Source organism: Rattus rattus, chromosome 7 (genome assembly GCF_011064425.1).
Source record: "Rattus rattus isolate New Zealand chromosome 7, Rrattus_CSIRO_v1, whole genome shotgun sequence".
NCBI lineage: Eukaryota > Metazoa > Chordata > Mammalia > Rodentia > Muridae > Rattus > Rattus rattus.
Window position 1 is genome coordinate 87202533 of NC_046160.1, and position 72089 is coordinate 87274621.

Consider the following 72089-nt stretch of genomic DNA (forward strand, 5'->3'; position numbering starts at 1 on the left):
TTGGAACTCAGTAAAAGTGTTGACTTCTAAGCACCGCACTCCCTGGAAGTGTGAGCTCCCGTGAGCATCTGCGCCTCTCTGCCCCAGAAAGAAAGAAAATTCGTAAGTGCAGAACCATGGCCAGCCCCTACTACACAAAAGACTAAATTCAGAAGATTTACCGCACACGCTGGGGAAAGGAGTCGCATCTAAATCTGAACAGTTATAATCTACCCTTGGGTATCACCTCTACGTATTTTCCTCGACATCTCGCCCTCAAACTAAAACTAACAGCCATCAACATCTCTTGCGGGTCTCCCTGTAAAGCATGGAGTAGAAGGCACCCCAATAGGGTTGCTGCAAAAATAAGAGTTGAAGAGGGTGTCACTAGAGAATTGTCACACTGCTCCTCTGTTTTGTTTTGTTTAAACACCTTTTTTTTTGTACAGTCAAGTCATTTCTAAGAAGCGCCCCCAACTACCACCCCGCCCCTACCCCCCCCAAGCTCCCTCTTTCCCCGGGATGGGATTGTCCCCCTTGTCTTTCAGTTTTTCTCCAAGTGAATCCAAATCCAGGGAACAAATAGGTGACTCCAAGGTGACTTAGGCCCTTTTATTTCTTTTGAGTTACTAAATTTAAATTAAGTCCCTAGGGAGAGCAGAAGATCCGATCTCAGGCCCCAGAGCCCTGCCCCCAGGGTCCTCGTGCGGTGAAACCAGGCACCCGCCAAGCTCTCTCTGCCTGCACTTTCTGGTTGTCTTCCCACAGCCAACCGGACCTTGAGCCCCAGCTTCCCGCCGAGACTTCAAACACGCAAAGGCCAAAGTATCCTCTTATCTCATATTTATGGAGCTGTTGTTCAAGAAGTGGGCAATAGGATAAATATTACCATTTCCCGGATGGGGCGTCTTGACTCGGAAAATTAAAACGACTTGCTCACATAGGTTAAGGGAAAAAAATCTCTGTCCATGTCGCCCCTGCCCCCGCAAACTGCAGCTTTTAAATTTTGTACTCTTGCAAAGGGTGCTGGGAGAGGCACGGTGACCTGCGGGTGGGCCTGGGCGCAGATTGTAGGTCGGATAGAGTCGAAGCCTGGTATCCAAGAATGCAAGATGGAGGTGAAGCTATTCTGCCGCCCTGCGAAAAGAGGGAAAAGGCCCACAAACCCGAGCTAGGGTATGCTTTTCTTCCATGACCAGAGGGGAAAACTGTTGTTTCCTGAAGTCCTGCTTGATCCACACACCCCCACACCCCCACCACCCCACCCCTGCTTTGTCCTCAAGGCCCTAGGGCCTTTTCTGCGCCACAGATTCTCTCTCCCTCTCCCTCTAGAGGGCTAAGACCCCGGTATGCCTCATTTCTCACTAGAATGTGTCCCTGGGCGTGATTTAGAAGTCGCTCCCAGGCAGAGAAGGTTTGTGTTTTCTCACTACATCATCGTCCTTATTTTGCCCCTACCCCGTAGCACTTCAAGAAAATGAGCTCTTCAGAAGAAAGCCACTCGGATGAGGTGGCTGGCGATCTCACAGAAATGATGGAAATGGTTGCAGGGCTTTTTCCCGCCCCTTCCCCTCTGCTGCCCCCCCCCCCAGTGAACTGTGAAGATCTGTGAAAATAATATCAGGGTTTTCCGTCAGAACGAGCTTTACCCTGCACTCAGGCGTGGTGTGATCTGACCCGACACATCCAACCATCTGTGCTATCTATCTGCCTTCTGATTTACTCAGTCTGTACAAGCCGCGTACAAAGTGTACTTGATACTAAAGAAAAGACAGCTAGGCACAGTCCAATTCGGGGATGAATTTTTGTCATCTGTTTTTTTTTTTGGGGGGGGGATCTGTACCCAGTATTTCCTTTCTACCAAATAATAAACCTCATCAACGGCTATATGAGATCGTGGTTTCCTTGACGGAAGCCCCAGAAAGCAGTATGATGTGGATGTCAATTGGGAATCAATAAATGTTGCCAATTCAATCTATTGGCCAGAAGGCAGAGTGCCAAAAAAGGCCCATGCTCTCTGCAGGAGGGGTCAGTGCCCCAGTGGCTCTGACCACTCTGCCTTGCCACCTTAAGTCTCCTCCCCTTTATCTCGCTGGCACTTCTGATCTAAAAAGCCACGATTTCTATGTCCACCCCAGGAATTGTAAGTTCTAGGCAGAGACAAAATCAGCCTGCCACGAGAAAATCAAATGTGTTCTGAAAAGATCTTTGAAGTAGGCTTTTAAGTTGCTGTCTTGACCTAAGAATGGCCTCTCACTCTAGATGTAGCTGCTGCCCATTTGTTCAAGTCCACTGAACTGAAGAGGGGGACCATGTAGTATAACTTTATTTGGGTCAGAAGCCCCTACAGCTTCCCTTTCTTGGAGTTAGACTCCGTGATTAGCACCTAGTTGTCGCGTGTGTGTGTGTGTGTGTGTGTGTGTGTGTGTGTGTGTGTGTGTGTCCTTGCCGCCATTTAAGATAATTTCAGGGACCTTTGAAGGGAGTGAAGTTAGAGTCCAAACTGACCTCGTCTACAGATCTCTCTGGTCCTGTTCCTTCTGTTTCAGACTTGCTTCCCATGCAGCTGCTTTGGCAGCTGGAAAGTGGTAAGCGGCAGGCAGGCAGGAATGGGTGCCTGGGGGAAAAATGAAAAGATCCTCTTCCCTCCCTGTCCCTTTGGTGCGTGCGCTCCCCGGGGCGTGGGGGATTGCCACTGCCCTAGGTTTAAATTTAGGAGTTCTCAAAGGGTTTGTTTTTTCCCAGTCCTCTTTTGTCCTCTGGGGTCCTTTCGACCCAAGCACAGCATCACTCCCAAAGTGAATTCCTGCAGCATCCTGCCTCTCCGGTGGGAAAACAAGGGGGAGGGGCCGGACTGGGGGAGCCCCGAGGGTGAGTCGCGGCGGATTTCGTGTGTGTTCCAGCCACTCCTACCTCTTTTTCGTCCTTCAGGTCAGTAAAACGCTGAGCAGTCTCCCCGCAAACCGCGGGCGCTGTCGATTCTAGGGAGGTGCTGAAATGGCTGAGGCGCGCTAGTCGCAGCATTGATTGGCAGAGCTGCCTAGTGACTGACAGGGGGTCTCCATGGCGCCCGTGTCTCCAATCCGCCCACCCCAGTAGCGGCGCGATCTAGCTGGCTGGCGTGTCCTAGCTGAGCAAGCGCAGCCGAACCCAACCCACATCTCTTCCAGGCGGGAAGGCTCCCCCCGACTCTGTAACCCCCAGCCGCACCCCGCTCGGCCGGCGGGCATCTGCTGCCTGTCCCGCCCGGGGCGCCCGCGCAGCCTCGATGTTCCAGCTGCCCATTTTGAATTTCAGCCCCCAGCAAGTAGCCGGGGTATGCGAGACCCTGGAGGAAAGCGGCGACGTGGAGCGCCTCGGTCGCTTCCTGTGGTCGCTGCCCGTGGCCCCGGCAGCCTGTGAGGCCCTCAATAAAAATGAGTCGGTGCTGCGCGCGAGAGCCATCGTGGCCTTCCACGGTGGCAACTACCGCGAGCTCTACCACATTCTGGAAAATCATAAGTTTACTAAGGAATCGCACGCCAAGCTGCAGGCACTGTGGCTCGAAGCTCATTACCAGGAGGCAGAGAAGCTGCGTGGACGACCCCTGGGGCCAGTAGACAAGTACCGGGTAAGGAAGAAGTTCCCGCTGCCGCGGACCATTTGGGATGGCGAACAGAAGACTCACTGCTTCAAGGAGCGCACACGGCACCTGCTTCGAGAGTGGTACCTTCAGGACCCATATCCCAACCCCAGCAAAAAGCGAGAGCTCGCCCAAGCAACCGGACTGACCCCCACGCAGGTGGGCAACTGGTTCAAAAACCGCAGACAAAGAGACCGGGCAGCTGCAGCCAAGAACAGGTCAGTACCAGGAGGCCCCTAGGCTTGGTGCACACCGGGGTGGGACGGGAGACGGCATTCTTGGAGGCGCCTTTACCTGGAGTCTGGTTACTCAGATTCAGGGGGAGTTGGGGATGCAGTCTGTCTTGGGTTTATGAGCTCACTGTGCTCTAGATTCCTATGCAGGCTCCTAGTTCCCCACCATCCCCCCTGGTTCTTGGGGCTTTGGGGGTCACTGCAGCAGATGGTGTGGGTCACTAAACTAAGGTATCGCTGTAGTTTGGGGAAACAGGGGAGGGGAAGAGAGAGATTAAAAGCCCAGGATCAATCAGAAATCCAGAGGCCCAAAGCTAATTTTTACCAGCATGGATCCAGGCTCTCGTCAAGTGAAGCCTATCTAGTTAGCTTTATTTTTAAATCCTGGCTGCATCCTTTCCCTGATGCTCTAGAAAAGGTTCCGTTTTCAGAGGGTCTCAGATTCTAAGAGGCAGAAAGCCGGGTTTCCCTCATCACACAGCAACTGTCCTATTTCAACCGAGCAAGCTAGTTCATTCTCCAGCGTGTGGGTCTTGCAACGCAGGCCTAAACTCTTCAAGCAACCTCCAGTCTCAGGCATGAACTGTAGGGAGATGTCCATTTAGGAAAGGGATTCCAGTCCTGCAGCCTTATCTGTCCCTCATTGCACTGGAGAGTTTCTGACAATCCTCCAGGAAATCTCCCAACGGTGGGTGACAAATGAGAAAGATTTGGGGAGGCTAGGGCGAAATTCCTAGTGAGCCAGGAAACGGAATGGGGCAACTGCAGAGTTCCGCGAAGGAGCTGCTGTGCATTGTCCAAGCCCGGTCGCTCGCTTCACCTTCCTCAGCTTGTCAAGGTCTGAGGAAGAGAGTCTTGACAAGGAGCTAGGGGTAGACGGGTCAGAGAAAAGGGGGATAATGTGGCGGCTTGATTTCTTGCTGTGACCGGTGTCCCTTCCTCCCCCACCCTCCAGACTCCAGCAGCAGGTTCTGTCGCAAGGCCCCGGGCGGGTGCTACGCTCGGAGGGTGAGGGCACGCCAGAGGTGCTGGGCGTCGCCTCCAGCCCTGCTGCCAGTCTGTCCAGCAAGGCGGCCACTTCGGCCATCTCCATCACATCCAGCGACAGCGAGTGCGACATCTGACCTGTTCACTCATCACACTTAGAAACAGAATCCAGTGTAAAAATCAGATGCACAAAATAAGAGAGGACCGACCGGATCAGCAAATACGACGCTGGCCCCGTGGCCAGGGACCGGCGGGCTTAAACTGCTCTAGTAGCGAGTTTCTATCGCAACTCTGGGGCGTGCGGTGAGGCCTGACCCAATGCCATTTCTCTTCACGTTGCTTTTCCTGGAGGATCTGGCTGCAAAGACTCGTTTGGAACACAACTGCACGCTGAGCGCCTGCCCTTGAGTCTCCTGTGGGTATTTCATTTGTCGAAAGGACGGTGTTATATATATATATGTATGTATAACTTTTCCTTTGAAGGTTTCTTTTTTAAAAAAAAAACAAAACATATATATATGCTGTTTATTTACTTATTTAAAAGACTTCCATGATAGGTTTCTCTGTAGCTTGGGGAACTTGCTGTTCTAAATGAGCGAGCTCATGCATTCTGTGTGAAGAAGCCAAATAATAAAACACCTTGGTGAGTAACCTTTCTTAATGAAGGGAGCTGCTATCTCAGAGTTTAAAAAATCACTCGTATTCCCTTTACCGGGCAGGCAGGATGGAATCCTGTCCAAATAGTCTCTCTGACTTCTCTATTTCCTTTGATATCTCAGTATCTATTTTTAAGCAACCACGGATAAACCGCTAACCACTGGCCACATCGGATTGTATAAAAGTGTAGCATATGTATATACAAACATATGCACATTGTCATTGTCCCAGAATTTGGAGCATAGATACGCCGTCCGGCCGTCTGGCCGTCTGCGCCAGCGCTTTACATTCCGCACACAGGTGATCATGGTTTGCCCACCTGATCATTTTTATTAAATGTTAGTGATTTTCAAGAACAATTCGAGAAGACAAATTCTAGACTCAGGCAATGAATCCTACTTTACAGAAAAAAATGCAAAGACGTGCGTGAGAACTTTATAAAAAAGTGTTTCCATTTTGAGGCCCTCGCCCACTCAGAAGCAGTGTGTGCGCGCTCGTGATCGTAGGGCGGGCATATAGAGCATGTAGAATTTTTACTAATGCATGCGGTTTTTATCAAGACCATTAAAAAAGATCGGAGAGGTTGTCAGTAACTAGACTAGCATCTTCCTGCTTCAGACATGGGTTTTAGTCAAGTAAATTATTTTCACCAAGAGAAATCAGTATACAGGTTATATATTGACCAGAAAGCAAGCTACAGAGAAATGACGGGCATTTTCTAAATCAATGCTCTCTACATTTAACACGCAAACAATTCATCAGGAACTTCATTGCCTTGGGAGTAACCTTAGTTAAAATATAAAATATTGTTAGCATGTAACTGTTCTTTTTACATACACAGGTATATACCTCATGCATGTGCAGGCGCACGGTATGTGCGCACACACACACACTACCACTTTTGCACTAAGAAAGTAAATAATATTCAGATAATCTAAGATTTTGCTTTCTCTAGTGAAATGGATTGCACATTACAAAATTTGACATTGATCTTTAAATCACTTGAGCTGGACTTCTCGCCCAGTTAGAGTTCTTTTAATTCACCTCTCTGTCCTAAAAGGTACTCCACAGGTCAAACAAACACCTGCTAACGTTTCTGAAGGCAAAAAAAAAAAAAAAAAAAAGTAATGAAAAATGAAGTTACAAAAGACAATAGATAGTCAAGTGACTATTGGAAGCCCAGGACGTGAGAAAAGGCTAATGTATGTACGCATGTATGTTTATGTATGTGTGTTTGTATGAATGTATGCATACATGCATGCATGTTTGTATGTCACTTAAGCAGAGCTGGCTTCTGTGGGCTTGAAAATTATCATCACTGTCCAAATGTTCCTTATCTAGAAAATCTTTGCAAATTGAAACTGTCTTAGCAAAAGAGCAGTAGATGGACAGGTTTAGGGAGCATTTGTGATTGAATAGGTAATTCTCAAATTGAACCAATACCCTACAGTGGTCCATGCTATCTCTGCTGATTTCTAAAGTCCCTGGTAGTACTTTGATTGCCAAGGAACAGTCTGGGGCACCAGAGGAGAGTGCAAATGTTAAGAAAGTATTCCTTTTCCTGGTCCTGAGAGTGACAACCCATAGCGACCTGAAACTGAGTAGCTCCTTAATTTTGTACCCTTGGTTAGTGGTGGTATTGTGACTCTAACTGGAAGACCTCTGGAGGTTTAGGATCAGTCTGGTCTACAAGGTGAGCTCCAGGCCAGCCATGGCTACACGGTGAGGTTTTTGTTTTTAACAGAGTGTTTCATAAAACCAACATATTTCACCTGAAGTTCACCTCACCCTAGTCTAGAATCAGCCTAGCAGGATTGCGCTTCAATGGGAAATTCCTGGCTCTCAATCTTACAGTCCAGCTCTGTCTCCTCTCATTTCAGTCATAGATGATCCAGAACCAGTAATTGGAGAGGCTCACTGGCAAATTTCATCTCTTATTTTTGTGATCCCAGGTCAAGTAGAAAAGAAGGAAAGAACTAATTAGTAAACTGATGTACAAGAATTTGAGATTATAAAAATCCTAACCTACTCGCCATATTCGAATGACTGAAATAGAAGGAAACATCTACTCTCTCCAGAAATAGAGCAAGCCTCAGAAACTAAGCTTTCTCTGTGTGGAACAACGTTTAATTCCCCTTACGGAAAATATTTCCCTATCTGCATTGGTGAAGGCTTTTAAATATATTATTTACCTAAATTAACAAGCTGCCCAAGAATTACATTTAAAGTAGTTATAATGCTTCAAAAACATGCAGATTTATTAATCTGATTTCATGTTGAAATCTTGGGGCACCAACATTGTTCGAAAGATATTTTTGTATGTGTACCTGAAATCTGGTGTCACGTAATTGCTCTGTGATTAATTCTTGGAATGACCCCAGGTTGGAAATTAGGCCAGACCTTCAAACATCTACTTATCTAATCACCTGAACCAGCCCATAAACACGTATTATGAAGATTTTCTTTTAAAAAAAAATTCAATTTTATCCTAGCCTAAGCTGCGTTAAAAATCGAGGCAGTAGAAAGGCTCCAATAAAGGTTCTGAATCGAGGGAATTGTCCAAAGAGCATGTTTTCTTTCTTCTGACTCTCTTGTCACAATTTTCTCAAAAGCACTTAGTCCAGCGCGCCAGCGAAAGAAGCCTTTTTACATTTCAACAGACCTGACCAAAGCCAGGATTTTACCTCGGCCTCAACTTGGCTCTTCTTTGGCGTCTCGCCATTCTCAACCACCCAAAAAGCTCTCCAAATGCTCGGCTCCTCTAGCCTCCACTGTAACCACCTAGTCCGCCGCTCCCCCAGCGCTCCCCCCTCTCCCTACACGTTTGTTTATAAAAATCAAGAGGGGAGGGGGGAGGCTAGGGGTGGGCGAGGGCTTGCTCTTTGTTTACATTAAACAAATGACAGGCAAAGAGCTCCAGCAAAGTCTTCCTTGACCTCGTTCTCTCTCTCTAATTTTCACAAAAAGGAAAAAAATATTGTATCCGAAGTGCGGGTGAATGGGGCGGGCGGAGGGGAGTTGCAGCTTCTCGCTCTATTCAGCTGGGACCCCAGCGCGGCCGATTTCCGCTCCCATTGTGAGACCGGCAGCAGGGAACGGGGGTCCGCCGGGCGGCCAGCCGGGCTGTCAGGCGGCTCAGCGTAATCAGGGCTAATGACAGCGGCCCGGGGCCCCGCGGGACAAAGCGCTGGGCCGCGGGGCTTTGTCGTCCTGAATGGCTAATGGGTTTGCCCGCGGGCTGCGAGGGGGCGGCGGCGAGGGGAGCCCGGGTCATTGTCCGCGAGCGGGCCCGGGCGCGTCCCCTGGAGCTCGGCGCGCGGCCGTGAGGCCCCCTGCAGACCTGCGATGTCTCGGCCGCGGGAGCGTGGGTCCCCGCGAAGGGGTGGCCCGGTCCGCCCTCCAGGATCGGCCTGCCAGTCTGTGGGGAGAGCCCACTGCGCGTACCCACCTTTAGCGCCGGGCGCCCGGGGAAGCTCACCCGATGGAGGCCTTGAACCGCTTCTGCCACACTCCGCGAGCTCCCGGACAGAGTCTTCCCCAAACGTGGGGGCTCGGTTAAAGAAAACCGAGGTGAGGGCAGAGGCTCGAAGGTCCGCCACAGCGTGCTAAGGCGCGCGCCCCCGAGTGCCCCGGATGGCGCTGCGCTCCGCTGCCGGGGCGCGGACCGGAGACCCTCCAGCAAGTCTGGGCAGCACCGAGGCTGTGGGGAGAACGGCCTGAGCTAGGCGGGTCCGGCCTGGACTTCTGGCCTCACGAAGCTGACGCCATAGTTCTGGACTCAGGTAACAAGACAGGGAGAGAAAGCCGGTGCTATCACCCACTGTGCAGAAGCTTAGGCACGGCAGACCACGGGGACACACATTCTTTTTTAGGAGACTGCTACTTCCTCAGGCTTGATCCTGCCATTAAGTGCCTCAGACATTTTAAATGGGCTCTACCTTGAGACCACCGTCTGGTTTTGTTTTTCGACCCCACCACCTCCTAAGACAAAGGGTTATGAGCAAGATCCCAGAATGGTTACAAGTAGTTGAGAGACCCCTTACCTCAGCCCTCAGTCCCCTCCGGTTAGGCGGTTTGTCTGCAGGAATGCTACCCCATACCTGGACTGCTAATCTGTCAACCTAATCAGGTTCACATCACCTCCTCCAAATCTTTTGAGTCAGTCTGGGCTTCCTCTCCCTTTGTATTTGTATTGTTTTTAAGCACTCTTTTCTTTATTTGAGTTTTATTTCTTTCCCTTTTCAGAGAATGTAAGCCCTTAAAGGGCAAGGCTTGAATATTATTTCTCTTTGTTCTCCCCGAGTCTATCCTGAGCACTAGCTGCTCAATAAATATTTTTAAAATGCTTCATGAATTACTATATTTTCCTTAAACCATTCTGTTCTACACAGCTCTCCTTAGGAATGCATTCAAACAAGCAAAGATGACTGATACTAGCTGGACCCCAAGTTCATCGCAATCCTGCAGATTTGGATGTCGAGCTATAACTTTTCAGATCTCTGGGAAGATTTTGAGTGGTCCCTCCTTCCAAGTATGTGGTGGTGGTGTGTGGTGGGGGGTTGTTTTGGAATTTTGTGGTTTAGGGTTCATAACATGAAAATGATCTTCACACACAACATTTTCCCAAGCAGTAAGAGTTGGGTCTCAAAATTTCTCATCGGTTATACTTTCTAAACCTGAAAAGAAATTTTCTGATAGTTTTACCTATAGTAGGTAGATAGGATCCACTATCTGACAACTGCTGTGCTTTAAACGTCCCTCCGTGTTGAGCCATAAACCCCAGCGCAGTTGTTTTTGATGGGTAGCACCTTTAGGGAGTGCTTAAGTAAATGGGTGTTCGCGCCTTTGTTAAAGAGCTTCTGAGAGCTCTCTCTGCCTCTGCCTGTGATCAGATGCGAGCTCTCGGCTTCTATGACTTACAGCCTTTTGCCCTGCTCACCCTGTCAGACTCTAACCCTCTGAAATGTTCCTGCATGATTTATCAATGGGAAGTTTGGAAAATATTCTGAATTCAAAAGACAAAAACAGCGGTCTCTGGGGTAGAAAAGAGAGACTCGTGAAGGTGAACCGTATGCCCATTTTCCTGGATTTTTATCCGTTTGTCAGCCTAAGCCTGGACCTGAGTCTGTAAGAACTGCAGCTGGGTCTGGAGCTACCCAAAGGTGAAGGCCAGTACAACTGGTCCTCTGCCATACACACTATCCCTTTAACCACAAAGATGGAGAGGGGTAAAGGGTGGGAGAAAGGCTTGCAAACAGCCCCCACCCCACCCCCACCCCACCCCAAGCTCTGACAATGCTCATGAGAATGTGGCCTGGGTCAACTCTCAAGTTGGCTGGTCTATCTATGGTTTCCCCATTATTTATGACTTGTTATGAAATTCTTCCTGAAACAGATTTCTCTTTGGCCTCTCAGCAAGGCTACCAGGAGCCCACACAGGACCTTTATTCAAATGATGAAAAGAATCACTTCATCAAGACATTTTACTGTCAACTGTTGTTTATTACAGTTGTAAAGAGAGAGAGAGAGAGAGAGAGAGAGAGAGAGAGAGAGAGAGAAAATTCTCTCCTCCCATGGGAGATACCCAGTAAGATACCACTTTACAGTACTAGACAGGAATCCTCCAACACCCGGAAACTGCTTGGCCTTGATCTTGGATGTCCCAGCCTCCAGCACCATGAAAACTACAGTTCTAGTATGGATTGATTCCCCAGGCGATTTCTATCTCTGTTACAGCAGCCGCTCGGTCACACTCTCTTTCCTCTCTCCTTTCTCCCCCTCTTCTCTACCTGCTTCTTTTATCCTCCTACTTCAGTCTTGACCAACAAATTGAAAAGTAATATATGACACAAACAGAAACACAGGCTAAGCATCCACTTTTCCAGGGGATAGAGATTGATATCCCACTCCGATGCCTAAACCAATTTAAGACAGACTACAAACAGGTTGCACGGAAATCTAACTTAGATCATGAAATCCTCATGAAAATCTACCTGGTAAAAAAACTCAGCTTGACTTTAAATTTTAATGAACAGAAGCCAGTGAACTGTATAATTTCAAATTCTGATAAAAAATATATAAGGCTGTCTATCTCCTGGGAAGTAATTTTAACCTAAATCTGTCCATTTACAGCCTAAAAATACTGATTTGATGGGGTTTTTTTTTTCTTCAAAAAACAGATTAGACTTGAGTTTTCTTTTTTCTTTTTGTCTTAGATTTATTTATTTGATGTGTGTGAGTGTTTTGTCTGCATATATATGTATGTATGTGCACCATCTGTGTACCTGGCTCCCACAGAGGTTAGAAAAAGGCATTGGATCCCTTGGAACGGGAGTTAAGGATGTTTTTGAACCACCATCTGGGTGCTGGGAACTGAATCCAGGTCTTCTGCAAGAGCAGTGAGTACTCTTAACTGCTGAGCCATTTCTCCAGCCCCTAGATTTGAATTTTGTAACAATGAAATCAGACACCCAGTGTCAGGTCACACACATTAATTTGGTCCAGGAACAGTCTGGGTAGGGATAAACCGGTTCATTTTGCATGTTAAACCTTCTCAGGAATTTGGAATACTAATAATTGTCTAAATTAAAGCATTTAAAGCATATTTTATTATAACGGGTATACCCCTGGCTTTCTACAGATCTGTGATAATTTGTATTTTCAGCTAAATATACAACATGTATACTAGAACACTTCTTTGAAGATTATCTTTGCAACTAACCGTGACTATGTGAGATGTAAACTGGATAGTGCATCAACCAAAGAAGAAAGCGATGTTTAAGCAGTCTGTTGCTGTGGCTTTGGACCTGACAAGGCAGATTCAACAAACCTGGTCTGAGATCCCCAATCATTATGAAGCTAGACAAATCACTGGACTCTCAGAGATTTGGGGTTTTACTTCCATGAAGTAGGGCTAAGGCTATTCAGGAATACTGTGATCAGTGCATGCAAACATCCCTCCTGGCCCTTCACAGAACAGAGAGATGCCAAGAGAACGAGCCTCTGCCTCACCTCTCCTGGTTAAATGTGAAAGAGAAGAAATGCTACATAATTTCCCTTTTAAATTTTAATTTTTTTTCTTGTGATGTGTGTGCAATGTATGTGTCAGTATGAAGCACATATACATGTACCATGGTACACATGTCAGCAGACAACTTTGTAAAGTCAATTCTTTCTACCTTCACATGGGTTTGGGGCATGGAATTCAGGTCACATGACAAACGCCTCTAATGGCTGAGCCATCTTAAGGCCCTAAGTTCCCATTTAAAAAATGGAGTTGGGATCAACAAGATGGCTCAGCGGGTAAAGCACTTGTTGCCACACCTGAAGACCTGGTTCCCCACCCAGGTCCCCAGATCCAGAAGCTACACAGTAGGACCAACTCCTCCCAGCTGTCTTCTGAGCTCCCGTACAGAGCCTAGTGAGCAGTGCTCGCACACACACCAAAATAGATAAATAAAAATAAAGTTTTTTAAATGGGGTTTACTTTTGTTTTGACAAAGCTTTGCTGTATAATTCAGGGTGACTTAAAAAATGTGATGTCCTGCCTGGGTCTCCCTGGGTTTTGGGTTACTGACATACACCACCACAACTGGCTTTAAAGGTTGTTTCTAATACTCATCATCTACATAACTGAAATGTTGGGGATTGGGGATTTAGCTCAGTGGTAGAGCGCTTGCCTAGCAAGCGCAAGGCCCTGGGTTTGGTCCCCAGCTCCAAAAAAGAAGAAAAAAAAGTTGAAATGTTGCTGAACTTTGTGCATACTCTAACTATGCTGGAGATTGAGCATAGAGCTCAGTAAGTTTAGCTCTGCTGTTGAGCCACACCCCAGGCAAGCTGATGCTGGCCTTCCATCCAGACAGCTCCTATTTACTAACCCTGGGAAGAAGAGTCCAATATTTTGGCCTCTCAGTGGTGACAATGGATGCACTCCTGTATCATCTTTCTTTCTGCCTGGAGCCACTTACCTTTCACAGGGAAGTCTTCAAGAAGTCCTGGTCAATAACACAGAACCAAACGTTATAGGTAAAAAAAAAATATACAGTGTGGCTCAGTGGTAGAGTGCTTGACTAGCATGCCCAAAGCCCTGAGTTCAAACCCCAGCAACAGAGGGGGGTGGAGGGGGAGAGGGAGAGGGAGAGGAAGAAGAAGAAGCAGAAGCAGAAACAGAAGAAGAAGAAGAAGCCACCATTTAAGAGGAAATGCACAGGAAGAGTCCACTCTTCAGAATAACAACCACACAAACTGAAAACCACTCAGATGCTCATCAGCTGATGAACTATTTAAAAGTGTAGTGAAGCCACGCCATGGAATAGTACACATCTGTAAAAGAGTGAAACAGGAGCCAAGGAGATGGCTCAGTGCTTAGGAGCGCTTGCTGCTCCTCTTTAGAGGACCAGACATGAGTTCCCAGCAGCCACACAGGGTGACTCTCAGCTGTACCTGCTGCTCCAGGGGATCTGACACTCTCTTCTGCCCTCCCAGGCTCCTTCAGTCAAGGACATACATAAATGAAAATCAAAGTTAAAAGAGAAACTGTGATGTATGCTACCACATGCATAAGCCCTCAAAATATGACAGACACAATAGGCTACATACTGTATGTTACATTTGCATGAGAGACAAAAAACAGAATATGCAAAATAAAGAATTTCAAGGGTTTTGGTCTAGCAAATAAAATACGGACTCCAGACAAACAACAAAATCATTTTACAACTGCCCTCCACACCACCGGGATAATTTTACCCTGCTTTTTCTTTCTGCTCCCTGATGGTTTCTTTTTTGGTAACAATATTGCAGTAAACTTCAAACAGAGTGGTAATTTGGTTTTCAAGGTGGATTGACCAAATGCTTTTTATTGGCAGTTTGGAAATATCTTGTCATCACCTTAGTTTACTATTGCTAAGTTCGTATATTATGTTTTGAAAGCCTTGATGACATTTCTTTCATGTTTAAGTAGTAGGATTTCAGGATGCTTCTTTTCATCTTCTTGCACCATAACCTGAAACCATCTTGGGAGGGACAGTACTCACTGGTAAGGTTGTGATCAGAGACCTTATGTGTTCCTGGCATAGATCAGCTCGTTGGATATTGGAGATATCCCCGGGGGACTTTCTGCACTGCAGCAGCTAGCAGTGTTACTCAGAAGCCTCAGTGAACCATAAAAAAACATACGCCATGAAACCAAGTGATCTCCTCCTTTCTTCTAGGGACCATGGTTATTCCAGCATCAGCCAGCAACGAGGAAATGGTGGGAGAGTGGAAAGGGACAATCGTCTACTGTAGCAAATCACATTATTTATTTATTTATTTTATTTATTTTATTTTTTTTTTACAGATTTTCAAAAACTGCATGATCCTGTGAACACATTACAGGGAATTGCTTAGAGGGCCTTGGAAGAGGCTGGTGCAGGCGAGGGATCTGAAAACCTAAGCATTTACTTCAAGGTTATTTTGCCTTGGAATAAACAGTGAGGGATGGGAACAGGCTCTCCGACTCCATGCCCATTGTTCTTTTCTATTACCAGATACAATCTATTTCCTAAGAAAGTTTTAACAGGGTTCTTCTGAAAACCTGTTCTTAAAAATGATTCAGAGACCAGCCAGCCTGCTCTACAGAATGACTTCCAGGGCAGCGAAGGCTTCACAGAGAAACCCTGTCTCAGAAAAAAATGGGAATATAAAAAAATAAAAATTTTTAAAAAGGGAAAGGAGGGAGGGAGGATTCAGAAGCCAGGGTGCTTTATAATCTCATCACTGGGAAGGCAGAGGCAGGGTGTATTAGGAGTTCAAAGCCACCCCTGGCTACACAGTGAGACTCTCTCACGGAAACCACCTGGACAGCAGAAAGACTGGCTGGTGAGAGAAGGAGAAGGAAGTTTAGTTGTTCTTGGGAAGCTAGACCTGGCATGGACATGTTCTCCACAGGGCCTCCTTGTATACTCTACCTGGAATTCTCAAACACTGGTCTTCTTCATCTTCCCTTTAACACAGACTATTGGCAATTGTCAGGGGAAAAAAAAAAAACAGAAAATCCAATTCACACCAGCATATAAATAACTGCTAAAAGCTTAATGAATTACCTACAGATGGGGCACTGGGATAGTCTTTACTAACTGCAGAGGAGATAATCCCTTAATTCAATACTCCCAATCACTAATAATAGCAATTCAGACATCACTAGAAGGCTAGAAAAAATTATTTTCGTTGGAAGAAAGCCAAGCATCCTTCAATCCTTTGCAATAAAGTAAATAAAGGACTGAGTTTTTTTGAGCCAGTCATTATAAAAAAAATTTTTTTTTTAATTTAAAGGAGGAGGTATCACACACCTTAGCACCTAGGAGGTGGAGGTAAGCAGGTCAGATGTTCAAGGTCAGCCTCACCTACATAGTAAGTTTGAGACCACAGACTACATATCTTGTCTCAAAATAAACATGAACAAACGCATAAATGATGAAGTTAACCATGCTAGATGCGTTCGAAAGCTCTTCCTTCCGTCACGCTTTCCCACCAGAGTTCACTATGCACAGCCTACACTCCCTTAGCCATGTATTCACGGTTAAGGCTCCTTCAGTCTAGCCTCTGCTAACAACTCTCATGAGCCCTTCCCTCAACACAGGGTCAGAATCAGGCTGAGGAAAGCAAGATGCCTGAGGTACGACTTCTTGGAGTCATTTACTCTCACAGCCCGCAAGCTCAGGCGTGGCACGTGAGAGCGAGGAAGTTCTTAGACGGTTCCACAGATGCCTCGTGCTAATTTCCCATTTCCTGGGGGAACCTTGTGACCTGCAATCGGCCGCCTTGATGCTTCTGCCATAGTGCGGTCATGGACGTTCTCCCATGTTTTCCGATTGTGCCACATCCCTTCCTACATTCATTTGGTAGCAGCACCCTCGAAAAACTGCCCCTCACCACTTCAGCACATTTCTAGAGGGGCTGCCGAGAATACCAACCTCTCACTCCTTATGGAATATAAATCGGGACAGCCCTGTCCAGAAAATCTGAACTTATGACAGAGGAGCTGTTTTTTGTACTCTTGGATCGAAAGCATAAGCATGTGGCTGTAACTTTAATATTCTTAACGTCTGTTTTTAATGATGATTCTTAAACGCTTTAACCTCGCTTGTAGCCCACTACCCACCAGAGGTAGTGGGAAAGAAAGGATATGGGGGAAGTGGACCAGTTTATAAAGGTTCTTTGAAGCAACTCCTATCTATTTTGTCTGGAAATTGGCAGTTCAGTTCATAGGTCAGCAGCAGAGGCTCCATTCACTTGCAAGCATTTCACAGGTATCAGCAGTCCAGGTCAGTAAGTTGGGGTAGCAAACACAAATCAGCAGTGATGGCAGCACCTAGCAGAGACAGCCAGCCTCTGACTCAGCAGGAGGGACCAGGGTCAAGAGGAACATCAGGAAAAGTTCTCTGTTGTGCCTCTCTCAGCAAAGCGAAGATCAGTGAAGACCGGAGACCAACAAGCATTGTACAGCTAGCTCTATAAGCAAGCCAAGCTAAGCAAGCTTCTGTCACTGTCCCTTGAGTCCTATTTATACCCTCCAAACATCACGTGTCCTCCACTGGTCTCACCTCAGCACATGCATCTGTCTCAGCTGACACCACTCTGCCAATCAGCCCAAGTCTGAGGGAGGGACAAGAAGCCACAGCACACCACCAGACGCTTTTTGGTGTGTTTCTTTCTATGGAGTCACAACAAATGCAGCTCGACTGCAGTGTAAATCAGACCAATGCATGTGTGTTGTTAGCAAAGAATCCTCCATCACCCCTCCTTCCACGCGCTTGCTTTAGCAGAACGTCCTTTCTCCTGTGCCTGCTTCAGGCACATGTCAATGGCTCTTTGCAGAATAAATTACCTAAATGATCACAATAAAGGAAAGCAGGATCGGTATGTTTCATTTCAAGGAGTTTTATGCTGAATGAGCTAAAGTCCAAAACAAAATTTTAAAAAGTAATGTATTTTATCAAAAAAAAAAAAATAAGATATGTCTATTGATTGCCAGGAAACAGGTGAAAATTAAAAAGTGTCAGAATTCCTTTTTTCTTTTAATTTCAGGAACTAAGACCTTCTGCCTATTCATATCTAAACAAAAGAATAAATGCTGGAAGGATGAGCAAGAAACAGTTCCAGGCTGAGGGAAACAACCGAGCAGACGATAACCTGGAGTTAGAGAGATTTTCCATCTACCCTTTTATATATTTGAAAACTGTTTAACCTTATGAATCAATGCTTCTTCAACACTTAAGTCATGGCTTGGGTAGGTGGTTCAGGGGTGATGTGCAGTTCTCTCATTACCCTCTCGGTTTGATTGAAAGCCTGCCCACCGAGTCCTGCGTTCGGGATGTCCCACTCACAGAGACACAGAGACAGAGATCGATGTAATAAACAAGAGGTTTTACTAGTCCAGTGCACTAGGGTTGTTCTGCAATCAGGACAGAGGCGACCCCCGGGAACAAAGGCACATGCTTTTTATACCGTTTTTAGGGGAACACGTGGCATCAGCAAGGTTACAGTTTAAACTTATTGGCTAAGCATATTGACTTTTAAATCTATTGGCTAATAAGTATGACATACATTCAAGCTCCGGCAGGGAGATATCCTTGGCACTCCAGAGGGGGGAATGGGGGATCCTGTCCCTATTGTGGTCGTGATTCTTCTAGAATGGGATGTTTACTCAGCAAATTCTTGTGGAGCTCCCCAGAGGGAATTCCCGACACCTGATGTTTTTTAAGATAGCTTTTGTCTGCTTGGTCCCCACATTCCACATAACCACCCATCACTGTTAACTGTTATGAAGTAGATCCACGCTCTACGGCCCAGAAAAGAGGAAGGTTACAGAAGATTGAAGAAAATTTGAGAAGTTTTAGACTTTACTCACTCCAGACTGAGACTGCTACATAGGCAGCTGAAGGCAGGCACCCAGACTCTCCCTGGTGTACACAGGCCACAAACAGATGGGTGCTGGCACACACACACACACACACACACACACACACAGACTGGAACACAGGCCTCATGGAGAGAGGTCCGCAGACCTACAAGACATTCACAGCCCTCTGACCACAAGGCCATATTTATGGAGTCACACAAAATTTGCATGCAGCTAAAAGTATTTATGTAAAAGGTTGCATCACTTTTACTTTTGGGGTCTCTCAGACATCTGGCAACAGCCATTTTGTGCTGATTCATAGACTCCTGGATACTCCATATCAGCTACAGCTAACTCATACAGGATGTTCATATCAGCACCATGTTGTCTAAATATACACTGACCCTTATAAGCTCTCATGACAGCTCATGACCTTGACTATCTACTTTGTCAGTCACTGGCTACTGTTGCTGCCTCAGACCTTGCAGATGTATCAGGTTCTGTCAACTGTATCAAGCTTTCTTTCACAGCTATGGAGAGTAGTTGCATTTGTTCTTAATCCATTACTTGCCCAGGGATGGTTTGGGTCTCTTTCCTAAAGTGAGTGGTGGAGGCCTCTTGGAAACCATCCTTTCTAACAATTCAGTCTATTACAGTTAGCTGTATTAGAAGCAAGAGTATGTAAAATGCAATGGTGCCTAACATATTTCTTCAAGGCAGGGGAACAGCCAGCTTGCTGTCACTGGCCCAAAGCTTGTCTTTCCTACTCAGACTGCTTGGTTAACTAATACCCAACTACTTGCCCTTTTCCTCCCCTTCCTCGGGGCTCCAGACTCTACTACTTTAACTCTTAATCTTTCTTTTAGCCCAAAACCCCTACACTTACTGCAACACATGAGCAACTTGCAGCCCTCACCGCTGGTCTTCCCTCATTCTTACAGAGATCTAGCTCTTGCATCAATCCGCAGAGCTAAAGGAAAAAACAAACCCATAATTCTGACAGGCAGTGAAAGTCTAAGGCAGGCATCGGGTATGGTTTATTAGCTCATCACTTGGATGTCCTTCCAAGACTAGAGTGAGCAGAAAAACCCTGAACAGTAGAGGAGGTCACACCCCAAAAGTCTGCCATCAGGGCAGAGAGAACACAGGGCTTCAGAGCAAAATCCATAGAAGAAATCGGGAGGACTCCAGGTACTTGTGTGCCCAGGTGAGAGTGGCAAGTAAATGTGAGCTTGCACATGTGTTAAATCAAACTGCAAAACAAGAAAAGTAATTTGGGATTAATTCACCTTAATGTAAAACATTAAATTGACTTCCCCTCACTCCCCCTCACCACACTCACTTTAAAAAAAAAAAAAAAAAAAAAAAAGGATGGAAGAGAACAGAAAGAACATTCTGCCTCAGGCACCAAACTGCTTTATGGAGTCACTGTGAGTCACCTCAGGACTTCTGGGTTTTAATTTGTATCTCCTTGTTAGCCTAGCATTATTGACATCCCTCAAACTGTGTTTCCTCCCAACGTCCTATCTCGGCCATGACAGATGCTGTCTCTGGATTTATTCTCAAATTCTCTGACCTCTAGGGCCTTCAGCAGAGGCAAGACTGGTCTAAACGAGAGGTAGATTTAGCGGCTTCCCCAAGAAAATAAATGACCCACGACTACTTTATATCTCAAGCACAAAGTATGGCAGTAAAGACCATTGCTGACCCTCTCTCTCATTCTGTACAGCCAGGCTGTGAGGGAAGCCTGAGGGATCCTCTCCACTACAAAGTGAGTCCCAAAGACCTGTAAGGAAGATTAGCTATATACTTGGTCCAGTCTGATGAGAAAGGGGATGGATAAGGGGCAGGGCTAAAGCTAAGACAGGAGCTACAAATAGGAACTGGACAAGAAGCGGTTTGCCTTTGAAGTCTAAAGCCCTGCTTATTGTCAGACAAGTTCCTCACTCTGTAAATTTTAGAATAGAAAAAATTCTGAATTTTCAAAACAAAGCTGTTACATTTCTGATTGTATTAAACCGTGGGTAAGCAATTAATTTGATTTCTCTCTTTGATCCCAAATCTTATTTTTTTTATCCCAAACCTGTTAGTGAAAAATCTAGCAGACCCAGGCTGTGGTGGAGCTCGCCTTCAACCACAGTGCTCAGAAGGCAGGGGCAGGTGGAGCTCTGTGAGTTTGAGTCCAGCTTGATCTACCGAGTGAGTTCTAGGACAGCTAGGGCTACACAGAGAAAGCCTGTCTTGATAGACCAAAACAAAACAAAAACCTAGCAGGACCCATGGGCAGTTGTGCCAAGAGTGCCATCCAGAATGTCCCCGGAGCTTACTAGAAGGCCCTTCTCAGGACCACATTTCCGGCCTCCCAAGTTGGAACTATCAAGTTTCAGAACCAAACTTGTATTGTGAGGCTTGCAGGGCAAACACCTTCACTTACTGAGCCATTTCACCAGCCCCTCCACAGATTACCTAAGCTGAGAATCTTGGGGTTCTGGAGTACTACAAGTCAGCTGTCCAGATCCCTACCTATGTTTCCCAATTGTCTGTTTATTCTTCCAACCCTTGGCCTCCCCTCCCTAGGCCCCAGCTGATATGTGTATGTGCTTCTTCCCTGATTGCTAATGTTTCAGAATATCTTCAAGTCTTATATCTGAACAGTCGCTCAGTGGAGAGGACAGTGGACTGCCCCATTTGTGAGTGGATTCTGAGGACACTTAATGGAAGCCCCATGCATTAATTCTACCAGAAGAGCCACAGTGCGCTAATAATGACATAGGATCTAAATGGTTGTGATGCTTTCAAAAACATTGAGTGTGCCACGGCCATTTAAAAAGATTGCTTCAGCTCAGATCATTTGGCAAAACTGTAACAGACGGGCAGAGACATTTACAGGACAAATACAAACTGTCACATTTATCCCCTGAAGTCCAGAGACTGTGTGTGTGTGTGCGTGCTATCCTAGCAAAATAGAACATAATCTAAAGTCATTTTTGCTCTTGTCTTGAAAGGAGGTGGCCGTTATAACATGGTAACAGTCTTTTGATTTGCTTTTAAAAGAATCATGTTTTGGGATAAGGAGAAGGCTCAGTGGACTAAAGAAAGCACTTGTCACACACTAAGCTTGATAACCTGAGATCAATCCCTAGGACCCACAAGGTGAAAGTCCAGGGACTCCTAAAAGTTCCAGCTCCTGCCCCTCTCCCCAAGGGGTGAATGAGTGTAATTCTAAAATAACCACTTCTTTCTGACACTGAATTTAGGCCATTAGAGGGAAAGTCCTCCCCACTTCAGAACTGTCTTTAGCCCTACATTAAAGTCAGGAAAGATACTGTTCAGATCTGATGGCCAACATCACTGACCTAGTCTCCTGACCTAGACCACCCTTGCTTAATAATTCATGCCTGTACCCACTTCTGTGTTCTTCTCCTTCCTCTTGCTTTTTTTTTCTAACTATAACTGCATAGGAGGGAGGAAATACTCCTAGCCTGCCTGCAGCTTCTCTCTGGATATAAATCAACCTGATAATAATGAAATCGCAATCACACATCATAAATTCACAAGAAAAAAATAATAGCAAATCTATAAACCTGTTCCCTGATACACCAACCCCAGTCATTAAAACTACAGCTCAAGGCAGCACTGGGGATGTATTATGATGATAGAACATCCTTCTGGAAACCTGGAGAAATCGCAACAATGTGTGCATTGCAGGAGCTTTGCAGGCAGATCTCAGCCCAGCTCGTTACTGACCTCTACAGCCTTGTGATGTCTACAGTGCATGCTCTCTTCAGGGTAGTATCCAGCAGGGGCCTGTAGCAATGCAGGATTAACACTCAATAAGAAGTTTGCTGGGGTGAGTTAAAGGTTCAAAATAGTTCTTATAGACTTTCTACCCCAAAAGGTCTTTAAATAGCTCCTAATCCTGTTTATACTGATGCTGAGACTGGAGCTCAGAGGTAGATGATCAGCTAGTGTGTGTAAGGCTCTGTGTCCTATCCCCAATACCAACAGTAACAACTGCTTTCCTTGAATAAACATTCAAATAATGTTTTGTTACATTTGGCGAGTGAAACATATTTGCCAATCCATGTTTTATGTTTCTTATAACATTTTTAATGTGGCTGATAGAAACACTTGGTTTCCTGCATGGTTTGCAGTGCATCTCCACTGCGCCGAGCTAACAGATGCTGTTCAGTGGTTGGGGCGGTCTGGAGTCAGATTGCCACATATCTTTTGTGCCACCACAGCCAACTGTTGAGGAGGATAACACTGCTCTGTGATCTCTAGCCATCTGCTCCTCTTGCATGGCTTGAATGGATCCAAATAAGCATGAATGTTCCTGTTAGGGTTTTGATACAAAATATATCCAAAGGCCAATATAGGGAAGACTTGATTCCCAGGTGGTATTGATCACAGATTTTCTAATCTCATCAATGGATTTAGTTATCAACTGATTAAGTATTGGGTGAGAATTTTTATTATTTTATGTTTATGCCTCTTTGTCTGCATGTATGTGCATTACATGTGTAACATGTGTAACATGCCTGAAGAGGTCAGAAGAGGGCATCAGATTCACTGGAACTGGGGTTGCAGTTGGTTGTGAGCCTCTGAGTGGACGGTGGGAACTGAATTCAGGTCCTCTGCAAGAGCAATTGCTGCTAACCACTGAGCCATCTCTCTAGCCCTAATTCATACTATTAAGTTTGGACTGATTTGGAAAAGCACAGACCAGTTTTGACGATGCTGTTGTAAGGAACTACATTAGTTTTCAACTGCTGTGATAAAATATAGAAGTCACTTAAAGAAGGGAAGGTTTCTTCTGGTTCTTGGTTTGGGGGGTTTCAGTCCTAAGACCATTGGTTTGGACCTGAGGTAAGGTAGAATATCCTCATGGTGGGCACATATAGCAGAGAAAGCTGCTTGCAATGGTAACCAGGAAGGAAAGAGAGGGAGGAAAGAGGGGAGGCAGAAGAAGGTAAGAAAGGGTTGGCAAAGGGAGAGAGAGGAAGACAGAGATGGAGAAACAAAGACAGAGATGGAGAAACAAAGACAAACAGAGATGGAGACAGAGAGAGGATGAGCTGTGCCGTTCAGCTAAGCCTCCCTCTCGGATCCAATGAGCTGAAGGTCCTCATCTGTAATTCCAGTTCCCAGGGAATCCACAGCCCTCTTCTGGCCTCTGCAGGCACCAGGCAGACATGTGGTACACACCTACACATGCGGGCAAAACACTCACACATAAAAATATTGAAAACTAGTACAATTGCACGGTTCTGAATTTAATGCAGGTGGTTTAGATGACAGTTTGGAAGGCTGGGTTTAATGAGTGCTGTTGGAATTAAAGCTGTTTCTCATCTGTTGGAAAACTGCTTTGTCACTGCAGTGGCAGTGCACACACCTTTCATCCCAGCACTCAGGAGGCAGAAGCAGGCAGGTCCTGTGGGCGCTAAGAACCAAACCTGAGTTTTCCGCACGAGCCAGCAAGTGCCCTTAACAACTGAGCGATATCCAGACCCTACATTTTATTATTAATTTTTTATGTTTCTTTAATTTTGTGCATACGACTGTGGTTGTGAGTGTGCGCACACACATGCCGCAGTACATGTGTGGAAGACAGAGGACAGCTTTGCAGTTGTCCACTTTTTACGATGTGGGTCCTGGTGATCAATCCCAGCTTGTCAGGCTTGGTAGCGAGAGAGGTTACAAACCAACCCCAAATTCAAACATTTTAAAACCTCCCTTGGTGAGAGAATAAAGAAAATCAGATGGGCTCAGCAATTGACGTTCTCAATTTAATACACATGACACAAAGGTTGCTATAAATGTCCCTCAGGTGTCATAAAACTCAATAAATGTCTTCTTGCTTAGAACTTGGACTATCAAAGAAATCTTGATTTTGTTTGTTTGTTTTTGTTTGTTTTGGCTGCTATGTGATGTTTTCAAAACTATTCCCAATCTTTATCAAACAAATACAATTTGGGCCCCAAATTCTGTCTTGCCTGTTTATTACATATTAATGATAGAAAAATAAAGCAGTTTATTAATGTTTGTCTAAAGATCTGTTAGAAGTTGCAAACAAAGGTGAGCTGAACCTCTGAATCATGGACAGATTTGCTATTAGGTGTGATTGAGAATCCTAGTTCCAAGATGTTACCAATAAATTGGGTTTTGTTTGTTTTGTTTTGTTTTCCCCCTATTTGGCCTAAAGCCTTTCTCAGAAAAACTTCAGATGAGTGAATTGTCCATATTCGATCATTAATGTTGACGTCACAGGCTCTAGAATAACTGTAGTGGTTTGGGTATGGTTGGCCCAAGGAGTGGCACTATTAGGAGCTTCGGCCTTGTGGAAGTAGACGTGTCCTTGTTGAAGGAAGTGTGTCACTTTGGGGGTGGGTTTTCAGACCCTCCTCCTAGCTGCCTGAAAGCCAGTCTTGTATTTGCCTTCAGATCAAGATGTAGAACTCTCAGCTCCTCCTGCACCAGCCCTGCCTGGACACTGCCATGCTCCCACTTTGATGATACTAGACTGAACCTCTGAACCTGTAAGCCAGCCCCAATTAAATGTTGTCCTTTATAAGAGTTGCCTTGGTCATGGTGTCCCTTCACAGAAATGGGAACCCTAAGATAATAACCTTGAAAAAACAAGTCTCTGTGCACACCTGTGAGTGATTTTTCTAGTCTGAGTTAGTTCAGGTGAGAAGAACTGCCCTAAACATGGAACCGCCATTCCAGGGACTGGAGTTTTATAAAAAGAAAAGATTGATCTGAGCACCAATGTTCATCTGTCTCTGGTGTTTGAAGTGGAAACAAGGGTTCTTTGGAAAGTCAGTTGGATGGTGTTTTGCTGGGGCAAACACGTGAAGAAGTGTTTAGCTGAAGCAGACACAGGAGAAAGGACTTTGTACTAAATAAAGCAAGCGTGTGAAAGGACAGGTGATGAAGGATCCTTCACTAATGACACGCATGTGTTGGTCCACTTTACACTGCAGTCGAGCTGCATTTGTTGGGACTCTGTAGAGGGAAACGCACCAAAAAATTTCTGGTGGTGTGCTGTGGCTTTTAGTCCCTCCCTCAGACTTGGGCTGACTGGCGGAGTGATGTCAGCTGAGACAGATGCTTGTGCTAAGGCAAGACCAGTGGAGGACACATGATATTTGGAGGGTAACCTAGGACTTGATGGACAGTGATGGAGGCTGGGCTAGGCTCGCTTATAGAGCTTGCTGTACAACACTCGTGTCTCTTGTTGATCTTTGCTGAGAACTTCTCCTGGTGCTGCTCCGGGTCCCTCCTGCTGAGTACCTCGAGGCTGAGGCCTGACTGTCTCTGCTAGGTCATGTCACTGTTGTCGCTCTACCTGCCTGGACTGCTGGTGCATCCACGAAATGTTTATGAATGGATGGAGCTGCTGCTGCCTGCTGACCTGTGAACTGAACCGCTGATTTCCAGACAACGCAGATGGGAGTTGCTCCAAAGACCCTTTCTAAACAGGTCTACTTCCCTCATGTCCTTTCTTTCCCACTGTCTCTGGTGGGTGGTGGGCTACAAAGGAGGTTAAAGCATTTAAGAACCATCATTAAAAATAGGATTTGAAAAAAATAAAGTTACAGGTGTTCATCTCTCTCTGCCCTGTGACCAACTGCCTCACGCTCCTGCCACCGTGACCCTCCTACCATAAAAGGTTATAGTTACACTGTCAGAGGAAGAAAACCTCTCTTCCTTCCCAGGAGGAGAATTATGTCCCCCACCCCACAAAGTGGTTATCATGACAGAAACTGTAAAGACATTTAAAGATGGGGAAGCCAGCTAGTTTTTACTCCCATGCAACCATTCCTCTTCTATCCCTGCAAATCTTTTAATCTTTTTTGTTTTTGTTTCTTTTCCAACATTTTCATGATTAGCTAAAATTTTCAGTAGTATCTAGGGCAGACTCAGCAGGTCAAAGCTCTTGCCTACAAACCAGAAGACAGGGATTCAAATCCCTGGAACCCACAAGAACACTGGTGGGAGAGAACTGAACCCACAAAACTGTCCTTTGATTTACACACACACACACACACTCACACACTCACACACACTAATGGTAATAATAAAGCTTTTGAGCATCAGCAATATATTTATTGTGCTATCCCGTACATTACACAGCTGCACTGTTTTCAGAGCTGGAGGTATAAATTGTTAAAGACTTTTAGAAAGTTCTAACTTCTTTTATGTATTTCTCCAAGATTTGATTCCATGAAAGGGCAAGGCCACAACTCTGCCTTTGAAATCCTGGTGCATGCTTGCAAAACTGTTTCAAGTTCCTTGACAAAATTAGACACATCCTTTTGTGTATTGAATTGTGAGAGATGAGATTTCTGAAGTTCAGGGCTGGAGAGATGACTCAGCAGTTAAGAGCACTGACAGCCTTTCCAGAGGACCTGAGTTCGATTCCCAGCACCCACTTAACAGCTCACAAACATCTGTAACTCCAGTTCCAGGGGATCCACTGCCCTCTTCTCTCCTCTTCTGGAACCCGGCATATATCTGGTGTGCAGACAACATGTAAGCAAAACACTCAAACACATAAATCAAAAAAACTTCTGAAGTTCTCAGCGCCTCAAATAAGGTATTCATGCTAGTGACCCATCACAGTTACTGACTGATCTTATAAAAAGACAAGTCGTCCATCATGTTCCTTCAGATGCTACTATAAAGCTGGGTGTACACAACTCAACCCTGCCCTGGTGGTGTCTTAGACACTGTATCTTTAGGATTATGTTGTACCTGTGCAACTATGTAACTTTTTTAGTTTGTATGAGTGGGTACTGTGGAAAATGCTATTCTTAACACTTTATGTGTCAAGTAGCCAATGGGATTTTCTATCATATTTTAATGTTCTCAAGTTAATCTCTTTTTTAAAATGTTAAAACACACACAGAGACACACACTTTCCAATAGGTTTGCCATTTGCATATCTTCTTCACAAGGTGACTCCTCAGATCTTTCTGACTAGGTTCTGTTGGGAAATAGTTTTACACTACCTGTCTTTGCTCCAGGAAGTGACTGGGCTACCAACCCCCTCCAGGCTTCCCTTGAATCTTCTGACAAAAGACACACACAGTTGCTCATTTTCAACTTGCCTTCTGGGCACAATTGCTGGGCACTACTATCTCTCACCTGAAAAAATGTGTCCTTACCAATTTCTTATCTCCATCTCTCCCACCTGCCCTAAACTTCAGTTGCTAAACTCCCCTGAACACCCACCTATAGGAGCGACCTGTGTGGCCACTCTGTTGGAGATCTCACATGGCTCTTAGTTTTTCTCTCTCCAAAGCACAGTGAACTCTGTTCTCCTTCCTCTTGTCTCCCTGCCTCCTCCGGGGAACTAAAAGTCCCACTTGTCCCTTCAACCTAACAATTGGCCCATGGCTTTCTTTACTGACAGGGGAATAGGACCTTAGCATTAGAACCACCTCCTACAAGGTTCAATTATTTTTACTGTTTTTTAATTACTCAATTTTAATAACTGTATATCTTGAATATAAGTCTTTTGCTATGTATTTTCTTTGCAAATATCTTTCTCCAGTATGAAGTTTATTTGTTTTTTAATTCTTTTAACAGTGTCTTTCACTGAGCAGTGGTTTTTAATTCTAGCAGAGTCTAATTTACCAAGGTTTTTTTTTTTTTTGTTTCTTCATGAATTACATTTTTCCGTGTTCTGTCTAAAACTAATCACCAAACTTCTAAATTCCTTCTCATGTTATCTTCTACAAATGTTACAGTTCTGCATTGTGTACTTAAATTTCAAGTATATTTGAGACAACTTTTGTAAAAGTATAAGGTTTGCCCAGACTTATTATTTTTTCAGCTGATTTCTCAGTCAGCATTATTCACTGAGAAGATGATCCTTTCCATTTGTTCCCTTCTCTTCTCTGGTGCTCCCACACCATGCTTTGCTATTTCTTCTTGGTTTTTGCTATTTTTCTTCTATATTTTCCATTTTTTCTTCTGCTCTGCACATAAGTTTTGGAAGAGTCTATTGACATTGACATTTATTCAAGCTTACTTAGTTTTTTTATATAGATGTCTCTGTACTTAAAATGGATGGATGAGAGGTCTTGCTAAGTATATAGACTGATTTGGAGGGGAGAGTGGCTGGAAACAGGAAGATCATTTAGGCAACAGTGGTAATTTAGGTTGAAAAAGGGAACCTGAATGAGGACGGTTGAAATCAAAGCAGCAGGGATAGAGACAGCAGGCACCAGGCATGCGTGTGACTCACAGAAGTGCAGCAGGTAAAGCAGTCAGACACATGAGAGAAGAGGAATACATCTAACAAAAGAAAAGACAAACAGAAGAAAAGAACCAATGGAAAACAAGAATGAATAGTGAGGGAGGCTCAGAAATGCGTCACCACAGAGCTGAGAGAATACATCAAAGCTGGAGCCACTCCCACAGGTGAGGAAATTAAATGAAGAAACTCTAACTCTCTCAGAAGCAGAGAGTCAAGTCATGACCTCTGGTTTATAACAATCCCACCCTGTGGGTCTCAGTTTTCTCATCTGCAGTACCTTGAGGAAGTGGAGGATGGAGAGATGGAGTGGAGCGGATGGCCTTGGATTCCCTCCAGCTCTGTACTTACAAACATAGTGAAGAGAGTGTGGAGTTGGAGGTGGATAATCCCTGGCATGCTCTTCGGCTGTTTATTGCTAATAATGGGACAGAGCAGAGATGCGATTAACCTTTGCTGACTTGGATTCAGACACACTTCATCATTGCCCAAACAAGTTCACGGGATGCTGCTAAGTATCCATTAATGCAGAGAGCACCAGAGGCATCTCTGAGACCAACTAATAAGTCACCAGTACCTGCCCAAGGGCCTCTCCAAAAACACTGTTGCTTTTTGTCCACCCATCCCCAATGGTTCATTCTTGGTCTGGCATGTGTGATATGACAAGATGTCTAGATTGAAAATGGTATTATTCAGCATATGTGGTTTCAGAGTGTTGCTGTGTAAAAGTTGAATAGAAAACCTTCAGATGTTAGGCCTGGATTTCCCCCAGAGTCAGAAAAGAACGTCTGAGTTCTCTTATTGAGAATCATGACTCTACCATATATTTTCAGAAAATGTCTTTTCTTGTTGGAACATCAGAGTAAAAGTCAAACACATGTGGCAGCTGTTTGTTGGTGTGGTGGTTTGAATGAGATGGTCACACACTTTCAAGCATTTGGATAACTGTCCCCAGTAGCACTTTTGGGGAGGTTTAGGAGGTACGTCCTTGTTAAAGGAGGTATGTCACTGGAGGTGGGGTTTAAGAGTTTAAAGGTAGCCTGGTGGTAGTGGTGCAAGCCTTTAATCCCAGCACTCAAATCTGCCTGATATCTGTGAGTTTGAGACCAGCCTCGTCTACAGAGTGAGTTCCGAGACAGCCAACCAGTGCTACACAGTGAAACCCTGTCTCAGAAAAAAAGAAACAAACAAACAAAAGAAAGAAAAAAGTAAAGTAAAAGAAAAAAGAGTTTAAGGGTTTGAATTAGCCCCAGTTCCTTTTTGCTTCCTACTTGCAGTTGGAGACGTGAGTTTTCAGTTGTTCCTGCAGCCATGGCTGCTGTGTGCTGTCTGCTGTCTGCTGTCTATTTGCTGCCATGATTTCCTGCCAAGGTGAACTCAAATCCATTGGAACCATAAGCCTCAATAGACCTCTGTAAGTTCCCTTGGTCATGCTGTTTCATTACAGCAATAGAAACATAACTGATACAGTTGCTAGAGGACCTGCAGTGAGGGAAGAGAGACCACTTCTTCCTTAGATCCTCTTTCAACAGTTGCCTCAGTCCCTTAACTCCGTGCTTGGAACAGAACCCACAAATCAGGGGGACAAGCCTGTGCTGTTGGTCTGTATTTTTTTTATATATATATATATATATACCATAGTTTACTTTCACTTCAGAATTCCACATAGATTTTCTTTTAATTAAATACTTGGGACTGGAGAGATGACTCCCTCTTCTGACCTCTGTGGACCACATGCACACACACAACAAACATACAATAAAATCGAATAATTTTCTAAATCAAATACTCCAAAGGAAATTCTGTGTATTTTAAACAGTATAATAACTCCTCAAAAATTTAAATTAAAATTATCTTATATGTGATCTACACTTTAATTTTGGTTATACCCAAAGAATTGAAAAAATGGACTAAGACATCAATTTAGAAAAAAAAAAACAAACCTGTGTGTATATTCAGGGGTAAATGGATACCACTTAATACACACGCGTGATGCAACATTATCCCCCTGAAGAGAGTGAGATTCTGGTGCATACTACAGGACAGTAGCTAGGGATAATAGTGCATTACTTTATATGAAACACCTAGTCAACCCACGCTGACAGAACAGGCTGCTAACAGGAACTGGGTAAGTCTTTACTTTTCTTGTCTCTGAACTAGAACACCCAGAAAAGCCACTTATGTGATGAAGGACTCATTCCTAGCTAAGGTTGCCAGAATGGTAGACACCTGCATAGCAGGGGTAGCTTGTTCTGGTATTTGTCTTCCTATTTGCCAGAATAAGAAGGAGAGACCTGGTAGGAAGCAGAGTAAGTTGTAAATCTGGAGTCCTGACCTAGATAAGCTACTTCCTCCAGGGCGGTGCTACCTCCTGAGATTCTGCAACCTACCAAAACAGCACCGCTCACTGTGGACACCCTACCAAAACAGCACTGCCCACTGTGGACACCCTACCAAAACAGCACTGCCCACTGTGGACACCCTACCAAAACAGCACTGCCCACTGTGAAATCCTACCAAAACAGCACTGCCCACTGTGAAATCCTACCAAAACAGCACTGCCCACTGTGGACATTCACATACATGCACCTGAGGGAACATTTAACATTCACACTGTAACATGGGGGGGAGGGATACACGGGAGTGGGATGGAGGTGAGGATATTGTTTAGTGAGTCAGGTTCAGTTCTAGATGAAGGTATCATTTCAGTGAATGGTGTGGAGTTATCATGGTGGTTACACAAGAGTGTAACCAAGTGTGTGTGTGTACAGAATACCACTGGATGCAGACACAAAGAGCCAAAATAGTGAAGTATACTTTTGTGTTTGTTCATTTTACCATTTTAAAAAGCTATTCCTGCCAGGCAGTGGTGGTACACACCTTTAATCCCAACACTCAGGAGGCAGAGGCAGGTGGATCTCTGAGTTCTAGGCCAAGCTGGTCTACGAAGTAAGTTCCAGGACAGCTAGGGCTCCCAGAGAAACTTTGTCTCAAGAAAACCAAACCAATAATAATAATAATAATAATAATAATGAAAGTAAAATTAAAAAGCTACTCATGAAGCTCCTAGAGAATGTATAGAGAGAACCACAGTTTAACATGAGGTACTCCGACTTCTCCTCCTGACCCTTACATTCTGTCTGACCCGAGGGAAGTAACTAGGGATGCAGAAAAAGCAGGGTTTTGTATTTCTATATTATTATTATTATTATTATTATTATTATTATTATTATTTAGGTTTTGGAGGTTTATTTATTTTTAATTTATTTGAGACAGGGGTCTCACACTGAAGTCCAAGGCTGACTATGTACAAACCAGGCTGGTTTCAAACTGCCCCCTTCCTCCAGACTCAAGCTACCAATGCTGGTCTTACAGGTGTGGGACAACGGGAGCAGCTTCTTAAGAAAGCAATATTGGAGATGATAGGCAGCAAGCAAAGCCTATCAAAACAAAAGATAACTCCCAAATAAGTAGACCAATATTGTGTCCCAAGAAACTAAAATAAAACAAATCAAGCCTGACTTTTGTAGGAGGAAGAAAATAAATATCATCACAGAGATAAGTAAAACAGGGGGGAGATAAAAAGCAGAAGCTGATCAACAAAACTATGAATTGCTGAAAAGATAAAAATCGGTAAACTTTTACCTAGGCTAAGAACAAAGGAGAGACAAGATACAAAGAAAAGCAGAAGAAAAAGATACATTGCAACCCACACTTCAGTGATAGAAAAAGTCAGGAGACTGCAGTGAACCAACGAACGGTTTAACGTCAAAGAAATGGTTGAGTTCCTGCAGTCGTTGTTCAACGTGCCAAGCCTGAAGAGTGGAGGAGAAGAAAACTGGAATAGAAGAAGCAACAGAGGAAATCTGGGGACCCTGGTGGCACTGCCAGTGGGCACAGCACATTCAAAGAAGCACTCAGTGGAGCAGGGTTATGCGTCCTTGCTGTAAAAGTGAGGATACACGCAGCACCCAGTGTAACGTCTGGAACTAAATGGGTGCTCAGCAAATGGCATTTTCAAATGGAAAACAACAAATAATAAATTTAAAATCGTGTGTTTCAATTTTGAAGACACATTTGGAGTCTCTAAATAGGTTCTTTCCTTAGGTCATCCTAAAATGACGAGCATAGGGAAAATCTGTTTGATATGAAAACTTTGGAACCCACAGGGGTCTTATTTTTCATTTGCCCATAAATCATAGCAGTGAGATTCTGCTCCACGTAGGTCTGAATCCTCGAGCTCTAAGAGTCGAAAGATTATTTTGTTTTTCATCTCCCTTTGGTTTTAGCTTACCAATATTTTCATCAAACATTTAATTACTGGGCTGTTAACTTACTCTTTCTGCATCTAATGCTCAATTCAAAGCCAGCCAAGGGAAGGGATTTGATGTAATTCTCATGGGTAAATATCAAGGGGTGGAATTAATCCCTGGATTACCTGTATGCAGATGTAACTTTAGGAAGACACCACGAAGAAACAACAATTTCTCGTGTGCTATTTTGTAGAGCTGAAGGCAGAAAAACAGCTTCTGCTTCAGGGAGGCCCTCAGTGAATTAAGGTTAAAGGGATTTGCCCTTGCAGGACCCCAGGTCTTTAATTGGGACCTTCAATTCCTGTAATCCAGAAGGATTGAGACCAGACACATCTAGATTATTGCCAAAGCCCACAGGTGACTCACAGGAAAAACAATTAGTGTACCCCCAAACCTTCAGATGGAAAGGAGGCATTAATGAAATCTGATGCAAGCCAGCCAGGGCAAAGTGCTTAGAGAATATTCCTCCATTATCAGAGAAGAGCAAAGTCTATGTAGCACCCTCCTCTCTTTTAACCTCATTAAATATCTGTGTCACCCCCACCCCACCTTCCAAGGGTCTATCGATTTGTTACTTTATAGGGAATTTGAAGATAACTGGACTTCTATTTAAGAATAAGGTTCTTCTTTGTAAACCCACAATTTTTTTCATGTAAATAAAAGTAATAAAACAAAACACATAGAGTCTGTATGAATAGTCTAAAATCTTACAGATGCAATTAACTGCAAGAGTAGTCCAAGTGGGAATGACTGGTGTGGAAGGAGGATTCCAGAGCCAAGGCTGCAAGCTCACGGTGGCCAATGTGTGGAGACACTTGGGTTTTTTTCCCCCCTTCATATGCTCATCCAAAATAGCAATGTTAACCAGGTGTGCACATTCAAGGAGTCGGAACCTTCCCCAGATGGTGGTGTGATGATTGGTCTGCCGGCAGCTATGGCCTCTGACAACCTCAAAAAAAAAAAAAAAATTCCACAGACACTACCAAGGTCCCTCTCTAAGGAAAAGCAACAGAATGCACAGTCTCTCCTGCTGGGACTGGCTACACAATTTTTGGTACGAGGTGAAAACACAGAGCCCCTTTAAAGATTCCTCAGAATTCAAGATGGCAATAGGAGAACGTCAAACTAAATCCCTCTGAGCCCAGTTTAAGAATTGGCACTTTTGAGTGGCTAGGGGGAAAGTCACCTTTCAGCGTGGTGTTCAGTCCATCTCCAGACTCTCCCCAGTCTCTGGGGAGAGTTACTGTCTCTTTAAATGGCCTGCTCTGCCTTGAAAGCACCCTCACTTTGTCAAGATTAATACGAGGCTGAGCTGAAGCGCCGATGTGTGGAGACACTTGGGTTTTTTCCCTTCAGACACTCATCCAAAATAGAAATGTTGTGCAAACCTATGGAACAATATTTTACCTAAGAAATATTAACTCCTTGTGAAGGGTTTTAGGTCTAGAAAAGGAAGCAGAATAAAAGTTTTTAATATGACCCGATACATCACAACCACACAAGGCTCCATGCTCGTGAACTCATGAGTACTTACCAAACACAAGTCAGACTCTGTGTGTGTGTGTGTGTGTGTGTGTGTGTGTGTGTGTGAGAGAGAGAGAGAGAGAGAGAGAGAGAGAGAGAGAGAGAGACTTTGTCTTTATTTTCAGAGAGAAAGAACATGAAATCAGACAGGTATGAAGGTAGAGGGTATCTTGGAGGAGTTGGGGGAGGGAAATGAAAACAATCAAAATAAACTCTATGAATAAGTAAAAGGACTTGGTTTTTTTCAAGCCCTTGGTCTAGAATAGAAGCACTTGAAAAGTCAACAATAGCACATGTGACAATTATCACATTACAAAATCTTTCTATTTTTCCTGTTTCCGGGAATCAAACCCAGGACCTTGTGTGGTCTAAGAATCATTATTTCCACTGAGATACCTATGCTCAGCCCTGTAAAATATTGTTCACTAACACCTATAGTAAAGGCTTAAATTAACAAGTTTCCATTTATTTTAATAAATTCTCCCTTACATTTACTAACCATGGTATTAAAATCTTCTTCTAATTTCAGGAAAAACTGAATAGAGAAATGTAGAGACCCCCTATTGCAACTTCTGTTAAGGGATCTCTTGCCTGGCTGGCCTGTTTTACAGTGTTAGGGAAAAGAAGAAAACGAAGAAAAAACAGTGTTAGGAGAGCCCCCTGGTGGCACACTGAAGTTCTACCATGAGGATAGCTAGAGAAAAAGGGTGTTCAGAAATGAACCATCTAGAACAGGCAGCAGTCTCTCCATGTCCTGTGTCTCCTCACCCTGCGTACCTTATCATCACTGCTGTGGAGCCAACAGGGAAAATTTGAAGAAAAAGTTAGAGGAAACAGAGAGAAGGAGCTACAAAAAGTCACTTCCGAGATTCTAAGAGAGATCTCTTAGATCTCGGTATACAAAACTCACTTCAGTATACACACACTTATGCACACGTATACACACACACACACAGTACACACACACACACACACAGTACTCACACACACACTAGCACTTTTGATCCTTTACCCAGAAGCCCTCATTCTACATCTTTCATTGTTTAGGGCCCATTGGATTAAAAGGAATCAGAAACCTCTCACAGGGGCCCAGAAATCCATTTTTTAAGGAGCCCAGTTTGAGAAACACTGGTTTATGTTACTGATTTCTCTAATGAGAAGAGATCTTACTTCTAAGGTACCCAACCTAAAAATGCACAAACAATTCACCAAGATTTCGTATGACCCAGGTCCCCCCGCCCCAGCCTTAGGTGTTCTGCTGGACAGTGCTAGGCTGGGATCAGACACCCGTGATAAACAAGCGCCCAGGTGATGGTGCAATGACCATGTGTTCTGTTTTTGTTTTTTTGTCAACTTGGCACAATCTAAAGTTATCTAGGAAGAGAAACCTCAATTGAGAAAATGCCCCTATCAGGCAAGTCTGTAGGGATTGTTTTTAAGTTAATGACTGCCCTCTGGGTAGGTAGTCCTGCGTTGCAGAAGAAAACAAGCTGAGCGGACCATGAGACTGAGCCATCGGCCACAGGAGCCAGCGGAAAACAAGGGAGCAAGCCACCGATCCACCGATCCACCGATCCACCGGAGTGAGCCGGTAAGCAGCCTTCTGATCCAGGTTCCTGCCCAACTTCCTCACTGATGGACTGTGGAGATGTAGACTTACACAAACCCTTTCCTCCCCAAGTTGTTCTCAGCCATTGTGTCTTATCCGAGCAATCCAGGGCAGGGAGCACAGAGAGAAAAGTTTAGATAGGAGTTACCCAGTAGGAAGCATTTGAGGAAGCCCAGGAATCCTGAACTCTTGAAAAATGGATGTAGAAGAAAAACTTGGCATCAGACAAATACAAGGTTTCTTTTTTTAAAATAATGTCTACCTAAGACTGGTCTTTCTTTTGTAATGTCTTCTTAGGATAGGTCTTACCTCATGAAAGTACCACACACTTCTCTACCTGACCCTGAAGTCAGGCTGAAGGTGTTATTAAGGCCATTATACCTTCACTGACCATTGGCTAGCTAGCCAGTGGAACTAACCATCATAATTATCTTATAGGAGCAAATTGTGGTTTCCAAGCAATGGTCTAGTTTACTCATTTTGGCTGGTGGATATGCATATATGTTTGTGCATGTATGAGTACTCCCAGGCCCTAGCACACTCTGGAGGTCAGAGGTCCACTCCTTCCACCTTGGGAGATGTGGGTGCTGAACTCAGGTTAGCAGGACTTCAAGCAAGCAACTCTACTCACTAAACACTAATATAAAATAACTCATTGCCTCAAAGACTTTAACTAATGCTTCTTCAGTAACTCATGTGTAAGTTGGGAATTGACAGATTCATTTAATCTTTCATACTTCTGTCTTGAGTTTATGGATATGCCAAGTAATAACTTGCAAACTTCTCCAGAAACTGAATACTTAAATTAACATTTAATTTGAGCTCAGAATCTGTAAATGCTACTTTATACAGCCCTAAGTCTTACTGAATAGCTGTCTGTATGTTGCCAGCTGAATCCTAGAATACGCAATGAGGAGCAATTGCACACATTAATATTTAACTGAAGAAGTATGTATTATGTCCACATATTAACATCACACAAGTCAAGCCTAGTGGTATAATCTTACAATGCTGGCTACTTGCCAGAGTGAGCAAGTTCTAGGACAGTCTAGGCAACTTTGTAACACTCTGTGTCAAAACAAAAAGTTTTTAAAAGGGGTTGGGGAGATAACAGGTAGGAGATCCTTAAAAAGTCACACAGGGATCAATCATACTTACAATTTAGTATGCAATAAGAATATATCATGAGCAGCCTGCTTAAAAGCAAACACAATCGTGACATATTAGATGACAGTACTCTGTTTTTGTGACTTTGGAAGTGAAGAGGTTAGAAAAAGTGAACATTGAACCCACTATTCCAAAACAATATCTTTTAAAAAAAAACCATTTTAATTTTCTTAGATATTAGACCATAGGTCTGTCTGTTCGCCAGGACATTCCAAACTTGCTAAAATGTCCATTGACAGACTACACTTGCAATTGTGACCTACGGATTCCACAGTGGATCAGTTAGGAGACACAGAGGCAAGGCCGGGACTCACCTGCCCTGCAAAAGCAACTTCCTTGCCAAAGGCCAAGAAGCTAGAGCGTTCTAAGGCAGCCGCTGGTTAAAACTACACATCCTTCCTGTGTGCCTTAAAGAACTTTTGATACAAAACAAAAACAAAAACAAAAACAAAAACAAAAAACAAAACCCTCCGCTATAAGCCGCCTCCCGTTGGATTCCCTAGAAGAAGCAAATAAAAAAAGGAGGACCTTCAGAAAAATGAGCAGTGCTCTCTCTCTCTCTCTCTCTGTTCAGGAAGACATGGGATGTAGCAGAAGTTAGAAGAAAACCCACATTCCTGTTCTAACTGGCCAGGCTACCTCACTCTCTATGGGGCTGCTCCTGGCAATCCTGTGCTCCTGGACCGCATCCAACTAACGCCCCCTCCCCCAGTGGAAACAACTACCACTTTAAGCAACTCATACCCTCCCAACTTGGGCTCTGTTCAAAGTGTTAAAGAGTCCCCAGGTGTACATTTTAACGTGGGATCTGCATTTTCCCCACCAGTCTTTTGAAACATCCATAAACACCTAATAACTTTTCTTACCAGAAATACTGCTTCAATTGTACTGTAAAAAAGCAAAAAACCCAAACAAAACCCGTAAACTGCAATTCAGAGGCTGAGAACAGCCCCTCCCACCTCCACTCCAGTCCTCCCAAACCCCTCCCCTATCCCGCAACCCCACCCGCCCAGCCCTATCTAAGGAGAGTCCAAAAAGTTCGTTAGGCCAACCCAAACCACAAAATAAAAACTCAGGGGATTTAGATAGTAAACACCATATTTTCCAAGAACGCCTGAATACCTTTAAGTAAAAGTATCTATGCCCCAGGAAGATAGGAGGTGGAACTCGGGAGAGAGCGTTCTTCTCAGTCCGAAGTAAATAACGTGCAAAGCACGGAGAGGAAGAAGTCTAAGAAAACAGCTTTTCAATTCAGACTCAAAGATAACAGGATGCCGGGATCTCGCGGCGACCGCGGTTCTTATCGCAGAGCAGCAGCACCCCCTGGCGTACACAAAAGCTCTTTGCTCTGTTTTCTTACCGTCTGGCAGCCTGTCCCCACAGCTCAGAGACTGTCTCAGGGCCCCAGCTCCAGCACCATCTCACACACCGTTGTGAGTGATTGTGAGTGACTGGTCTCTCACTCACCTGCTGACAGCAATCTCCTTCGGAGAAAAACCCATCTTCCGTCTCTTTATGAGTAGTACCCCGGCCTGCAGCGTGGGACTTGGCAAATGGTAGAGATTCAGAAATGTTCACAAATGAAAAGATTCAGTTAAATGTTCAATTGGGGGAAACAAATCCCTTCCACTACCAATACCAAATGCTTTCCACCAACTAACTCTGCAGGTTAAATTGTAAACTTTTAGAATTGGTTAAATCCAAGAAATTAAACCAGCTTTGAGCTATAAAAGCACACCGGTGTGACTGGAAATGCCAATGGAAAATAACAGTATTCACAACTGGCTTATCTGAAATAAGCAAAAATTCCTTAACTAGGAAACCCAACATGCAAACGAATTCATCTGAATTATCGTATAAATTCTCACAAACTTAAATCACATCTGAAATGCTGGGACAAGTGAAAGATACTTTGTGGATTCTCATCCCGCTAAGACAGTGTACAACTTTCTTCTAGAGGTCTCGTGTGATGCTCTAACATTAAAAACACAAAACAAATGGGTTTATTTTTCAAAAAAGGCCCAATTAAAAACTTGCCCGATAGAATAAATGCACAAGCATCCTTCATCTGTCAACAACCACAGCAGCGAACTCAGGAAGCCAAAGAAACTTTAGCAAAATCACACAGGCCCCGGCTTCCAAGAACGGCCTCTCCATCCAAAACTTATGAATTCCAAGGCCAGAGAAAAGTATGACTAATTCTAACTAAAATAAAAACCAGCTGCCTGAAACATGCCAGTAAGCACACATAAAAATGCTGAGAGCCCTGCTCTGTGTTTTGGGTGGAGCTGGAACAAGGTACAGAACGGTGCCCTGGAAGCAGAGGTAAGTTTAAACCGGCTGCAGCCTGTGCCCAGGAAAGACTCTCCGTGCCACTAATATCTGAGTCCACACTGTCAAGGGTGAAAAGAATTCTCAGTAGGAATCCATGGCAGAAGTCACACTGGCGACATCTTTTCACGACACTACTCCCTAAAACAACTTCACCAAAAAGCTGGAAACATGATTCATATATTTCCTCGTGAAAGTTAGCGTTTAGCTGTTTAGTACCTGTCGTCTGTGAATTACATGAGAAAGCGCACAGTGGCCCTCCACGCTTCTAAAGTTATTATTGGTTTCTTTCTTAAATGTGCCAGGCAATTGTTAGAGAACAGAACCTTTTGTAACTTCAGGAGAAACATATTTAAACACTAATGTTAAAACTTAAAAGCAAGCCAGGCATAGTGACACTCACTTTTAATCCCAGCACTCAGGAGTTAGAGGCAGGCAGATCTCTGTGAGTTCAAGGCCAGCCTGGTCTATGTAATAAGTTCCAAGACAGCCAGGACTACATAGAGAGACTCTTTTAAAAAGAAAAAGAAAAAAAACCTTGTAAATGAAAAGTTAAAAGCAACTCTCTGATAGTTAAATTCTGTTTGGAATTGAGTTTTTATTTAATTCACACACACACACACACACACACACACACACACACACACTCATGCACAGCCATGAAAAGGCTAGGGAATGTAGCCTCAGTTTACAGAACGTCTGCTTAGCATGCACAAAGCCCTAGGTTTGATCCCCTGAGCCTTATGAGTCAGGCTTGGTGGAACACATCTGAAATCCTAGCACGTAGGAGGTAGAGGCAGGAAGATCGGGAGCGCAGGGCAATCTTCAGTTTCCTAACAAGGTTGGGCTAACCTGAACTCAGTAGTAATCAGAATAGCCAGTCACCCTGAGTGTGGCGGTGGATGCTTATAGTTCAGTACTTGGGAGACAGAGGCAGGAGGATCACCACAGCCTGGCCTACACAGCAAACTCTAGGACAGCCAGGGTTATATCGGAAAACCTTGTCTCAAAGCAAGGAACAAAGAAGTTATTCACCACGGGAGGTCACAGTGGAGGAAAACTGTGCTAAGGTCCCTGACGATGCCAGTAACCTGGATCTAAAATGAATGGCAGGCACGGTTGCACCCGCAGCTGTGGGAAGGCCGTGTCTGTTTTCTTTGAATATTTGCAAATCGAGGGCACGTGAGAGATGCTCGGGTGCTGCATGAACGAGGAAATCAAGTCCTGGGTGCTCAGAAACTTTAATCAGGACCACTGTAGGCAAGGTCGAGCTGACACGCTGGGTCAGCATGTATGTCAGGGTGAGGGGATTTATATCTAAGACCCTGCTTAGCATGTGATGTGAAGAGATCTAAAACAACCACTCGGAGTGCAGCCAGAAAGAGAGAAACGCTCACATTGAACTCTGCTGAGCTAAAGGAGGAGACAGTCATTTACAAAGTGCCCTAGTCTCATGCCTCTGCGGGTGAGGGGGCACGGTGTCACCACCAACAGGAATAGCTAAGACTTATCACACAGACAAAATAGCAGACCCAAAAGCCGAGGAACCTGGCTCCTACACAAACCTCTTACACAGAATATCTCCATCCAGGCTCAGCTTCAGAGATCAAGGGCTCGCTCTAGCTCCGTGATTTCTGAACATAAACCAGGAGGCTCTAAGAGCACCTGTCAAGAGCTTGCTGTGAACCAGGCTTTGTCTTGGGATTCTCTTTACACACGCACTACTATCTCATTTAATCACAGGCAGACACTGCTGAGCACGGCCCAGGTCACATTGCTGGGAAGTCAGAGCATCAGGACCAGAAGACAGGCCGTTAGGCTCCGGTATGCTTGTTCATAGTGTCACCACTATGGTGTACATCTGTATCACCTGGAGAGCGTTAGAAAAATACTTGTGTCAGGTCCCCAAGCAAACCCAAGGAATCTGAATCTCAGGGATAAGGTCAGAGCACTATTGAAGCCTTGCCCTAAGTAAAGGCTAATGTGAAGCCAGTCTTGCAAACGTGGCTATTTCGCACCTGCTGAGACTCTGGGGCTCAGCCGACGTCCTCAACCCAGTCATTCCTGGGCAGGGTCCACCATCTCAGATCGCAGTGGCTCTCAGGCTTTAGCATCCATTACAACTAGCTGGGAGCAAGCATTTCCATGAAGTTGCTCATGACGCTGCTAATCCTGGCTCGAAGGAATCATGTCTCTGCCATTGTGGGGGGAAAGCTATGCTTAAATATGAATATTAACATAAACAAATGAGAGGGGGCACTGTTGGGGTAAAACTTCCCTAACAGAATCTGAAGTTTCATGGTACAGCAGCAGACACTAAGAACCCCAGACTTGGCAAACGAGGGAGCAGGATCATGATTTTAACCCAGCCTGGGCTATACAGGAGACTCTATTTTCAATATTGTTTTTTAAAATTTCAAATAATTTATGCATTGTGACATAACATTCCTGTCTTCCCAGCTGTGAAATATAAAGCCCATATTTAATTCATTTGGTTATGCCAAAAAAACTAGCAGGCATCTGGCTAGATTTTACCCATGGCCTGAGTCACCAACCTCTGAAGTGTACACTTGTACTTCTGAAAATAAACTGCACGTGTGTGTATACTTCTGAAAAATGTTTACTTGAGAATACCTACATAACAGAGTCCAGGTCACTTTACCAGATCTGGAGTTCAGAGGGTAGATTTAGGTCAGGTGTACAAGTTTGAGAATCATGTGCATAAGAAAAGCTAAGTGATGGGATTAAATGGAATTTTTTAAAGGTTATTTTGGCTCAGACATGCATGATATGACCTACTGATCTCATTGCTGAAGCCTCTGGTAAGGTTGACCCTGGGCAGAATGATGCTACTTATGTAACAGGCCAAAGAGCAAACAAGGATAAAGAAATGGTCAGATTCCTACAGTCATCTCTGCAGGCACAGCCCAAAGACCCAAGTGTCGCCAGCTGGGCTCCATTCCCGAGAGGTTCCGTCTCCTACCAACACTGTTGTCCTTCAGACCAAGCCTGTAAGGCAGCATCCAGACGGCAGCAGCTCCTTCCAGGAACATGATGGGACTGCAGTTCTCTGCTTTCCTTAAAGCTAAAATGGCCGTGGGATTTGCTTTGACCAAGGAAGAGTGGCAGAAGACACGTGGGTCCCCACGTGGACATTATTCCAGATGCCGATGCTCCATCATTCTGAGAACAAGGACAAGGAACAGCAAACCCCTGTCCTTACCCATTCAAAAGAGCTGTGTGAGAGATGCACAAACGGGTCTCCACTGTCATTAGCCATGAAGATTTGGAGGTCAGCTGGGGTGTGGTGCACAACTTTAATCTAGCACTCAGAAGGCACGGACAGGTGAATCGCTGAATTCCAGGCCAGCCTGGTCAACAGAATGAGTTCCCAGACAACCAGGACTTGATGAACAGAACAAAGAATGAAACAGTGGTAGTGGGAACAACATTTAAGCACTCTTCCTCTCTCTCTCTCCCTCTCCCTCTTCCTCTCTTCTCCTACTCCCTCCCTCCCTCCCCTCTGTGTGTGTGTGTGTGTGTGTGTGTGTGTGTGTGTGTGTGTGCTCATGCAGGTATCTATAAGTAAGGTATCAGAAGCCCTTAGCACAATGTCTATTCATGACTGTAGGCATGGCTAATGTCACCCCTGATGTTCACATTGAGAAAGAGGCCACTGTGAAAGCAGCCCTTTAATCTGGCAGTTTTGCACGAGAGGACTTAAGAAAATACAAACATGAGAAAATTGATTATGCAGTGGTCCAAAAGGACAGCAGGAAGAGGAGGAGAAAAACAAATTCTGCTCCAACTAGTATCCTTCTTACCCACCAACCCTTCACATGGCCAGCAGGGGGACATTCATAAGAACAAACTATTTCCTCACTAAGAACCTATAACCTTAGCGCTTGATAATTCTCTCAGGCACTAAGGGATCACCGCAGAAGTCTCTAGAGTGGGTCGTATTATTGTGCTTTTGTGAGAATGAATTAAGCAGCAGAGGGACCTTTTATCCCGGCCCTTAGCTTGTTCTATTAGACTCTGGGGCTTTACTGGTATCCACAGTAATTCTCTTTAGAAACTGTGAGTTAGTCAGCTTCCTATGGTCAAATTAAATTCCCAGAGAGCTAATGTGTGGATGAAAAAGGGCTTGGGAGGAAATTGCAGTTTTGGAGGCTCCAACCTATGAGAGGTTGACCCAACTGCTCTTGGCCTACAGTAAGGTGGATCATGGAGGAAGTTCCTGCCACAGAAGCACGTACATCATAAGCCAGGGAGCAAAGAGAGAGGGCTATCCTCCAAAGATATACCTCTAAAGCCCTAAAGATTTCTCAATGAGCTCGACCTGCTGAGTGTTCCACCTTTCCAATAGCCCCCTGGATACTAGCCCTTGAATGCATAAGCGTTTGGAGGGATAGTTATTCAAAGTATGGCCCCCTGTCTTGCAAACTCCACTGAACATCACGGACTCTCCCTAGCATGATACGTGGGGGTGAAGCCTTGCAAAAAGAAGAGAAGTTCAGCCTGCTTCACAGCCATTTCTCTTCCTCACCTGACAGAATTTGCAGAAGATAAGCACTCCGAGGTTTCACCTTCTCTGAAAGGTTTTCTCGGTGATGCCAAGGCCGACTGGTATTATTTCAAATGTTTCCTAATTCACTGGCTTCTATCGAGTAACTAATACCGGCTAGAGCAAGCAGCTTAGACGCAGTCCCTCTGCTTGCTGGTAGGCCTGCTCAGCCAAGAAACCCGGAGCAGCTGCCGAAGGGCAGTGTTCCAGCTTGCTGTTCTGCCTCCTGGTAAACACTCATATCCACTTCACAGGGAAGATGGGAGCCTAAATGATTGTTTGGGGGATTCGAGTCTTAATGACTGTTTGCACACACTTCAGCATCTTCTGATGAAAAGTGCCGTGTCCAGGTGACGTAATTACAGGTGCTTTGTTCTGTGATCGGTGAGAGGAAAATAAAACGGAGAGAAACAATAATTTGCACATTTATCCTTCTTGTGAATTCAGGGATTCCAAGTACACACCACCTCCACCTTCACAGTCTGACCAGAGAAAGTCTTTAGACTAAAAATAAAACCCATAAAATTACCACATCACCTTTCCCTCCCATAACCAAGGACACACTTTTCCTCTTTTACCAGGCCAGCAAATCTGGGATCCAATCCAACGCACTTACACACAGCAGTGGGGAAAGATCCAGACCCAAAGGGCTAAGTGACTTGCCCAAGGTCACTCTAAATTTGGCCCCAGAAACTTTTTATTCCCGTTCGATAGCTCTAACTTTTCTTTCTCAAAATAGTTTCAAATGACAAATCAAGTCACAAAGAGAATTTGGGAGGTAGGAAGAGCTTTCCCCCTGGTTGGAGCACCGGACTTGCATGAAATAAGAACCGCTCTCTCCACCAGCAAGAGGAAGGACTCTAACAGCCTTAGGTGGGTGGGCATGGAGGCCGAGACTGCGATTCAGTGGCGGAGCATGTGCCCAGCACACACAGAGCTCTGCATTCAATCTTCAGCCCCAAGGAAGGGTGGACATGGGCCAACGAATTCTCTTCCAAAATATTTTACTTTTGTAGTAATGTCCTTTCCATATCTGGGAGAGCGAATTTCTAAATACATAGCAGATTTCTCATATTTTCTCTGGAAGCTTTCCTCAAGCTGTTTCGTAATAGTGGCTTGCTACTAAAGCCCGTGATGGTCCCACAAAGCAAAATTCTCACAGCTTGCTCAGCTTCTTGGCTCCAGAGACCGGCATGTGGACAGGCCTGGAACCAAAGAGCCATCTTGAAAACCTCCGTGGTTTTGCATTTAAATGCCCAATTTCTGTGCTTTCCTACCAGAAGGAGTTTTACACACACACACACACACACACACACACACACACACACACACGCTAAAATATGGATTTTGAGTACTTTTAACCCCCAAACCAATAAATGTTTGGATGTCTAGATTTAATTATTACATAGTTCATACATGGGCTATGATGTAATGTTGTGCCCTGTAAGCATTTTACAAATTGTATATCAAGTAAAGTAAAGAAACCCAAAGAGTGGGGCTGAGAGTGTATCTGTTAGCAGATGATTGATAACATGAATAAAGCTCTGGGTTCAATTCCCAAGAGCAAACTAAAGCAGGCATGGTTATACTCATCTGTAATCCCAGCATTTGGGACAATGAAGGATCACAAGTTCAAGGTTACACTCAGATATAAATTCAAGGCAAACCTGAGATACATGAGAACCTGTGGGCTTATGTTTTTCAAAACCTATTTTAAAAAGGGTCCTCAAATGCTTCTACCCCACTTCTAGCCCACCAGCCACCGGTAGGGGAGAAAAAATGTAAATAGGACAAGGGGGTGTGGACCTGTGTCCAAGTAGTTCTCTGTGGGATTTCAATCTTCATTGTCAGGGTACCAACAGTCCCTCCAGTTCAAAAAGTTACTAAACGCTCATCAGCAGTGGCTGCCCAATCCAACAGAAACAGCCAGACTTCCACCGAATCGGCATGAATCAGCAGGAGTGACCAGAACTAGCAGGTGTACCAGGAGAAGCTCTCTTCTATGCCTCTCTCAATGAAATGAAGATCAGTAAAGAAGCAAGACCAATGAATCGTTGCAGGGCGAGCAATGCAAACGCCCTGCTACTGTCTTTTGAGTCCTATTTATACTCTCTCCGAACATTATGCATCTGCTCATGGGTTTCGCTTCAGCAAAACACCACATGACACAACCAGAAACCCCCACTTCAAGACTATACATATACATATACGTATACGTATACGTATACGTATACATGCTTGTGAAAGATACAATTATATTTCCATTTCATTTTCTTATAAAAATAATGTGGTGAGAGTTGGTAGAGTATGGTTCAGTGGGAGCTTGCCACTAAACCTGAGGGCCTGAGTTCAAAAGCTGGGACTCAGTGGTTGAAAGGAGAGAAACAACTCTGTAAGGTGTCCTCTGATTTCCATACATGCTCTGTGACATACACACTCTCGAGACACAGACACAGACACACAGGCATACACACACACACACACACACACACACACACACACACACACACACACACGAGTAAACAAACACATGTAATTAAAATGTTAATGTGAGGGCCTGGAGGGTAACTCGGTGGTAGGGTGTTTGCCCTGCATGTGTGGGGCCCTGGGTTCATTAAACCCCAGTACTACAACAGGCACAGTGAAGGAGCTATGATCTTGACCCCAAAACAGCACAGTTTATGTGAAGAAACTACTTAGAGGCTGGTTCTCACTTCCTCCAAGGTTACTGTCCTATTTGTCCCTACAGTAGCACGTCTTTCAAAACTCCTCACAAGCATCCTGGAAAGGAGTTAAATTGTAGAATAGTTCTTTTACTTTAGTAGATTTTAGTGATATTGCAATCAATGTTTGAAATTTAAAGATAATAAATTATTTTATATGTGTCGATGTTACTAATAACTTATATTTAGTTAGTATTAAATGCATTGCTTCTGTTTTTCTCCAATAAGGACTGATAATGAGATTTTTTTTTAGCTTTCAAGAGAAAGCCTGGGGATGGAGGTTTGCTCATCTTCAGGGAAGAAAAATTAAGATATTCTTCCCATGATAATATACAAAACATGTTTTTACCTCAGTAAGATGAAAACATTACCTAAAAATTCGTTCAAAGATTCTATTACTCTCTACAATGTTTAAAATACTAATGAAATGATGTAAACATACAATTGGCCCTTCATTGTTCAGCTCAGAGATTAGTAGCACCAACCAGAAACCAGAGAGACAGGAAGGGCACCATAACTTCACGCTTGTGGTGGGAATCACGTGTGGAAAGAAACGTCTGTCCTCAGAGTTAACAAAATCCAGACTTGAAACATATGTTGGTTTGGTGCTTTTTCAGAAAACATTATAATCTTTCATAGAATTTCCAAGGGAGAAAAAATAGAGGAGAAAAAGAGCAATGTAACACCTTCCTCAATGGTTAAGGATATCAGGATGCTATGTAGGGGTGCGAAGACCAAGAACACAGAGAGCAGGTGACATAGATAGGCAGCTTTCCTTCTGGGAATGGAAAGACGTTGCCCCTCCCCAGTGCCAGGGTTAGACATTTATGATTGGTTCAAACCCCAGGCCTCCAACAGTACCAAGCTGCCTTGTCCCTCTCTGCCTCACTGTCCTCATTTGTGAACAGTTATTAGAGCCAAATTCAAAGTGTTGACATGGTGACTACATAAGGCGACATGTTTATTGAGGCCTACCTTCCTAGCCTAGCTGCAGCCATTTTGTTCCAGGCCTGCCAGTCATTTCATATTGTTCATATTGTTGATACAGAAAGTAGCTTAACTCAGAGCAAGGTCAAGCTGACCTCATACCCTATTATGTTCTGTATGTGCTGAGATTTATTAATCTTAAGAAATTCCACAACCATAAACTCCACTTAGGACTGATCAGAATAAAGGTCATTTAGAACTGTTCTGTCTAGCTAGCCAAAATAGCTTGAGTCAGGGCTGACCACCCTGCTATGATATGTATGTGCTTTTTATCATGTGTGTGTGTGTGTGTGTGTGTGTGTGTGTGTGTGTGTGTGTGTGTGTGTGTGTATATATATATATATATATATATATATATATATATATATACTGACCCCAGACAATGTTTGTGGTCCAGACTTAGCTCCTGAGTCTAGGCTGTTACCCTGATTAATGAGTCTTGGAGTGTGTGTTCAATAAACCAGCCCTGTTTAAATGATACTGAATTCTTAGTGGTTTGTGTGGCACTTCCTGAACCCCAACAATATGGATAGAGCTTAGAATGCTTTACTCTGTGTGCAAGAAGGACTTTTATGCATTAGCTTTTTTGCGTCAGCATTAACATTTCTGTGTAAGTTATAACTAAAGTGTCTCTCTAAATAGAGGGGAAATCGTAGCTTTCATGCTCATCCGTCATTGCTATTAATCCCGTGCACACATAGCACTGCTTCCTTCTGCCCACTGAGTGATGCTTTCATATTGATGGAGATCATTTCCAAAACATGAACATGTCAGACACAGGCATGAATACAACACAAGGCATCTGTGAGAACTGCATGACTGAGACACACACACACACACACACACACACACACACACACACACACACGGAGGAATCAGGAAGTGCTTTGTGGTTTCAGTCTCCTCATGGTGGGCGAAGGAGAGAAAGAGACAAGGAAAGCTTATTCTGGGACACAGGACCCACTATCCTTATGTGACGGAGGAGAGGGAAGAGTGTGGGCCCACAGTTTGAGGGATGAGAGAGAGATACAAGTGTGAAGAGAGAGAATAGTTAGTGTTAATTCGACTGGATGAGGAGGTGCTCAGATGCTTGGCTACATATGGCTGTAGGTGTGGACAGCCAGTGGGAGTGGCTTTTATGTTAGTGCACTGAGTGACGCAGTTGCCCCTGCGTTGTGCATGGATTTACCAGTGTTGCTTTATCAACAGGTTTGAAGAGGAAAAAGTGGGGCTCCTCAGGTCAGTGAAGGAGGATTTCTCCTGCCTGACTGGGATATCCATTTTTCCTGCCTTGGAATTTAAGTTGAATCCTAGAAGCCCTGAGTTTTGTCTGTTCTGTCATTCAGACAGGAGCTACACTATCGGCTCTGCAGGGGTCCAGGGCACTCACTGCCTTACAGTCTCAGGACTCCTCAGGCTCTGTAATCAAATGAGCTAATTCCTTATTGAGAAAAGAGAGACAGAGAGACAGACAGAGGAGGGGGTGGTATCTCCCCATCCTATTGCTTTGACTCTTGGGCAAACCCCGAAGAATGCATGAAATAAAATATTCAAATGTCCCTAATTACAACCCCCTGTCTCAGCGCCCTCTGAGGACAATTCTGTTTCTTCACATGGATTCTTTGGTTTGGTTTGGTTTAGTCAATCCCACCTCCCTTGGCCCCCCATGTTGCCCCCGCCCCAAGACATGGTTTCTCTGTGTAGACCTGGCTGTTCTGGAACTCTATATATCAGGCTGACCTTAAACTTAGAGATCTGGGGCTGGAGAGATGGCTCAATGGCCTCACTGTCTGCTCTTCTAGAGGTCCTGAGTTCAACTCCCAGCAACCACATGGTGGCTCACAACCATCTGTAATGAGAGCACATGCTCTCTTCTGGTGTGTCTGAAGGCCCTAGACTTAATTTTGACTTAACATAATTTTCCCCACAATTTGGTTTTATTATATGCATTTTCCTTTTTCCTTTTAAAAGTTTATTAGTGTATATTGACTACAAAATTATGTGCTTCAGTAGGGTGTTTTCATATATATATACATATATATATGTGTATATATATATATATATACTTTGCTTATGTTCATCCTCTTTAACTCCCATCCCCACCCTGCCCCTCCCTTCCCCTGTCCCTCCCCCACCTCTGATACTTTTCCTCTTCCTCAGTATTCCCACTTCTATTTCTTATAAAAAAATCTCTATCTGGCTTATTTCCCTTAATATAATGGTCTAGATTTTAATAGTCTTTCTGAAAAGGAAATAATGGTTTTACTTACATTTTGAAGATACCAACAAACTTTACAAAGTAGCTAATCACTGCTACTATACAGACCACTAGGACACGCCCTAGATTCATTATCACTGTGGTTTCGTGTGTGGCAAACTTTCTGAGATCCGTGTAGCCGAGGCTAATTTTAGAACATCCTCAAATTTGCAAGAAAGCTTAACTTAATATAAATTCCTCTGCTTTTATTATTTTTCAAGTATTTCTTCTTTATAAAAATGATTTTTGTGTTACTCATGAAAATCCTATTTGTCTCAGTATAAAAAAAATGTCCTTTGTAGATTATTTTCTAAAATCTTTAAAGAGTTTACTTATATAGTTCTTTTATTGACTTTGAATCTGTTTCCAGAGTAAGAAGATCAATTTTGAATCTTTCATATGAAGTCATCTGGGCTCAGGTCATTGCTAAGGCTTCGTCCTTCACTCCACCAATGCGCAGAGCTCCATTGCCACATGCTGGCCTCCGTGTTTGTGTAGTTCTGTTAAGAGGCTGTACGGTCAAATCCACTGCATTATCCGTCAGTCTTCGTTGTTGTGCATTTGTCTAAATCTTGGCAGTCTGTAGACGTTTCTACTTTGTTCTTCAAGACCATCTTGGGGATTCTTGGAACTGAAGTCTTTCTCAAGAACTTTAGTTCATATTCTTCTTTTCCACAGCAAGAAAAATCTCCCTCGTGTTAAATGGTATTGCAATGATTTGACATATTAGCTCGGTAAGAGTTATCGTTTCTATGACTATGATTCCCTTTAAGGACATAATTTAGGGCCTGAGAGATTGCTCAGTTAAGAGCATTTAGAGCATTCGCTGTTTTTAAAGAGGACCAGAGTTCAGATCTCAGCACCCATGTTAGGTGCTCACGACAGCCTCTAACGTTAGCTCCAGGAGATGCATCACCCTCTCCTGCCATATGCAGACACTGCACTAATCTGCATGCACCCACACACAGGTATACACAGAAGTAAAATATAAAACAACATTTTCACAGGACCCAGGTTCATTTCCCAGCACTCACACGACTGCTTACAAACTCAGGTGACTCCAGTTATAGTGGAACCAGCACCCTTTGCTGGCCTCTGTGTGCTTACGTGCATACATGGTGCAAACAAATTCAGCAGGCTCACATACATACAGATAGATAGATAGACAGGACAGACAGAGAGATAGATGTTTTGAAAATGAAAAAACTATTTTTTTAAAGATTTGTTTATTTATTCTATGTGAGCACAGTGCTGATGTCTTCAGACGCACCAGAAGAGGGCATCGGATCCCCATCACAGGTGGTTGTGAGCCACCATGTGGTTGCTGGGAGTTGAACTCAGGACCTCTGGAAGAGCAGTCAGTGCTCTTAACCACTGAGCCATATATATATATATATATATATATATATATATATATATATATATATATGTTTCCTTTTTTATATGCTCAATATTTGTCTTTAGATCAGACCCTTCTGGAGATCTAATGACTTTGTCATGGGAGTCACCTAAGACCATTGGAAAATACATATATTTACATTCAATTCATAATAGTAGCAAAATTACAGTTATGAAGTAGCAATAAAAGTTTTTATAGCTGGCGGTCACATAATATAAGGAACTACATTAAAGGGTTTCAACATTAGGAATGTTGAGAACTACTATGTTAGATGATTTTTTTATACTTTTTTTCTTAGCAGTCATGTATATATTTTGCCTGGTTCATTCTTATGTAACACTCTTCTGCTGCAATTGAAAATGGTATCTTTTTGGACTGCATTGCCTAACATTTATTGATGTTTAGAAATGCAATAGTTTTTGTGCACTAATCTTATATTCCATGTCAACAATTTTTCTAAACCCTAAAATTAATTATAATCTTATACTCACATAGATTTTCCTTGACTATTTAGACGATCATAACATGCAAATTTGATGTTGTTTTTCCACTTTAAGTTTTTTTTCTGTGACTTTGCTCACTAGCTAGGGTCTCAAGTATAATCTTAATATTCTCATTTGATGTTTTTAGAAAATACATTATATCACTACCCAGACTTTCTAGCTTGCTAGATCTTTTTCTTTCTGAGGTTGTAACCCAACTTGGCATGTTGTCAATAAAAATCCAGATGAAAAAAAAAAAAGAAAAAAAAAATGAAAAAAATCCAGATGAATCAGCCATTAGTGTCTTTTCCCAGTGTCCGTCACACACTCTCTTCTCTAGTTTCAAAATAAATAAATAAATAAATAAATATTTTGAAAAAGAAAAAAGTCTTAAAAGAAAAGGAATGTAATATGTGTGTGTGTGTGTGTGTGTGTGTGTGTGTGTGTGTGTGTGTATAAAACCAGATCAGGAATTGCTCTTCACGTGCTATTTGTGTGTATGAGTGTGTAATTACCTGTTGTTGTATGTTCAGTAGAATTCTGGGAAGCCCTGGTTCTTATGTGCCTTTCACATAGGTAACACACACATGACGGGAGAAACAATAGCTGGTCATCATCCATTCATGCTCCTTGCTGCTGTTTCTTATATCCTCTATGGTCTTTCTATTCTATTCTCTTTTTTTCAAGTTAATTTTATGTATTTATTTTGTGTGTGTGTGTGTGTGTGTGTGTGTGTGTGTGTGTGGTTTGTCTGAATGTATGCATGCACACCACATATGTGCCTGGTGCCTGAGGAGGTGGGAGGAGGACTTTAGGGCCTTAGGACTGGAGTTATAAGCATGATCCCTCATGGGTGCAAGGGACTCAAACCTGGGACCTCTGGAAGAGCAGTCAGTGCTTCAACCACTGAGCCATCTCTCCAGCCCCTCTACTGCTTTTTGAATCCATATCCAGCAGTGATGTTTCTAAGACATTGGCTACTTTATGTTTTGACATTTGCTGGCATAAACTCAGTTGTGGCCTCTGCTGAATGTGCTTTTTTTTTTTTTTTTCTTTTCTTTTCTTTTTTTCGGAGCTGGGGACCGAACCCAGGGCCTTACGCTTGCCAGGCAAGCGCTCTACCACTGAGCTAAATCCCCAGCCCCGCTGAATGTGCTTTTAAAATATCAATATTGTTTTATTTATTTCTTTTATAATTTCCTTCAAAACCATTCTTAACGAGTGTTTGCTTATTTTATTAGTCGTTCCAAAAGGACCAGCTTGAGCCTTTGTTTGTCAACTGCATCTGATTTATTTGTTTTCTATTTCACTAACGTCTGCTTTTATCTTTACCTCTTTCCTTCTGTTTCTCTTGGGTTTATTCTGCTGCTCTGTTGCTGAACTTGGATGCTTATCTCATTACTTTTCTGCCTTCTCTCTTCCTAACGTAAACACTCAAAATCAGAAAGCTTAGGCTGGGACATGGCTCTATGTTAGAGACTCCCTCACTTGCAGGAAGCCGTGGGTTTGATCTGCCCCACTGCAGAAAAGCTATAGTTTATGAATTCGGCCTGCAAATCTTACAAATAACTGTGAACATTTACAAGCTTCAATTTGGCTCTGCCTTTGCTCATGATTTTCTTTTTTACCAAACCTCTTTTAAATTTCCAAATTTAATGCTGTATTTTTATTTAAGTTATTGTTAATGTGTATATTAACTTTAATTTTTTTCAAACCTTATTTTTAACAATGGTTTCTAAATGAACCTCCCTGCAGCCACTACCAAGTAGTAGAAAAGAAAGAATACGGGGTGTGGTGGGGAGTGGATCTGTTTGGAAAGGTTCTTTGGAGCAACTCCCGTCTGTGTTGTCTGGAAATCAGCAGACCAGCTCACAGTTAGCAGGCACTGGCAGCTCAATCCAGTCACAAACACTTCATGGACACCAGCAATCCAGTTCGGTAGAGATGGGTTAGCAACAGCAGTGACAGGACCTAGCAGAGACAGCCAGGCCTCAATTTTGGCTGGAGTCAGCAGAGGGGACCAACAGGAACACCAGGAGAAGTTCTCAGCGGTGCCTCTGTCAGGGAAGTGACAAGTGTCGGTCTGATCTTCACTTCACTCTCTCCTCCCTCCCTCCCTTTACCCCTCCCTCCCCCCTTCTCTATTTCTCTCTCTCTCTGTCAAGTCTTATTTATACTCTCCAAACATCCCGTGTCCTTTCACGTGCTTGCTCTGGCAAAGCATCCCCTCTTCTGTGTCCGCTTCAGTGAAACGTTCCTTCATAAGTCGGCCTCAGCTTTGCACACCTGTGTCCACTTTAATGAAACGTTCCTTCGCGTGTTTGCTCCAGCAAAACACCATCCAAGTGACTTTCCAAAGAACCTTTAAGTTTCCACTTCATGTATGGTGTGTGTGTGTGTGTGTGTGTGTGTGTGTGTGTGTGTGTGTGTGCTGACAGTATCAAATACAGGTTCTAGCCTGTGGAGCAGGCCTTAAACCCGACAGCAGTTCACTATAGTAAAGGAGTTAGGCCACTGTTGTCCAGAGCGTGCGTCCTGCCAGGCGTATGGGCTACAGTTCTAGAGCAGCCTGCACAGCGCCTTTCAGCCAGCGGGGATGGAGGCTCAGAACAGCGGGTCTTCTCCATGTCGTGCAGCCAACATAGCCGTGGTCAGTCTTTTGTTAATCTGTTTTCACAGCCGATCCGTTGTCCTTTTGAATTCACTTCTGGTATCTCTTTCAACATTGTTATTCTTAAATGTGCATATGGTTAGGTCTAATAATCTTTTTTGATCTTTTTTTTCTTTTTACATTGTGGGTTTTGGACTTTGAATCTTGCTTTACATGGGCTTCTCTATTCTGACCCATAAAAATATTTTTAAAGTGTTCTGTGCTTTTGTTCCAAATCTTTATAATTAAACATGCATTTTTGAAGCATAGCAATGGTGGTGCACACCTTAAATCCCAGCACTCAAGAGGCAGAGACAGGTGGGTCTCTGAGTTCAAGGACAACTTGGTCTGCAAAGTGAGTTCCAGGACAGTCAGGGCTACACTAAGAAGCCATATCACAAAACAAAAAGAAGAAAAGGGAGGAAGGAAGGAAGGAAGGAAGGAAGGAAGGAAGGAAGGAAGGAAGAAAAAGAAGCCTTTTTAAACAGTGGGCTTATTTAGAATTTTTTAACATAAAGAATAAATTTAGGGGGTCGGAGAGATGGCTCCATGATTAAGAGCACTGGCTGATTTTCCAGAGGACCTGGGTTCAATTCCCAGCACCACATGGCAGCTCACGACTGCCTTTAACTCCAATTGCAGGAGACTTGACACTTTTACAGTCATGCAGGCAGGCAAAACAACAACACACATAAAATAAAAATAAATCTTAAAAGAAAAAAAGAATAAGTTAAGGGGCTGAGATGATGGCTTAGTTTACAAAGCGTTTGCCATGCATTCATGAGGACCAAAGTTCAATCCCCAGTACCTATATGGAAAGGGAAAAATAACTGGCCTTGGTACCACACAGTATAAACTCTACTGTTGGAAGGACAGAGGCAGGAAGATCTGTGGGACTTTCTGGCCAGCTTGCCTACATTAATTGGTGAGCCCAGGCCCCAGCAAGAGACTGAAAAGAACAAGGTGAATAGCTCCTGAGGAAAAACACCTGAGTTTGACCCCTGGCCTCCATATGTACACACACATACACGCAAATGCACATGTACACAAAATATACATACCTGCACACAAACATACACACGAACACACACATGCATACACACAAACATACACATACATGCACATGAACATATACATACTTGATGACACATGCCTTTACTCCTAGCACTAGGGAAGCAGAGGCAGGAAGATCTCTGAGTTCCTGGCCAGACTGGTCTACAGAGTAAATTCCAGACAGCCAGAACTACACAGAGAACCCCTGCCTTAAATTAATTAATTAACTAAGTAATTAATAAAACCATACTTTCATATAAATATACACATATATGTGTATTCATACACATTTTGAAATGGGGTTGAGGAAATGACTCTGTCGGTAATGTGCTTGCTATAGAAGCGTGATGGCCAGCACCCACATAAAGTCTGGGTGCGGTGGCGAATGCCAATGATCCAGCGGTGTGGATGCAGACAGAGGGATCTCTGGAGCTCTGTGGTGAGCCAGTCTAGCAAATCAGTGAGCTCCAGGTTCAGGAGAGACCCTGTCTCAAGATTCCTGATGCCAACCTCTGGGTTCCCTTTGCAAATGCACAAATGTGAGCATGCACTCAAACGCACAAGTACACACACACACACACACACACACACACACATGTTCACAGGCATAAAGAATAAATTCATGTATCAGTAGTTTACAAACCCTGCCAGTTGCCTTGGAGCCACCCATTCGTTTACCATTCACTTATTCAAAGACGCCATCTTCCAGTACTTTGTTTTATTTTGTTTTTGTTTGTTATTTTGTCTTGAATTAATTTTTGAGACAGGGTTTCTCTGTGTAGCCCTGGCTGTCCTGGAACTCACTCTGTAGACCATGCTGCCCCCGACTCACAGATGTACCTGTGTCTGCCTCCCTAGTGCTGGGACTAAAGGTGTGCCCCACCCCCAACCCCACTGCTTGTTTCCATAATGTTTATTTTAAAGCTCCCTTTCCCGCATTCTACCTACACAGTGGTGTCACTTCCTGGATACTCTCTTACTGCATCAATCAGGCTTTTCAGTAAACAGCATAGTTTCATAATGTGCCTTAAGAACCTGTGAAGACTAGTTTGTCTTGTTGTTTATAACTTAGCTAGATTTGCACACTCTATTTATTTAATACATTTAGTCTAGTAAGTTTAAAACATATTAAACATTGCATTGTGATGACGTGTCTCATCTATGGTTTTTTAGATTATCAACTCCACGACACTATCTTGCTCACTCAAAGCAAAGTGTATATTCATTACTCAGACGGTGCGCTGGAGAGACTGCTCGGCAGCTGAGAGTATGCACCCCTCTTCCAGAGGACCAGAGTTCGATTCCCAGCACCCACATGGTGTAGCCCACAACTGCCTGTAACTCCAGCTGCAAGGGACCCACTGCCCTCCACAGGTACTGGACTCGCATGCACAGACCCATCCTCACTCCTGGATACACAGAACTTAGAAGTAATAATAAAGCAATTTACTTTTAGAGTACTCAAGCAATAATTGCTGAGTGACTTAATGAGTGAGTGAAGCCCAAAGCCACAGCTTCTGTAGTTCCCTGATAACCAGACAACCCAAACGAGAAAGATTTGCTCACAGTTTAACTCCCTGCTGATTGCTGTTTCCTCATCCTTCCAGGATTCTGGTCCCTGGGCTATCACTCAGTCAACTTCCTGCAGAGAAATCTCCATCTCGGAGTCCTTCTGAGTAGCCTAACCTAACATATAGACGGCTTACAGACCATCAGGCGATACCCATGAGCTTCATGTCACTCAACTGACGTTCGGTAAGTGCTAGACAGCAGAGGGCGTTGGCTTCTACTCCCCAACAAGTGCTGAGGTTTTCTTTCTTCAATAAAACTTTTATCTATGTGCTTATGGAAACTAGGGTCCCATTAGGTTATTAATCCTGGATAAAATGCATACCAACTGCCACCTTTGCATTTTTCTTTTTTTTCTTTTTTTTTTATTTATCTAATGACTATTACAGATGGTTGTGAGCCACCATGTGGTTGCTGGGATTTGAACTCAGAACTTCTGGAAGAACAATCAGTGCTCTTAACCACTGAGCCATCTCTCCAGCCCTGCATTTTTCTTGAACACAGATTACACGGTACATTTATAACTATGCCTGGCGGCACGTGTCTGTGTTCTTAGGCTTAGAACAGGACTGGGAGCTTAGGTCAGCCTCGTCTGCATAGTAAGTTCAAGGCCAGCCAGGACTTCAGAAGAGCCTGTCTCAAAAAATAAATAAAGCTAGGCATGGCAGCACACCCCTGTAATCACAGCACTCAAAAGGCGGAGGCAGGGGTTTGGGGATTTAGCTCAGTGGTAGAGCGCTTGCCTAGCAAGCACAAGGCCCTGGGTTTGGTCCCCAGCTCCGGGGGGGGGGGGGGAGGAGGAGGCAGGCTGATCTCTGGGAGTTTGGAGCTAATTTGGTCTACATTGTGAGCTCCAGGCCACATAGGGCTGCACAATAAGACCCCATCTCTAATACATGTGATAACATAATTAATTAATTATATTTTACTAGGAGACAGTTGCATACCAATATACCACCTAATAGTTGTGAGAAATAAAAATATCGATTTTACTTGCTATAGTCTGCATGGCGTCATGCTCTGAGATTCATAGGTTGAAACCTAGGCACTTCTTGCCTTTTTCGGGACTATTTGACAGATGTCACAAGAAAAAAAAAGCAAAATTGATCTCTGACTCACAACATACAAAATCAGTTCACAGTGGATTGCAAAGCTAAACATGAAAGATAAAATAGTATGTGTCCTGGTTCCTCAAGACTTTTTTTTTATTCACATTTTTTTATTTGGTGGTGTGTTTTTAATACTTTAAAATTTTATAGCTAGCCTTTGCTTTGGGCATATATAATTTCACTGTGCTCTGAAAACGTGGTAACATGCTATATATTGTAGCCAGACTTTTAGCTGGGTTCTTTTTATTGGGTTCTTTTTCTCCACTTCTCTACTCCACCCCTATTCCTTCTAACCCCCAACACTAGGTAGGAGAGAAAGGAGGTTAGAGGGAAATGGAGTGTCGATATTGGAGTGTCAATATTGTTAAACTACTTCCTGCTGATTTGGGGCTTCGAGTTCCTTGGGGCGAGTCCTCTTTCTTCTTCTTAACAAACAGCAACAGCAACCAGAAATGGCCGCCACCGCCACTGCCACTGCCACCACCACCACCGCCCCTGCCACCGCCGCCACCACCACCACCACTGCCACCACCAGCAGCAGCAGCAGGGAGAACAGCAGCCACCACCTCTCAGGCCTCTGGCATTTTTATGTCCTCTGAAGAGCCCCCAGAATTCCAAATGTAAACTATCTTCAGCTGGCAAAATCACGTCCCTGCCAGAGCATGAGACAAATCATAGTCAGCTGCTGTGGACAGTCTGAAGCAGCCCCATGAGCCACACCTGGGATTAAAACAAAAATGTATTTACATAACATGTCTATGTTTTTAAAGAAACCCAAACTCTCACTACAAGATATTTTCCTGCTTATCCAAATATTTTATGGTATGCAATATGATTTCTTTTGGTGACTGAGACATATGTACACTGCAGTACATGAAGTACTGTACATGTCACTGTTAGACCAAGTTGATTGCTGGTGCTGTTCAGCTTGTCTATATTCTTGCTGATTTTCCTGCCTGCTTGAGCTATCAATTACTGTAGAATAAGGACTGGAATGGGCAAAAGAAGACTTCTAGGACACTAGTCATGCTTTATATCTTGATCTTGGGTAGACTGGGCCACACTCACTTTGTAAAACTCCACAAGGTGCTCCCATATTATCCACACAATTCTCTCTACGTGTTCCTCCACTTCCGTGTCCTCCGAAACATTTTTTCTTTTCTGAAAAAAAGGTTTTTTTGTTTATTGTCTATGTCTGTGTCTGTGTCTGTGTCTGTGTGTGTGTATCTATGTCTGTGTCTGTCTGTGTGTGTGTTTGTGTGTATCTATGTCTGTGTCTGTCTGTGTGTGTGTCTGTGTCTGTGTCTGTGTGTATGTGTGTGTCTGTGTCTTTGTGTGTGTATCTGTGTCTGTGTCTGTCTGTGTGTGTGTGTGTGTGTGTGTATGTGTGTGTCTGTGTCTGTGTGGTTGTGTGTTTTTGTGTGTGTGTTTTGGTTTTTGTGTTTATTGTGTGTGTATGTGTATATGTTTGTGTGTATGTTGTGTGTGTTTGTGTGTGTGTGTGTGTATGTGTGTGTGTGTGTGTGTGTGTGTGTGTGTGTGTGTGTGTGTGTGTCTGTGTGTGTGTGTCTCTGTGTGTGTGTCTGTCTCTGTGTCTGTGTCTGTGTCTCTGTGTGTGTGTCTGTGTCTGTGTCTGTGTCTGTGTGTGTCTGTATCTGTATCTGTGTCTGTGTGTGTGTCTGTGTCTCTGTGTGTGTGTGTCTGTGTCTGTGTGTGTGTGTCTGTGTGTGTGTGTGTGTGTGTGTGTGTGTGTGTGTGTGTGTGTGTGTGTGTGTGTCTGTGTGTGTGTGTCTGTGTGTGTGTGTGTCTGTGTGTGTGTGTCTGTGTGTGTCTGTGTGTATGTGTTTATATCTGTATCTGTATGTGTTTTGTCTGTGTCTGTGTGTGTGTGTGTGTGTGTGTGTGTGTCTGTGTCTGTGTCTGTGTACGTGTGTGTCTGTGTCTGTGTCTGTGTCTGTGTCTGTGTCTGTGTCTGTGTCTGTGTCTATATCTATGTCAAGATACCCAAAAGGCCAGAAGAGAGTGTCAGATTCCCTGGGAGCTGGAGCTATAGTCAGTCGTCAGTCACCTACCGTGGATGTGTAGTATTTTCTGGTACTGTGAAGGGTAAACCACAGGACAGAGACTTTCAGCTCAGATTCAGGTCGAGTCATCTGAGTTTTGTATCCTAAGGATTAAATTGAGTTGTTAGTTTCATGCTGGTCTCCCGAGGTCCTACCAGGCTGAGATGACAGGTGTGTACCACCATGCCTGAGTCCAGTCAAGTCATTGTTCAAGATTTATTTCAACAAATAGGACCCCCCCCCCCGCAGCTCTCTCAATTCCAAGTTAGGATTCTGAAAATGACCATGATCTTGCTGTAGGGTTGCTCAATGATCTCGCCCTTGCCTGGCATGCATGATTCTCTAAGTTTAACACTAAATATTGAAGCAGTTTTCCAATTTTACTTTGCAAAAGTGTGTGTGTGTGTGTGTGTGTGTGTGTGTGTGTGTGTGTGTGTGTGTGTGTGTGTGTGTTTACATGCACTCGCTCATGCAAGCACGTGCAGGACAAACAGAATCTCTCATTGGCCTGGGTCTCACCAAGTAGCTGGACACCAAGCTCCTGGAATCCATCTGTCCCACCCCCCAGTACACGAGCACCTGTCAGTACATGCAATATCTCTGTGAAACCAACCAGTTTACCAGCCACCAATAGAACTCTTCTCTCTTCCTCCCTCCCCTCCCCCCTCCCTCCCCCTCCCTCCCTCCCTCCCCTCCTTCCCTTCCTTCCTTCCTTCCTTCCTTCCTTCTTTTTTTTTTTTCTTGTCTCTTTATTTTTTTATTTTTCCTTTAAAACACATAGCCCAAACTAATTCTCTCTGTGACCTTGACATCCTTCCTCATCCATCTGCCTCCACCTTCCAGGTGCCGGTAGGACAGGCTTCTGCCATGTACCTGGCTACCAATTCTCCTTTGTGAATGTGTTACACACCCTTTCTCTATTTTCCAAATAAATATATTTGGAAAATATATTTATCTATTACTTGTTTCCAAATACTTGATGTAGCAAAAGCAGCCATTTTTCGTTGGTCATAGTTCCTATGAACACTTTCTCAGCATGGTTCCTTATTTTTTTTTTTAACTTAAAGTGATTTTCAGTCATTTAAAAATAGACTTGAGGGGGCTGCTTAGGAGCACTGACTGCTCTTCCAGAGGTCCTTAATTCAATTCCCAGCAATCACATGATGGCTCACAACCATTCGTAACAGGATCTAATGCCCTCTTCTGGTGTGTCTGAAGACAGCTACAGTGTACTCAAATAATATATATGGAGCTGGAGAGATAGCTCAATAGTTAAGAGTACTTGCTGTATTTGCAGAGGACCTTGGTTTGGTTCCCAGCACCCACAAAGTAGTTCACAATCACCTGTAAATCCATTTTTAGGAAATCTAATGCCTTCTTCTGGCATCCTCTAGCACCAGGTGCTTTCATGGTACACACGCACACACACACACACACACACACACACACACACACACACACACACACCACAGGCAAAACATTTATATACATAAAATTAAAAAAATAAACCTAAAAAAATTTAATACATAGTCTCAAGAGAGAATGAAAATGGTAAATTTTAGAATTCCATTCAAGTATGTGATTTCACAGGACATTAATTAACTATCCCCAAAGCAATAAAGTCATCTAAGGTCATATGGTCCACAATCAAGCCAATACTTTTGCACAATATTTCAAAGAAAACTGGCAACTGATTTTGGACACGATGACAATGACAACATTATTTGGAAGTCAGGTTGCTCCGTCCTCTTCCAGTCTGTAGAACAAAGTGTGTGCGTGTCACTCCTTGTTCTTTTTAGTACTAACAGTGATCTTACTTGTGGGACAGACTTTAGAAAAAATAAAAAAACCAAAGCCAACATTGCAATTCCAACACTGGGAACAAGGTCCAGAGAGAATAAGCTGTCACTGGCAGTGACGGTGTGCACATCTTTAACCTCAGCACTTGGGAAGCAGAAGCAGGTCCCTGTGAGTTGGAGGCCAGTCTGATCTACGTAAGCAATGTCCAGCCACCGCGAGTACACAGTGAGATCTGTCTCCAAACAGCAAATCAGTTGTTGCTTATTTCCACACATGAAGACTTTTTCGCATCTATATTTTGAGAATAAGTATCTTTCTTGGATAGGCAGGATAATTTAATTTAGGGAAAAGGGTAAAATAGATCTCCAAGTAGAAAATGTAGAGATTATTTTGAGTTTGTGCAGGCTCCAGGTACTCCCGGGACATTTGCTTATGCACCTGGGCATTTATGAAAACTAGAGGAAAAGGAAAGAGGCGTGTGTTGTGACAGTGCCGTCCTCCCGCTCTCCAGGAGGGAGTCCTCCCGTGGCTTCTCGGCCCACACCTGACATGCAAGGGCACTTTGCAAAAGAAATCAGTGAGAATGAAAATCTAAGTCATTTGATGTCTGCCTGACTCGGAAGGCAAAACTGGTTTGGACTCCCCCTTTTACCCAAATTGGAGAGAAGTTATGACTTTGTGTGTCTACAGGGAGTGGACTGAGTAATGCTGTGACAACACCAGCTACCTCCGCGTCTGAGACTGAAGGCTGTGAATATAGCCCAGGCCAGGCCCCTGTGAAAACTGACATGATTCGCCTCTGCACTGAACGATGCCAGCAAAAGATACACTCGGTCTGTTGTTGTCACAGTAATAAAACATTAGCTTGTCTAGAAAGCATCCTTCACACAGACACTCTATCAGTTCATTTGAACATCTCTATCGCCCCGGGAGGAGCACTTATGTGTGTCTCTTGTAGATCAAGATGCCTTCTCTATAGCATGCCCTCAGTAAACACTCTTCTGATTGATCACAAGGACACATCACCCATCACATCTCTAATGCAAGGAAGTAGGCCTGGGGGGATGGTAAGTGCTTGCTGCACGAGTGTGGAGTGCGAATTTGATCCCCAGAGCCCACACACGACCCAGAAGCAGTGTGCACACCTATAATCTGCTGACATCGTGGAGAGAAGGAGGAATGCTGGGATTCACTGCCAGATCATCTAGCAGATTAGCCAGCCCCATGAGAGATGCTGTCTCAAGACTAAGGTGGGGGCCAGGAAGTGTGAGGATCTCTGTGAGTTCTGATTCTCACAATGGAGGGACATGCTTGTAACTCCAGCAAGATGGGAGATGAGACAGAGACAGGAAATCCCCTAGAACGTTGTGGATGGGATAACCTGAAGTACACTGTGGAAAACAATAGAGACCCTGTCTCAAACAAGGTGGACAGTAAGAACCAACATCCAAGGTTGGGACCTGACTTCTACCACAAGTACACACTCACACACATGGACACGCATACACACACACACATGGCCACACACACACACACACACACACACACACACACACACACATGGACAAGCATACACACATACATCCACATTCACACACATGGACAAGCACACACACACACACACACACACACACACACACACACACACACACACACACACACACGTCCCTGTGGAGGTGAGATGGGTTAAATAAGGAAGGTAGCTGAACAAGTCAAAGAAAACAAGCCAATAAGCCACATTCCTCTGTAGTCTCTATAGTTTCAGTTCCTACCTACAGGTTCCTGCTTTCAATTCCTGCCCTAACTTCTCTCAGTGGTGGATCGTGAGCTCGGAAACACACCACACTTCGTGTGTGGAGGTCAGAAGACAATCTCTTGGAGTCAGATCTCACCTTTATGTTTTGAGGCAGGACTTAACTGCTACACTGTGTATGCTAGGCTAGCTGTCCAGTGAGCTTTCTAGACTAGCTGTCCAGTGAGCTTTCTAGACTAGCTGTCCAGTGAGCTTTCTAGACTAGCTGTCCAGTGAGCTTTCTAGACTAGCTGTCCAGTGAGCTTTCTAGACTAGCTGTCCAGTGAGCTTTCTAGACTAGCTGGTCAGTGAGCTTCCTGATGATCCTCCTGTCTTTACCTCCATTTCATGTGGGTGTGCTGGAATTACAGACATGAACTACCACACTCAACTTTTTACGTGGGTTCTGGGAGTCTGAAGCAAGCACTTTTACCCACTGAAACATCTCCCTTGTCCAGCCAAAAGTAATTTTGTCATAATTTATTTTGTCCAATATTTCTCTCATGACATTTAAATTCTGCCATTATTGCATAAGATGGATTTTTAGTATCTGGCATCCAAACACACAGTACTCATGTATTAATCTGAAATGGAAACACTGCAGATGACAAGAAAAAGTAACTCTTTTTTTAAACTTTCAATTGGTAGTGATAGTGGTAGGCTGCGTGTGTGTGTGTGTGCATGTGTGTGTATGTGTGTATGCATGGGTGCATTGTGTAAGTATGTGGGGGGGGAGTGTGGGAGAGTGTGGAGGTGTGGAGGGTGTGAGAGTACGTGGTATATGCAGGGTGTTGAGCCAATGAGCTCATGTGCGAAGGTCAGAGGAGGATGTTGAATGTTTTTCTCTATCTTTCTCTACTTCATTCCTTTAAGAAATGTTTATTGGATCTGCAGAGATGATGATTCAGCCATTAAGAGCACTGGCTTCCAGAGGACTCACTTTCAGTTCCCAGCACCTCTCACAACTGGTTGTTTGTACTTGAAACAGCCTCTCGTCAGGAAAAGCACAAGGCTCACTGTCCACCTTTAATGATGCTTAGTATTACTTTCCCTAAGTCATTTTTTATGAAGATTCCTAAGAGCCAAAATAAATCCTTCCTTCCTTAAGAAGCTTTTGCTGGGCATTTTGCTGTAGCAACAAGTAACTAACATCGTCCAATACCAGGCTATAATCGAATTTCTGTAATTGAACAAAAGATTACCAAGAATCTGCATAAGCCTGGTTCCCTTCCAGCTTCTAGCTTAAGAAGAGAAGAAGAGAGCAGATTTTTTGCAAAGCTTCTATGTATTATGATTTTATCAGCACCTCACTGATTGCACTACATGCTCTGTAATGTTGCGGTTCATCTTTTAAAATGAATTTATATTAAAAATCTTGTATTGTTGTTTGTAACTCCAGTTCCAGAGAACCTGACTTCCTCACACAGACATGCATTCAGGCAAAACACCAATGTGCATAAAATAAAAATAAATTATTTTTTAAAAAAGAGAGTTTCTCTTGCATCTGATAGAGGGCTAATATCCAAAACATACAAAGAACTCAAGAAGTTAGACTCCAGAGAGCCAAATAACCTTATTAAAAAATGGGGTACAGAGCTAAACAAAATATTCTCAGGTGAGGAATATCAAATGGCTGAAAAGCACCTAAAGGAATGTTCAACATTTTTAGTCATCAGGGAAATGCAAATCAAAACAACCCTGAGATTCCACCTCACACCAGTGAGAATGGCTAAGATCAAAAACCCAGGTGACAGCAAATGCTGGCGAGGATGTGGAGAAAGAGAAACACTCCTCCAAATTGGCACAACCACTCTGGAAATCAGTCTGGAGGTTCCTCAGAAAATTGGACATTGCACTACCTGAGGACCGAGCTATACCTCTCCTGGGCATGTAACCAAAAGATGCTCCAACATACAACAAAGGCACATGCTCCACTATGTTCATAGCAGCCTTATTTGTAATAGCCAGAAGCTGGAAAGAACCCAGATGCCCTTCAACAGAGGAATGGATACAGAAAATGTGGTACATCTACACAATGGAATATTACTCAACTATCAAAAACAATGGCTTCATGAAATTCATAGGCAAATGGAATGAACTAGAAAATATCACCCTGAGTGAGGTAACCCAATCACAGAAAAACACACATGGTATGCACTCACTGATAAGTGGATATTAGCCCAAAAGCTCGAATTACGCAAGATGCAATCCACAGACCACAGGAAGCTCAAGAAGAAGGATGACCAAAATGCAGGTGCTCCCACCCCTTCTCAAAAGGGGGAACAAAAATATCCATAGGAGGGGATACCGAGGCAAAGTTTAGAGCAGAGACTAAAGGAATAGCCATTCAGAGCCTGCCCCATATGTGGCAAACAAATCATAACTGGACTTGATGATGTAGACTTGAAATTACAGCCCTTGGGAGGCTGAGGCAAGAGGATTGTCAGTTCAAGACCAACTCAATCTACATAATGGATTCCTTTTAAGCTAGGGAGAGAGGGAGGAAGGAGGGGAAGGGAGGGAAGGAGGGAGGGAGGAGAGAGAGAGAGAGAGAGAGAGAGAGAGAGAGAGAGAGAGAGAGCGAGAGAGAGAGCATGCAAACAGAGAATATAGTCTTGAGACAATGTCACATTAGAGCCCAGACTAATCCTCAGCAATCCTTCTGTCTCAGCCTCCCAAATGCTGGGATGACTATCATGAGCCACCATACTTAGCCTAAATGTTTTCTAGAAGCAACATCTCACACAATTTCTTTAACCAGCACCCTTAACATGACCCTGCCCTACTCCCTGAATTCTAGTCTGCACTAGACCAGCTCTCTGGTGGTCATCTCTAACACAGTAAAAGGGTAAATCTGGCTAGAGTTTGCTGGATTTTAATTTCGGAGCACTCTCGTCCAATGGTTGGTTTATTTAATGAATAAGTGGCAAACTCCCATCCTGAGGCGTATAGACAGTAACCATAACAAATAAAGTCATACAAGTTCTGCTACTGCCAGGATCCATTCACCTTTGCAATAAAAAAATTAAAAGTCAAGGGAAAGGTAACCGCTTTCCGTTAAAAACAAACGTGCTCATCTGTGAAACAAAACAAAACTTTCTATGTGTTTATGTGGCTCCTTGCTCTCAGGTGTCAGAGCTGTGACGTATGTACCACAGCAGTGGCAGTCCTAGGAAGAGCCCAGTGGTATCTCCTTTTTTTTTTTTTTTTTCTTTTTTTTTTTATTAACTTGAGTATTTCTTATGTACATTTCGAAAGTGTTATTCCCTTTCCCGGTTTCGGGCAAACATCCCCTTCCCCCTCCCCCCCCTTCCTTATGGGTGTTCCCTCCCACCTCCCCCATTGCCGCCCCCCCGACAGTCTAGTTCACTTGGGGTTCAGTCTTAGCAGGACCCAGGGCTTCCCCTTACACTGGTGCTCTTACTAGGATATTCTGTGCTACCTATGAGGTCAGAGTCCAGGGTCAGTCCATGTATAGTCTTGGGGTAGTGGCTTAGTCCCTGGAAACCCTGGTTGGTTGGCATTGTTGTTCATATGGGGTCTCGAGCCCCTTCAAGCTCTTCCAGTCCTTTCTCTGATTCCTTCAATGGGGGTTCCGTTCTCAGTTCAGTGGTTTGCTGCTGGCATTCGCCTCTGTATTTGCTGTATTCTGGCTGTGTCTCTCAGGATCGATCTACATCCGGCTCCTGTCGGTCTGCACTTTTTGCTTCATCCATCTTGTCTAATTGGGTGGCTGTATATGTATGGGCCACATGTGGGGCAGGCTCTGAATGGGTGTTCCTTCAGTCTCTGTTTTAATCTTTTGCCTCTCTCTTTCCTGCCAAGGGTATTCTTGTTCCCCTTTTTTAAAGAAGGAGTGAAGCCTTCACATTTTGATCATCCGTCTTGAGTTTCATTTGTTCTAGGCATCTAGGGTAATTCAAGCATTTGGGCTAATAGCCACTTATCAGTGAGTGCATACCATGTATGTCTTTCTGTGATTGGGTTAGCTCACTCAGGATGATATTTTCCAGTTCCAACCATTTGCCTCAATGAATTTCATAAAGTCGTTGTTTTTGATAGCTGAGTAATATTCCATTGTGTAGATGTACCACATTTTCTGTATCCATTCCTCTGTTGAAGGGCATCTGGGTTCTTTCCAGCTTCTGGCTATTATAAATAAGGCTCACGATGAACATAGTGGAGCACGTGTCTTTTTTATATGTTGGGGCATCTTTTGGGTATATGCCCAAGAGAGGTATAGCTGGATCCTCAGGCAGTTCAATGTCCAATTTTCTGAGGAACCTCCAGACTGATTTCAGAATGGTTGTACCAGTCTGCAATCCACCAACAATGGAGGAGTGTTCCTCTTTCTCCGATCCTCGCCAGCATTTGCTGTCACCTGAGTTTTGATCTTAGCCATTCTCACTGGTGTGAGGTGAAATCTCAGGGTTGTTTTGATTTGCATTTCCCTGATGACTAAAGACGTTGAACATTTCTTTAGGTGTTTCTCAGCCATTCGGCATTCCTCAGCTGTGAATTCTTTGTTTAGCTCTGAACCCCATTTTTTAATAGGGTTATTTGTCTCCCTGCGGTCTAACTTTTTGAGTTCTTTGTATGTTTTGGATATAAGGCCTCTATCTGTTGTAGGATTGGTAAAGATCTTTTCCCAATCTGTTGGTTGCCGCTTTTGTCCTAACCACAGTGTCCTTTGCCTTACAGAAGCTTTGCAGTTTTATGAGATCCCATTTGTCGATTCTTGATCTTAGAGCATAAGCCATTGGTGTTTTGTTCAGGAAATTTTTTCCAGTGCCCATGTGTTCCAGATGCTTCCCTAGTTTTTCTTCTATTAGTTTGAGTGTGTCTGGTTTGATGTGGAGGTCCTTGATCCACTTGGACTTAAGCTTTGTACAGGGTGATAAGCATGGATCGATCTGCATTCTTCTACATGTTGACCTCCAGTTGAACCAGCACCATTTGCTGAAAATGCTATCTTTTTTTCCATTGGATGGTTTGGGCTCCTTTGTCAAAAATCAAGTGACCATAGGTGTGTGGGTTCATTTCTGGGTCTTCAATTCTATTCCATTGGTCTATCTGTCTGTCTCTGTACCAATACCATGCAGTTTTTATCACTATTGCTCTGTAATACTGCTTGAGTTCAGGGATAGCGATTCCCCCTGAAGTCCTTTTATTGTTGAGGATAGTTTTAGCTATCCTGGGTTTTTGTTATTCCAGATGAATTTGCAAATTGTTCTGTCTAACTCTTTGAAGAATTGGATTGGTATTTTGATGGGGATTGCATTGAATCTGTAGATCGCTTTTTGGTAAAATGGCCATTTTACTATATTAATCCTGCCAATCCATGAGCATGGGAGATCTTTCCATCTTCTGAGGTCTTCTTCAATTTCTTTCTTCAGAGTCTTGAAGTTCTTGTTGTACAAATCTTTACTTGCTTGGTTAAAGTCACACGAGGTACTTTATATTATTTGGGACTATTATGAAGGGTGTTGTTTCCCTAAGTTCTTACTCGGCTTGTTTCTCTTTTGTGTAGAGGAAGGCTACTGATTTATTTGAGTTAATTTTATACCCAGCCACTTTGCTGAAGTTGTTTATCAGCTTTAGTAGTTCTCTGGTGGAACTTTTGGGATCACTTAAATATACTATCATATCATCTGCAGATAGTGATAATTTGACGTCTTCTTTTCCGATCTGTATCCCCTTGACCTCCTTTTGTTGTCTGATTGCTCTGGCTAGAACTTCAAGAACTATATTGAATAAGTAGGGAGAGAGTGGGCAGCCTTGTCTAGTCCCTGATTTTAGTGGGATTGCTTCAAGTTTCTCTCCATTTAGTTTAATGTTAGCCACTGGTTTGCTGTATATGGCTTTTACTATGTTTAGGTATGGTCCTTGGATTCCTATACTTTCCAGAACTTTTATCATGAAGGGGTGTTGAATTTTGTCAAATGCTTTTTCTCAGCATCTAATGAAATGATCATGTGGTTTTGTTCTTTCAGTTTGTTTATATAATGGATCACGTTGATGGTTTTCCAGATATTAAACCATCCCTGCATGCCTGGGATGAAGCCTACTTGATCATGGTGGATGATTGTTTTGATGTGCTCTTGGATTCGGTTTGCCAGAATTTTGTTGAGTATTTTTATGTCGATGTTCATAAGGGAAATTGGTCTGAAGTTTCTCTTTCTTTGTTGGGTCTTTGTGTGGTTTAGGTATAAGAGTAATTGTGGCTTCATAGAAGGAGTTCGGTAGTGCTCCATCTGTTTCAATTTTGTGGAATAGTTTGGATAGTATTGGTATGAGGTCTTCTATGAAGGTCTGATAGAATTCTGCACTAAACCCGTCTGGACCTGGGCTTTTTTTGGTTGGGAGACCTTTAATGACTGCTTCTATTTCCTTAGGAGTTATGGGGTTGTTTAACTGGTTTATCTGTTCCTGATTTAACTTGGTACCTGGTATCTGTCTAGGAAATTGTCCATTTCCTGCAGATTTTCAAGTTTTGTTGAATATAGGCTTTTATAGTAAGATCTGATGATTTTTTGAATTTCCTCTGAATCTGTAGTTATGTCTCCCTTTTCATTTCTGATTTTGTTAATTTGGACACACTCTCTGTGTCCTCTCGTTAGTCTGGCTAAGGGTTTATCTATCTTGTTGATTTTCTCAAAGAACCAACTTTTGGTTCTGTTGATTCTTTCTATGGTCCTTTTTGTTTCTACTTGGTTGATTTCAGCTCTGAGTTTGATTATTTCCTGCCTTCTACTCCTCCTGGGTGTATTTGCTTCTTTTTGTTCTAGAGCTTTTAGGTGTGCTGTCAAGCTGCTGACATATGCTCTTTCCTGTTTCTTTCTGCAGGCACTCAGCGCTATGAGTTTTTCCTCTTTAGCACAGCTTTCATCGTGTCCCATAAGTTTGGGTATGTTGTACCTTCATTTTCATTAAATTCTAAAAAGTTTTTAATTTCTTTCTTTATTTCTTCCTTGACCAGGTTATCATTGAGTAGAGCATTGTTCAATTTCCACGTATATGTGGGCATTCTTCCCTTATTGTTATTGAAGACCAGCTTTAGGCCGTGGTGGTCCGATAGCACGCATGGGATTATTTCTATCTTTCTGTACCTGTTGAGGCCCGTTTTTTGACCAATTATATGGTCAATTTTGGAGAAAGTACCATGAGGAGCTGAGAAGAAGGTATATCCTTTTGCATTAGGGTAGAACGTTCTATAAATATCCGTTAAGTCCATTTGGCTCATGACTTCTCTTAGTCTGTCTACGTCTCTGTTTAATTTCTGTTTCCATGATCTGTCCATTGATGAGAGTGGGGTGTTGAAGTCTCCTACTATTATTGTGTGAGCTGCAATGTGTATTTTGAGCTTTAGTAAGGTTTCTTTTACGTATGTAGGTGCCCTTGTATTTGGGGCATAGATATTTAGGATTGAGAGTTCATCTTGGTGGATTTTTTCCTTTGATAAATATAAAGTGTCCTTCCTTATCTTTTTTGATGACTTTTAGTTGAAAAATTGACTTTATTTGATATTAGAATGGCTACTCCAGCTTGCTTCTTCCGACCATTTGCTTGGAAAGTTGTTTTCCAGCCTTTCACTCTGAGGTAGTGTCTGTCTTTGTCTCTGAGGTGTGTTTCCTGTAGGCAGCAGAATGCAGGGTCCTCGTTATGCATCCAGTTTGTTAATCTATGTCTTTTTATTGGGGAGTTGAGGCCATTGATGTTGAGAGATATTAAGGAATAGTGATTATTGCTTCCTGTTATATTCATATTTGGATGTGAGGTTATGTTTGTGTGCTTTTCTTCTCTTTGTTTTTTTGCCAAGACGATTAGTGTCTTGCCTCTTCTAGGGTATAGCTTGCCTCCTTATATTGGGCTTTACCATTTATTATCCTTTGTAGTGCTGGATTTGTAGAAAGATATTGTGTAAATTTGGTTTTGTCATGGAATATCTTGGTTTCTCCATCTATGTTAATTGAGAGTTTTGCAGGATACAGTAGCCTGGGCTGGCATTTGTGTTCTCTTAGGGTTCTGTATGACATCAGTCCAGGATCTTCTGGCCTTCATAGTTTCTG

At 43.6% G+C, this 72089-nt stretch overlaps 1 protein-coding gene across 1 annotated transcript; it reads left to right on the forward strand.

The window, feature by feature from the left end:
* The first annotated feature begins 3085 nt into the window (after nucleotides 1-3085).
* Six6 (SIX homeobox 6) lies at nucleotides 3086-8029 on the forward strand. The gene is made up of 2 exons (XM_032908735.1): nucleotides 3086-3819; nucleotides 4790-8029. Exons 1-2 carry the CDS (start codon nucleotides 3248-3250, stop codon nucleotides 4956-4958), a joined length of 741 nt encoding a protein of 246 aa, XP_032764626.1. The 5' UTR covers nucleotides 3086-3247; the 3' UTR covers nucleotides 4959-8029.
* The last annotated feature ends 64060 nt before the right edge of the window (nucleotides 8030-72089 follow it).

Bases quoted from the DNA above. Each gene is read 5' to 3' on its own strand.
- Six6 (XM_032908735.1), top strand. From the start codon at position 3,248: ATGTTCCAGCTGCCCATTTTGAATTTCAGCCCCCAGCAAGTAGCCGGG. The intron at 3,820-4,789 runs GTCAGTACCAGG...CCCACCCTCCAG, and splicing joins GCAGCTGCAGCCAAGAACAG to ACTCCAGCAGCAGGTTCTGT.